We start from the raw sequence: 72,089 nt of genomic DNA, 5'->3' as shown, positions 1-72,089 counted from the left end.
TAGCAATTGTCTAAATATTGACGTCAAAGCGTACATTTAAATCAATGTAACTCAAGATTTGAAAGTCGCAGTAAATTCTATTGATTTGTATTCAGTATAATAGAAGGAACTCTGTGTAATGATATCTGAGTGTTTTTGTATTGTTGTAAGTGCAACTTTCAAATCTGGACCTCACTACATTAAATTGACCGGCGTTTTATCGTTTTCTAAGCTTATCAAATGAGGTGTCAAAATGCGCAGACATAAATTTTGCTTCCAACGCATTTTACAGATTTGTAATAATGGCCATTATTTAAGAGGGTTTAGTTACTTTTTTGAGATGTTTATATATATATTTCGATCAACTAATATACCTATCAGCATTTTATTGAAATTCACATATACGATGCATATAGAACTTGTTCCCAAAATGTTTTGATTTGAGAGAACAAATCGATCCACGAATGCATGACGCATGTAATCTTGGGCCGCACAAAAATTGCAAAATATTATTGGTCTATGGTCCTGAAACCATTTTTGAAATCATGTTTTTAAAAGTTATTTCTTGCAGTTATGAGAGGCAAAAAAGTGAAAAATGACTTAGGCAACAAAGTGAAAAATTACTTAAGCTGGCTATGACGGTGTGGTATTGGTGTTGTGTTTGAAGTGTTGAAACTAAAATAAAGTCTTTTTGTTAAAAAGTGACAATTGTTATAAAGATTGAGTTAAGCAAAAAAAAATCAAAACCTCAAAAACCGGCAAATATGTTATGAGAGTGACGATGTATAATGCAAACAGGTCAATGTCCTAATGTTGGTGTTTATTACGTATTATAGTCTATATATATCTCTCTCTATATAAATTAAATCACATAATTATGTTGTCTGCAACATATGTTACATGAACGTAATAGTTTGTCAGAAAACAGAAGATGTTTTATTTTCGTACCTAAACCGAACTATCTCGGTCTTTCGCTTATAATGGTAGCGTAAGGTTTCGTGGTGACGTCATATATAACCAAAGGCAGCAGCACTTATTTTGGTTTTAGAGTACGGAAGGAGCAGTTATAGCTTAGTAAATACCACTTATCGAAAACGTCATTTATGGGATATTTACACTTGTCGATAAGCGAGGTATCCCATGATGCACCGTGGACTAAATGTTTACATGTACTTTCAGAACAGGCTTTTTTATTTTTTAAATATGTCACGATTCAGTATTGATTGCGAGCATATTAATAAACTATTAATCTATCTTTCCACTGATACCAAAATCTCCATTTTGATGGAGAAAAATTGGGGATGTGGTTCTTGAGATATTTCACCGTGTGCACAAGCAGATAAGGAGGCTTTATATTAGCATACAAATTTAAACGTTGTCCTGATGCATCATGGTAAGACGTTTAATCAAGCTCCGTACGCCCACCATTAGCCATTAACATGGTCATCGTCTGTCTTTTACATTCGTCACAGCTGAACACACTACAGTGTCGACTTTGCCATGTTCGTTACTTAAAGGGGCGGCGTGATGTTGTGTTTTACGTTGCACTCATTGCCATGTTCGTCACTTGAAGGCGTGGATATTGTCTTTTATAATGTGTCCCGTTCCCACAAAAACCGACACATGGCGTTAGATATAGCGTCAGGTAAAGATTTTGCCAAGATGGATACTATAAAAAGTTCTGAAATTGTAAGAGAGGCTTTCGGGAATCTATAACAACCAATTACTATAAATAGGTTTCAACGGCAGGGTCGTCGTATTGAAAAGGCTATCGGGCTTTCGTCAGTCACACCTGACTCCTGATAAACTCAGAAGCTTATGAATAATGAAGTAGTTATGCGCGCTGTTAGGACCTTTTCGATAACATATATTGGCTATAAATACATTTACATCATACAATATGGATATTTTTATTTATTATCATTCTTGTATAACGCTAAATTGTCATATGCAACACGATATGAATATGTCACAAATAATTTGAAATACAGATGCGTGAAAAAACTTTCCAAACTTTTGTTGAGGAGTTTATATTGCGTTAAATTTTTAGCATCTAAAGTGCCGAGCTCGGATGAAATCTAGCTAAATCTAGTAATGTCAAATTCCGCTGCATTGCCCCATCTGGATAATAGAATTCTATCAAAAAAATATTGAATTCTAGAAGGTAAACTCCAGTAAACCACGATTTATCAGCAGTTTAAAGAGATGTTAACTGAATAAGATAAACAATCGAGTACACACTTGACAATTAACAACATGCAAAACAGCTGCCAATCTTAAAATATACTACAGACGGACCACGTGCTTTCCATCCCATACACGTCACTGTAACCCTGAGACCCGTGATTATGTGACCTCTCATTCAAACATTTTTGGTTCATTTGTGCTTTACGATAATGGGCTATTCCAGATAAAACATGCACCCCCCTATAGAGGGCAAACATTTGTTTTTCTAAAATGTCTGGAATTCCAAAGCATACTTGAGGAAGAAACCTGGATTTCCGGCCCTGTTTAGTGCATGTAAAATCTGGAAATCCATGGAGGGGTATAGAGGGTTTTTAAAAATTGTCAAAAAAAAGTTGGAATTTTCAATTGACTTTCCCAAAAAAATCTGGAATTCCATCGCCCTCTATAGAGGGTTTCTAAAAATATCCAAATAAAAAGTTGGAATTTTTCAATTGACTAGCAAAAAAGTCTGGAATTCCATGGAGGGGTATATAGGGTTTTTAAAAATAATTTTAAAAAAAGTTGGAATTTTCAATTGACTTACCAAAAAAAATCTGGAATTCCATCGCCCTCTATAGAGGGTATCTAAAATTACACAAACAAGTTGGAATTTTTTAATTGACTACCAAAAAGTCTGAAATTCCATGTTAGGGTTTTTAGAGTTATTTTAGGCTTGTATAGGTGTTTATTGTTCTAAAGGTTTCATTATATTGGCTTTATCTGCATTTATTCAAAGTCATCTATGATGTTTTACATGTATAATATAGGCCCACCACCAAGGCATGTGTTTAGCAGTAACGTACGCAGGTTTTCAAAGCGGACAGGGGTCTCGATTCTCGGACTGTTTAAAAATTTAATAACTAATTCCCCAGTTTCCCTCCGATTGGGCGCATTATTCCCCCGATCTTTTTGAAGACAAAAGTGGGGGGGCACATCCCCCTGTCCCCTTTGCGCACGCCACTGGTGTTGGTATCCTAGGTAACCACTAAAATTAAGCTTCTCTTTTGTGAAAGGTTGCTGTTCTCCTTATGGGTTTTCAATAACAATGTGTGGTATGTAGGCCTACTAGTTTCTATATTAGGCCTAAAAAAATGTTTGATTGGCGTAACATAATTTTAACATTTTTGTTAAACTGGGTCTTTAGGTCCATGAACTGAACCACACAAATTGACGCCTACTGTGTCGGCAGCACACATTTCGAACTATAAAAGGATTGTATTGTGAAACTCAGTTTCTTGCTTCAGCTCTTTTTAAAAATTCATTAAGGACATAAAGAAAGAATTTTGCCCTAATTATTCTTTATTTAATCCTGTTCTTTCTTTCTTGAGGCCTAGATCTTTTTCCCTACTTTACAACTCGAATATTGTTGTATTGTCAATGGATATACCGTAGAACGTTCGCCTAGTAATGGCGCTATGGGCCCACTTGATATAACTGGTATTTTAGACACAAACTTAAAGTGCCTCCCACAAAAATCCCACCAGCAAATAAGGGCACATACCCTTAATTCTTGTTGTGATTTTTAGAGGAGGTAGCTCTCTTTGTACATGAAATTTACCCCAAGGCAAAGGAGCCCATGTGCGCCATTAGGCGAACGTTTACGGTACATAAGAATTCAAACTTTCTTACTTTGGTTTGAGCTGAGACTAAAATACCTAAAGCCTCAAATGTTGTTTTTATATTAAATATATACCTGTATTTGAATGAAATAGATTTATAATAGGCTACATGATAAATACATGAAGCCACAGCAAGTAGAACGAGTGCGATCTTGTCGCGCCGAGGGTGCTTGCTAATTGCTGCAGTACCATGTACTATGCAGGTGCTCCTTTGTTAAAAGGGAATTCCCTGATTGGGGAGTGGACATCAAAGAGCTCATATCTAAATTTGTTGGGGACTGTTACTTTTTAAAGTTTCAACGTCCGTATACATACGACATGTATGAATAAAATACGATATGAATAAAGTAATCGTCTTCCAAATCTAGGTATATCAATTTAACACCCAGATTGGGAAGATAGAGGAAATGTTCCTTTTATTGTTACCAAAAATAAATAACTTGACTCACAAATGCAAGTATTTCGAACGCAATGCAACTTCTTTTCTAAAATTTGCAAGTTTCTTGAGTTTTCTTGAGTAAACACGACCAAGCTGAGTTGTCCACACTTGCGTTTTACTTGACTTTGTTTATGTAAATATATTCAAGGTTTTTATAATTGACACCTGTCTATTTCTTTCCTTGCCCTGTTGTATAGCTATTATTATAAGATGAGCTCAAAGTGTATATTTCTACATTTTGAGCTCAAAATATTTAATAGGGATATCATTCATATGTCTATACTATTACTATGATGCGCATGCGCTGTGTGTGCTGTGTGGGAGTGTGGGCTGTGGGAGTGAGTGTGATGCTGTTTTAGAAAAATGTATAGGCCTATAAAAACAAGCTAGAATGAAGAGTGAAGACCCACGTCAAGCTGGGGATCACCATTGCAGGGGATGAACCTATAGACCCACACCACTCTTCGTCATACATAAGTTCTCCCAGCCACATTTCCCTAACATAATATGAAATTTAAAAAAAAAGGAAATTTAGTTCGGCAGAGGTGGGGCTTGAACCCACGCTGCACCGCTATCATGTATACAGTATCGACATATTACCAGCGCCCTTACCGCTCAGCCAACTGACTTGTTGGGGCCATCTTGAAAATTTGAACATATAATCACAACTTCAATTACTTCAACATACCATGTGACAAGCAAAGACAGAACATGATGCAGTCATGTCTACAGTAGACCTTTGCAGGACTTAAACCCCATTAAAAGCTATTAAACCAAGATAACACTCATTGAAACAGCTCAACTGATTAAATCGGATCTTCTCTGGCTGTGCACATGTGTCTGTTTTATATGTGCGATATAGCAATGAGCTGCTATAATACAGCTTCAGTTGGGTAACCGATTATAAAGGAAACGCAAGGAAACAATGGTATGTAGACCTTTGTTCACGAAATGAGACAATGGCCTGCTTTTTGTTAACCAGCATTCTTGAAAATGAGCAACATAATGATTGTTGACTTAAAACGGTTTGGAAATAATTTCTTCATATTTTTGGTGTTATCTGTCGTTTACATACCCTTCCTAAAACACAAAAGTGCGACCCTTTGTCAATCACCTACAGTACCCAATTTCGGCATACTATATAAGAAACTCATCATGATGATTGCCAGAGAATAGTTTAAATGTAGCTTGTACCGTTTTTTTTGGCATCCTTCAGAAGTGAGCGGTCCGATACCAATATTTTCGGTCAAATCTCCATTCAATTAACACGGGGAGTTGGCTAGCTATGCCTTGCCCTCACTCATATTTTACAAAAGTGCGACTATTTCTGAACATCTAACCTAGCTGTAATTTTAGGTCATGTTAGAGAAATATATTTGCTAGAAGTTTGGCGAATAAGTTAAATATTGGCTGGTTATTTTTCACACAGTGATGTTAACTAGGCAAGTGCCCATTCTTCCAACATACATCATTTGTAGAGGTCACGCGTCAATGGTGAGAGCACTGTGTATTGTGTATAGGAAAACGGACAGTAACTGCAGTATGAAACGTACCATATTTTGGAATTGTATCTGCTTAAAAACATTAATGTGTAGAGCTACCATTATTAATATTGTTGAATTCTCAGGTGCAGGGGCCTATGATACATACACAATTGATTTCGTGCACGCACATGCTCTGCAAGGTAGGGAGCCTAGTCAGCCTACCATTTTTCTTGTAAGACTGTCTGGATTTTTGCAATTTATAGTAAAAGTCCACGTAGGTCCCCAAAGTCCTTTCAGATATTAAAAGATAAAATTCCCATAAAGACGAAACAGTAATCTTTAGTGGGGACCTACGTAAATTTTACATAAAATTTCCGCCATCAATTCAGGGTTAATTTTTATTATTCAGAAAATATGTTGGCGTATATAAAATTGAAATAAAATTCTCTGCTTCCTAAACCACATAAACTGAAGCATGATTGGGTATCACGAATCGTTATATATATGATGTAGGCTACAGTTAATATTCAAATATTCTTTTACACATATGATGCTTCAGTTTTTACACAAACAAGAATTTGTCTTTAAAAAAAACAAGTTCACAGATCAGGTGTATTTAATATTCATATCTAACCTACTCTGCACAATAAATAAGTGATATGAGGCTTAATAATGATACATGTGTCTTGACTCTGAAAAACAATATTTTTTAAAAATCTCATTTTGCATTTAGTTTTTAAGCCACCGCGGAAGCCACCTACAGGATCTCATTTTGCATTTAGGGTTTTTATTGCGTCGCAAAGTAGCAAAACTTTCTTTATATAGGCCTATGGCCCAATTCGTGCCTGGAAAAGGCTATCCCCTCTTACAACCTATCAACAGGTCTGATTTCTATAATGAGGTGTCACCGGGTTTCATGAGATAATCTAAACACCATGAAATTCAACACATCACGCGTCACGACCAAGCTCACATTGGGCGCCCATTCCTTTTTTAAAGGAATTTTTTATTAAGCCACCTACAGGAAACAAATTTGGCTATAAACTACGAAGAAAATTGTACATGTATGCAAGATGCCTTATCACTATAGTAAACAAATTACACAGCCATTTGCTCTTGCTAGCTTTTGTCAGGGTCAGGGATATTTGTCTCATAGTCCTGCTTTTATGAACACCAATATTATACAGGTTTATAGGCCTACACATGGGTTATTACAAGAGTCAATAAACATTTGACCAATTAACTATAGATAATGGGCTTAGTTTTATGCAATGTAGTTATATTGAACTTTTTCTGAAGTAAGTCGCCTGCTGCATAGTTTTCTATACAGATGATATGTTTACTTTGTGATTAGGCCTGATCATGACCTGCTAGTTTGATTAACCAATCGGGTATGTGTATTGGCAGCATGAGACGGCTATAAGCCAATTGCAAACATATTTATAAAAAAGGCTAAAAAATTCCTACACTGAGTAGACTCTTTGCCGGGTTTAAGGGCTAAATAGTAATATGAGATGTGGGGGCAAGTGGCATCATTTCACTGCCGTGAAAAAATATTTCATTGAAAACCCTCCCACTCAGCTATTTTAAAAAGGTAATCAGGCTTCCTCAGCATGTGCAATAAATTAGCATTACATTTTTCTTACTCATCTGGAAACTCATCTGGAATGGATAACAATTGAAATGGCAGACATGTTGGTTTTAAGTTCTAAGTGACAGAGGGCTATTTCTCTAGTTCGATTCCACAACCATTCACACTTATCACCTGTGTTATGGTATTATTTTGCGAATTGCCCCGTGGTACTTTATGGAGGGGAGACTTTTATTTAAATATAAAGGACGAGTGGCCAGAATTCGGAAGGGTCTATACTAACTATATAGCTTTACAAATTCAGAGTCTTGCAATTATGATTTTAGAGCCAAAGGGGTAACTATATATTATAAAATTATAAAAGGTTAGAAAGTCGGTATTAAAAGCAAGTCAGTAAGATACACCTGTACACTACAGGCTGCGGTGCACTCCATAGTAGGCCCACAGCTAAAAACTACTGGTACACTGACAGAAAAAAAATTAAAAAAGAGGAGAACTTTTTTTTTCTACAATGCAAAATTGATCATTAAGAGGAGGAAGCAAATTATGTTGCCAATACCGTATGTTAACTTTTATTTTCCACTTTTATGCAAGAAATAAAAGAAGAAGATACAAATTCCTTTTTAAAGGGAAAGCCAGCTTCAATGCAGAAGAGGTCTTGTAATTAGTTTGGGTGGAGGGCATTTTAGGACACTCTTTTTTATGATCCATCATGTTTCATGACAGTCCACCAAACCAGGTGGTGTTCGCATTGCATTTTCATCTTCAACCGTGTAATTGAACAAATATTAACTCCTATAACTAAGTTCCTGTCAACTCTTCAATTAATTACTCCAAATTGTTCTGTCTTTTTGTCTTTTCTGCCTTGCTCATTATTAATATAAAGAAATACACTGCAGTTTTTAGTTAATTGGCTGAAAACTGTCATCCTACTTGCCTTATACATGCACATTAATTTTATATTAATTTTTATATTAATTCGCAATTTATGCATATTATCACATTATAAAATGTATAAAGACTGATATTGTTCAATAGGCCTACATGTAGGGGGCCTATATAAATTATACCCATATCAAAAATAGGCCCTGAAATTACATCGAATTTTTCCCGTTGAAAAGACAAAACTGATGTTTAAGATATCAATTATTTCATTTTTATCCATAAAACGATACATCAGGATATAGGATATTTTTACTTTGACTTTTACGTCCATAAAGGTTTTAATCATGTTACCAATACACACATCTCATGCTGTGCTGATTTCCAGGAGGTCTGAAAATGTAAATCTAAGAACGCCTGATAACAAGGATACTATCATGTTCTTTCGTTGACATGCTGTGGAAACTATTATAGGCCTGGCATATAACTTTAAATGTCATATTTCCTTCAAACCATAACTTTTGAAATTCTCACTCGTTTTCATTCGTTGAAACGGCAAAACATACTTTCTTTTTCTTACAAATCGAATAACATGTCTTACATATATTTTCGCCATAAAAAATTCCGCTAAGTAATTCAAACCAATGCTAGTACCCCGTAATCTCTTTATCAAACAAAGACGATCTCCGATTAGATAGCCAGCTCTTAGCTGGCGAAAATCAGAATCCTCAAAGGGACAGGGACAATAAAATGTTTGTTTGTTGTTGTTGTTTTGGCCAAATAATTATTTTATTGTTTTGATTACGTTCGATATGTTTGGTTTTACCATAGACCACTTATCTTTCCTATTTTGGAGATTGATGATAAAAGACATAATGTACGATTTTGGTAAAATTTTAATTTTATTCTTCTTTTTTTCAAAAATTACTATGATTACATAATATTACTACTACATAACACTTTATCTGTCAAGGGGGTCTTCTGATCATTTTAACCTGAGACTAGTAAACCAACAGTCTCAAGTTTACTAGTCTCATTTTTAACTAAGCGAACATAATGAGGTAAAAAGTAAAAAACCGACTTAGCCGCTTAACTGTGGAGCTTTGGGGGATCCCAGTTTTATTATAAAAACTATTTTACTTTGGAGGTTTAGTCCTTTACATGGTATTTCAGATAGCATTGGGCAACTACAATCATGTAAGAAGTACAAATTTGAGCAAAATATGCAGCAAATGATAGCTTTACTGTAATACCAGAAGATTGGGAGAAATATCTCTTCTGCTGATCAAGCAGGCCCCCCCCCCCCCCGATCCAAAACATAGCCTGGAGTGACTGTGAAGACTGCATGTATTATAAACACAAGTGTGTATAACTTTGTTTGCCAAGTCATGGAACCTTTTAATGTGTTTGAAGAGCATAATTATCTTTATCCATGGTTAAACAAACAACCATGAACAAGATCTTGTGTGATCTTGTTCTGTTACACATACACATGTACTGCTCTGTGTGTGGTTAAAGTTTTGCAAATTACCAGATTTGATTTTGTTTACTTACGTTTTTTTAATCTCCATGTGTTATTCAACCTTTTTATGTTCAACCAGCATGCAGGAGAATTTTAGATGTGCTAAGAACATTGTAGGTTTTACAAAAGCAAAACTTCAATTATAATTATAATGAGTTAATTAAATAAAGCCTAGTACTAGTAGAAACGAGATGCAGGGTATCTTAATATTTTAATGGCATTATCAATCAAAGTTTTTTCCTCCATCCCTACACAAAACCCAATGGCATATAAATATTAAAATTCCTCATCAAATTTATAATATGCTAATTAATCACACATGATGCAGTCATGTCTACAGTAGAATTCATCTCGACCTTTGCAGGACTTAAACCCCATTAAAAGCTATTAAACCAAGATAACACTCATTGAAGCAGCTCAACTGATTAAATCAGATCTTCTCTGGTTGTGTACAAGTGTCTGTTTTCAATGTGCGACATCGCAATAAAGCTGGTATTACAGCTTCAGTTGGGTAACCGATTATAAAGGAAACGAAAGGAAACAATGGTATGTGTACCATTGTTCACGAAATGAGACAAAGACCTGCTTTTTGTTAACCAGCATTCTTCAAAATGAGCAACATAATGATTGTTGACTTAACACGGTTTGGAAATAATTTCTTCATATTTTTGGTGTTATCTGTCGTTTACATATCCTTCCTAAAACACAAAAGTGCGACCCTCTCCAAACATCTAAATTAGCTAAAAATTTATGACATGTTACAAAACTTTATTTTCTAGAACCTATTTAGAATAATTTAAATGTAGCTTTTACCGTTTTTTTGTGGCATCCTTCAGAAGTGAGCGGTCCGATACCAATATTTTCGGTCAAATCTCCATTCAATTAACACGGGGAGTTGGCTAGCTATGCCTTGCCCTCACTCATATTTTACAAAAGTGCGACTATTTCTGAACATCTAACCTAGCTGTAATTTTAGGTCATGTTAGAGAAATATATTTGCTAGAAGTTTTGGAGAATAAATAAAATATTGGCTGGTTATTTTTCACACAGTGATGTTAACTCAGGCAAGTGTCCATTCTCCCAACATACATCATTTGTTGAGGTCACACGTCAATGGTGAGAGCACTGTGTATTGTGTATAGGAAAACGGACAGTAACTGCAGTATGATCCCGTGAATAAAAGGGATATTTGATATTACTATATTTTGCATAACATCAGAGAAGATGTATTTCGATTGAACATCTGCATTTTGTTCCATTCAAAGAACAGTAGTTTTAGCTAGTATGATATTGGATTCATAGAGGCCCATCCCTCAGAAGCCTATCCATAGAGACGAATTCGTCTGACATTTGGTTTGTAATGGAACATTTTCCAAATGCAAAACATGCCAAAAAAACCCAATGTCCGGATTTTTTAGGTGGGGAGCATCATTTGATATAAACCAAAAAGTCCCTCTTTCAAATTTTATATTTATGTGTAATCTCGCTATATCATAATTTACTGATACTTTGGTCAAAATTTACATTAAAATGATCAGAAAAAACTATTATTGTCAAAATTTCTGTTTTTGGTGTCATGTTATTTATTGTAGTATTTTTGGCGACAACCTTTCAACTCCAAGTATAGGGTCGGGTGTTTTTTGTACTTGTTTTTCTAGAGAGAGGCTATCTTGAAATTACGCTAAAATATCACCAAAATCTGAGGAATTTTTACAAACATATTTTCTATGATTTAAGCAAAATAATTTTTTTTTTTAATTCTCAAAAACACAAATTCCAGGTCGGTTGGGCCCGTAGAGAAGGTTTTTTTCGTAGCATTTGATACTATTATTTTTTTTTATTTGCAACATTTTATAAAACTTAACTAAATATTAACAAAAACTGACGCTAAACTTAATTTGTATACATCATTGAAAATCAATCAATTCCGGAAATTAAACTTGTTATTAAAACCCCAAGCCACCATGGGTTGATTTGTTTTTAATACCCAAATCTGCTAAAAATATTCTAAAAGCACACACTCACACAGTAAATTTGAAAACATAACACTTTGTACTGCGTGGATGGAAGTGTGTGTGCACTATCTATGTGTGCAATGTACCATGAACAAACAATTACGTAATAGTATTGACTTGGTCAGTCCAGAGAGTTTCTCTGCTCCTAATATAATTACTGTTTAAGTGGTAATTTTCGCGTACAGTTATTTTTGCGATTTGGAGTTCAGTACAGAATCATTTTTGCAATTGTTATTTTCGCGATGCTTAGTCTTGCCCTATACTTGTAATGCATTATTATATATACTAGTATTCGCGAGGTGTTAATTTCGCGGATGGAACTCCATTCGCGAAATCCGCGAAAATAAAACCCTCGCGAAGTGCGCTTGCTTTCTGTGAACTTGTTTTCATTAACTTAAAGGTGGGTAACCTGGTTGACAATCTCATCCCTCACTCAGTTACCTCATCAAAATGATGATTTTGGTATCAGATGAAAGCTCATATTTTTCTCATAAACATATTGACCCCGGGATATTGACATTTGGCGTTCCAAATCGTTATATTTCCGTAGAAATCATCAAAAAACTGTCAAATTAGTCTCAAATTGTCAATATGTTTATGAGAAAAATAGGGCCTTTCACTTGAAATCAATATATTACATGATCATGATGATTATCATTAATAAAAACACTGTAGACTACCAATATCATGCTGTATAAATGTCCGTAATTCCATTAGGAATTAGGCATATTGACAAAAAACATTTACATGTTCTTTTTGCATGAGTGCTTGAAAGGGATGACATTTTATATTATACATAAGTTTTAAAGAATTTGATTTTCCAAATATATCAGGTCACCTTCCTTTAAGGTTCTTTACTCAATGAAACTTTCATTAATTGAGTAAAGAAACAGCTTATTTTCAGGGCAACCATTTTCTTGGGGGGGGTGACTTCATTTGAAATCTACACCCCCTGTGTGAGAGACTAAAGTAATGTCTTCCATACAGGGTGTATGTCTTTCAACTGGAATAGCCTAAAATGTGTATATCATATACCTGACCGGGCAAGGCAACATGATTGTCGCAGATCTACTCGCTCAAATGGCTTTACCAAGATTGTGCGCAAAGTGCGGCAATTTGGCATTTTAATACTAAATGGGCCAATCTAGGGTTAATTTTGGTCTAAAATAGACCAAAAGGGAGATGCAAATTGTAAATTTTGTCACAACATATCTGTCAACTGAGTAGGGGAGGGGTCTGATTCGCCACCCTGCGACTTGTTTTCCGTCAAGTTGGTGTACCTTGCTCTTTTTCTTTCCTACTAATAATTAAGGCTTACTCAACAAGAATGTTGGTTGTCATGGTCACTTGGACTATCAATCATGATGATTATAACTAGTACCCACCACCAACTTGTGGGGTGGGAGAAAACACCCCCAACATACATATGCACATACATAATGACAAATTGCATTGAACTGGAAGAGAATGAAATTCCTGATATCTATTTGCACAAAAGGCTGGAAATCCCGACAAATTACTAACAAAACCATCTGGAATTCCAGCAACTCAATGGACAAAAATATGGATTATTTTGTTGACCAGAGGCAAAAAAGTCTGGAAATCCAACCAAGGATACTACAATAAACCTGGAATTCCAACACCCTCTATGCCTTCAGACTAACAAAACGGTGGAAAAATCTGGAAATTTTGTTGACCAGAGGCAAAAAAGTCTGGAAATCCAACCAAGGATAAACACAATAAACCTGGAATTCCAACACCCTCTATGCCTTCAGACTAACAAAACGGTGGAAAAATCTGGAAATTTTGCGCCAAGCATAGGCAGAATAGGCTGGAATTTGGAACAGCATAAGTAGAATAGGCTGGAATTCCGAGCCCCAAAGACCACCAAAAAATCTGGATTTCCGTTGCCCTCTATAGGGGGGTGCATGTTTTATCTGGAATAGCCCAATACTGCAGTCACTATTATGTGATTTTCTTCACCTACTTATAAAATCAATCATTCATGATGGGAGCCAAATACCATTATATCTGATCAGTGAAGATCGGTGTGTTTTTCACAGGACAATGAAGAGAACATGATGCAAGGTCACGTGAGGTATCAGTTGTTTTTGTGACTTCAAATACTCGCTTGCATTCATATTTTATATACCTGACATGCATTTCTTTCGTATGTTTGATAAAAGGTCCTAAATTTCGACATTACTATAGCAAAAAGACATTCACAATGTACAAAATACATTTGAACACATCGGACGTGTTCTGGAGGTTTTCAGATTTTTAAAGTCGGCTGGACCGAGACCGAGACTATACTCAACATTGATTCAAAATGGAAACACACTGTTTAGTAAATTAATTACTTAATCTTCAACTTGATCATACGTATGGTTTGTGTTTCTATCGTGTTTTCATTATAGATGACGGATGTAGTAGTTCACTTCTTTCAATGTAACATGAAAGTAAAACCTGAAATTGCATATAGTCACGAAAACCTTTTCTAATTAATTTTCAACATACTACACTTACGGTACTACCTACCATAATGAATATCTAGAAACACAGTGGAGTTAAAACGCCTCTTACGACCACATGTGTCAAACACCATATGTGATAGCATGGTTAAGTCAGTGCTGCGTTGTAGCTTCCATAATATCTAAAAACCTGTGGTACTATAATAGTTGGATTACTTTGCTCTGTGACTTAAATTTTCAACAGGCTTCTTGTTGCTGGTCAACAATATACCATGGATTAATAATACCTAAGCTGTTGCATTAGCGTTAGCACTTGAAGAAACGCCTTGATTGTATAAGTAGCTCTTAGCGTATTATTATATCATATAAATCAGATGTTTGTTTCCGACATCGAATACGGAATATATACGAACTCTTCAGCGTGATATGCGGACATACTCCACGGTCGAGCTGCGGCTAATATTTTGCTGTAATCAGGCACATGCTTACTGGTTGTATATACCTGTATGGATTTTCATGTTTTCCTATGGATCATATTATAGGTGTATTTGGATGTCGTTGACGGCCAGAGAGATTTTTTGACGTGAGATTGTTAAAAAGGTCAGTTTTATTTTGTCACTTTAAAAGTCATGTACCCGGAGGGGCACTCACATGTAAAAGGTTGTATGGGTATGTGCGGCGGTGAAGGGTACCCTTTTCAGACATTCCGGGAATTGCACAGTTTTTTCCCGATCATGCTTTAGTTCTTTACCCTAACCTTGAGTAAAACTCCGACAATAGATGAGTAAGGTTTGATCTTTCCATAGAGAAGTTCCTTTCAAAGGGCTGAGCTTTGGGAACAATTTAGGAACAATTTCAATATGGACAAAGGAGTGGACATTCCTCCTGAATGGAATAGATTATTCATAAGGACCTCTGATCATGTTAATTAACCCCTTAGTAACTCGTTGACACGTCCTGCAAATCATATTGACATCCCTTCTTGACACTTTATGTCAATCATTTTGACATGTCCTATTGACAGTTCCCCTAGTGTATATAAGGCGCATCATCATGTTATTTATCGCTAGAGTTCCGAAAGCACAACCCCCTGAAAAGGACTTCTCTAGGGAAAGATCAAACCTTACTCATGTTTACCGACCTAGAGAACCAAGTTATTTCAAATCGTCCGACAATAGATCAAATTTGGAAGCCTTTGTAATTTCTTAGGCCTATTGCTAGACGTTATTGCTAGAAAAATTGTCAACGCGTTAGGTACAATTTAATATTGAGCTCCTAAAGACAAATACGGGCTCGACAATGCTCAAATCATTTGTGGAATGTATTTTATATCGATGGTTCAGGACCAGAAAGACGTAACTCACTATGACCATTGACCATCTCTCACAAGATGGGCATCAAGTTGGCTCCTAGTTTTGGTCTTCATACATCAATATTTGCTCCACAATATATTTTGTTTTCTATTGAATTTTGTCAAAAGTAATTGCCTGTGTCTTCTAGTGTGCCTTGGCGACATAATGCTTATTTTGTGGGAGCAGATGATTGTGAGTTGAGGCTTATACCTTCGTAGGTCCTGTGGTTCTTGATTTATGATGTAAAGAGGGCTGAAACAACAACACTTTTAGACAACGTACATAACTCGTTAACACCAATAAAATAATCAAACAAGTTTCAAAGTATATGATTTGTAGAATGAACTTTTGCAAAATTTCAAAGTGTTATTTTCCAAAAATATATAGATTTAGATAATGAAAATCGATTTTTTGGGGGGCTGCTTTGACGAACAATACCTAGTCTACGTCATTTACTACTTACTTTACCTGTAACAATTTTAGGTAGATATTGCACAGGAATTCCCGTTTGCACTTTGAAGGTATGTAGGTGGTACAAATCACTGAATGTCAACACAAGCACATCAATCAATCTGATTTTATCGACAAAATATGATGAGACATGTATTGATTGATTGATTAACAAACATTGAAATAATTTGATACACAAGTTCAAACATACGCAACCCCATATAGCATAGAAACTCGGTGGTTTCTTATAGTAAAGGTAGATATTGATTTATTCATATATTTATTTACACGAGGTTATGATTGATGTCTTCACATGCTGAAATGTGTAAAGAACGTGAATGTGTCTATATTAAGAACTGAGAAAGTTATTTGATTCGATGTTTCACGTGTTATGACAGCCATCTTTATTCATGGAATCAGACATTGACAGATACATGTTATTGAAATGGTAAGAATGACAACAACGACGACGATGCCGACGAAGAAATCGACAACAAACAAATACGACGACGACGACGACGACGACGACAACAATATTGGGGATGATATAAATGAGGATGACAATGATAATAATTTTGATGCTATAGTGATGCTGACGATGATGATGATGGTGATGGTGATTTTGATGAGGAGGATGAGGATGGCAAAGCTCATGAGGATGATCATATCAGATCTAAATGTCTGTATTATCCTACATAATGACAATTGATAACAACGTAGGCTTTCAAATGTCTGCCATCGCATTAACATTTTCAGCAGTTGAACATATCCTTAGTACATGTATATACGCAATGTATAATAGTCAGTTTCTGAACGCTGTGAACAAAAATAAACGTGTCACGTTTGTTAAAGGATGCCCAAAAGTATATTTCAGTCATGAAACTAAAAAAACCAATGGCTTTAGGAGACGCAATTTCTTTGGCGCCCTTGACATTCTGGCTGCGATGTAATAATTTTGTGCTCTGTTTTAAATCAATTACTGCTACTCTCGCCATAGCCGGCAGATGCAACGGGGGAAACGGAGGGGACACCCCCTGCCCCTCATAAATGTTGGTCACAACGCCCCTAAAAGAGGAAAATTAAAAACAAACACCTACCGGGAAGAAATCGACGAGAAATTACCCAGTGCATCTTTTCAGCCCGATAAACACCATATTTGAATAGGGTAAACTTCACCATGTTGGGAAATACCCAGTAAATACCAAAACACATCATTTTGGGCTAACATTGAATAGAATTGAAAATATGCTCGTCTCCTTAAGTTTTAATGCTTCCGATGCCAGTGACTGTTGTCAAGCAATAATTCCATTCGGGGCCTTGTCCACTTAGTATGGGGCCCATTTGCTTCCTGCTAAGTAATACACACAATAGTTTGTGCAGTAGTGGTTAATGGATTAAAGTAGATATCCTATCCTATAATAAACAAGGAAATGCTTGTTGAAAATGTACTATTTGTTGAAGCTGAAACACTTCAAATGTAGATACAGTAGAATCCACGAAATCACAACCACCATAGCGATGGAATAAAGATGAAACAACTATCTTTGATTTTACTAAAAACACTACTAACACAAAACAGCAATCTTCACAGAGCGATGTAAGATATCGAATAAAAAGTTGTAGGTTGCTAAAAAAATGACTTATACAATTACGTGCTTGATTATTTATTTAAACTTCTCACGTTTAAGTGAGATTATATCCATTGGGACAATCGATTTATCTTTTCTCGAATTACTCTAAGTTCCCAAAGGCTTGAGGCAATCAGATACATACCCGTCAATATCAGGGAAGTATAAATTTATAATCGCGTCGCTAGTGTAAGCGATTGAAGACTCACCCATGACATTAGTCAACACACTTCAACATCATTGTCAATGCACCCCTCTGCACACATAATTCCTATAAAACAATATAAACGAAAGTAACTTTGCTTTGAAAATAGATTCTTGACAGTCGTCATTAGGAGACGAGTTATGAAAAAATTATTTATTACGATTTACAATTTTTAGATAAACTACAAAATTCACTGGCTTTTGTTTTAAAAAACGAACGCAAAATTGTTCATCATCTTGAGAAGTTTCAATAATCAGAACAAGAACGTCCCTAACACCACAAATGCAAAAAGGAATTAGGTACGTTCTCTTTACAAGTCGACGCTCTTTTTCAGTAAATCTTAATAAATCATTTTATCATAATGTCAATAATTAGGTCAAAGGTCGTCTCGATTTGGGTTCGTGAATATAATATAACTATACATTACAGAGAAACTTACAATACTTGTAAAACGACACAAAGTAAATTACCAGCATAGATTTCACCTCAATAAGTACAAATTTTGATGGGATCGTTGAGTGAAATCATTCGGTTATCAAACCAGAATAAGGCGTGATATTTAATAAAAACATTCAAATCGCAGTGATTTTTAGTGCGGTACGCACGTGCACAACGCCTAGACGTTGATCCACAAGCCTCAGCACACTTTACTGGATGCCGCTACGGCCCTATATCATTTCATAAACCATTGTACAACAATCAGCCTGATGCTTCGAGAATTATTTGCACTAGGCATATCATCGCAACTCGTAAATTATATTTACATTATTTGCTATTTTGAGCAATCGACATCCGCTCGAATAAATTCAAGCAAAATAATTCAAACAACAGAATAATTGTTTGGATGATTGTTCAACTGTTAGGAACTATTTGGGAACTATTGAATCGTTTGCGTTAATATACCCACATTATTTTATTTTCCTCGAGAATATCATCTCCAGGTGTCCAGTCAAGTAACAAAATTAACATTAAATAGCGAATATTCCTTACGAGCATTGTATAATACTCTTGCAACCAGTAGAACTTAATCTTACCAATATATAACAGCTGTGACACAAATTGTATTGACGTTATGCAATATTAATGTCCCGTTCAATTCGGAATTTTTATATGTTAGGAACTATTTTGAACCGTTTGCGTTAATATACCCAAAATATTCTATTTTCTTCGAAAATATCATCTCCAGATGTCCAGTCAAGTACAAAATTAATATTAAATAGCGAATATTCCTTACGCGCATTGGATATCAGTTACTCTTGCAAGTAGTGTAACTTAATCTTAGCAAATAATAGCTGTGACAAATTTTTTGAATTGTATTGACGCTATGCAATATTAATATCCCGTTTAATTCGACTTAAAAATTCATCATTTTTATTTGTTAGATGAAGAGAAAAATTTTCATTTTCATTTCTAAAGTGTTCATGGTTTAAAGTTCAATTCTATAATAAGCTGGTCGCATTTACCTCCTTGGCGTCAACCAATGCCCCTCTCTTCACCCAAGAAAAACATATAATTCGAATGAATTTCTACAAATGGAAGAAGACGTAAGGCACATTTTCTGTTTTAAATAAGTCCATAACTTGTTGTAAGGAGCTTTCCAAGCATACGCGACGCACATTTGATAAAATATTGCAGCGGTATCACAATTATTGACATTACGCACAGTTATTAGTGATTAGGGACAAGACTAAGATAGAATAATATTATGACAGTCCATGTCCATATAAAACAACAACAAATTGATGCTGATGCAATTAAAAAAATGCTGATTTCAAGAGAATTCAATGAATATGGAAGAAGCAGGCTTCACAATAAGCATCAAAACTCACTCATTCACGCACACCATCTTCACCATATGGATTTCAGCCAGTGTTGTGATGTGTCTCCATTTGCTTCTGTCTTATGCGATTGCGATTGCTGTATAGGTGGTTATTCCCATCGAGGATCTGGTGTTTGAATCCTCACAGTAAGGGCAGCAGAACACACTGATTAATGTTTTGTATAGATAACACATAACGTTATCAAAAAACACGCTAAAAAACAGAATTGAAATCAGACAATGTAATCTGGTGTTACCATCAACTCTGAAAAATGGTTGCTGTTTTTAAACAGAACATGAAAAAACATCTCCTTGGAAAATGTCTGCCAAGTGATTCGTAATTTTTATGTTTCATTGGTACTAATGGTCTCTATCGTATATTGCTGTCATGTCAGCATTTGTTGTCGGCATCCTCATTTTGGTACATTAACTTTTAGTTTTATATTTCTTATTATGTGTCATTCCACTGTAAATTGTATGCCCTAGTGTACCTAGGCAGCATATTGACCATTATTAGCTTTTCACTATTTTATCCATTGTACTGAGTGCGTGATTCCTAGTGTAGTGTAAGGTTGTACCTTCCATACGATATTTTTGTTCTGCTCTGTAGTAAACGTTCTATGTTGTAACTTTAGGCCGATGGCACTGTACCTCACGCTCTGCGTTTAGCAGTGTCCTCATCCATCATCTGGCTTACTGATTGATGTAGAGTCAACAAGAAGATACTTAGAAATCGGCTTATTTGGGCACTTGCCTGAAAAGACAGCATTAATTTAGTATCACCGTTTACATACATATCTTTCCTAACTTTGTTAACGAAAACACAATTAAAAAATCGCTGATTGAATAGATATAACAAATCCATTAAATATGCTATTTTACCTATTTTGGTAAATATGGCAAAAGCTAATTAATGTGCCGCTAAAACATGTACATGATATCAGGATGCGGGTGTCTTTACACACATAGGTACTCAAGGTTCGGTTTATTAACACAAAATTATAATTAGGGTTAGGATTAGGATTAGGGTTAGGATTTAGGGTTAGGTTAGGGTTAGGGTTATGGTTAGGGTTAGGTTATGGGTAGGGTTAGAGTAAGGCTTAGGGTAAGGCTTAGGGTTGGAATTTGTTTTGTACTTTCTTATACGAAGGATATACCCAAAGTTCTTTTATTTGGTAACCAAAATACACAAAATTAATAGTAATATTGTGCAAAATAGCTAATTACAAGTTATTATATAATTATAAAATTATGTTGTAAATTAGGCTTCTGTTTGATATAACCCTTAGTTGAATAATTCCATAACAGATTTTACCAATCTGGTTTGCATAACAATCGTCAATGTGTCTCCGTTTCTCCTCTTATTTGCATTTTAAAACTATTCTGTTTATCTATTCCTCGGTAGATGAACTTTCTTTGTATCAATTGAAATCTACAATAGCCTACTCTAAAAATGTATAATGCAACTGCGTAGCTAACCGAGGATCATAAATATTGTAATAGACCCATTCCATGTCAACTCAGGGATGTGCACCACTGTTTGAGCACCTCTTCAATTTTTTCTTTTTCTGTGTGGTGGTAGATATTAATGAGAAAGTAAAATCCTGAAAATTTGAGCTTCATACTCCATTTCGTTTTCCATAGAGTTCACATGAAATTTATACATGCAAAATCAAAAATGTGTACAACTCTATGGAGTAGGCAAACCTAACTGATGTGTTGAACCCATCAAGACTGTAAAAAGCCAATATCTCTCAGAAATGTTGTCCAAGAACATATCTTCAACATACCTGAAGTTATGGTAGGGCAAATTGTCTGACATTGGTTTTCAGGGGGTCAAACTGTAAAAAAGTGGTTTTAGCGTCAATGGGTCAATATCTCAGCTAAATGTATTCTAATATGCTCAATATTGGATAAGAGTAATGTCCTACCTAAGGGCTCTGACTGGCAAAAAAATTGACGCTAAAATTATTTTTACTTTTGGAGTTCTGACCCCCCAAAGTTGGTCCTGGTTGGACGAAGTTGCATTTTGAGGGCCCTATATCTTTTAAAGTAAAGGAGTTACAAGATTTCTGATAGCAGATTTGAATTCTACACCAAAAAGTACCCCAGGATACATACTTTTCAAAGTTTTAAAGGGTTCCCTTTATACATTTATGGACCTCCAAACGTCGTCTTTCGCGTTGCGACACATTTTTTACGCTGACCCCCTAAATTTCAAATTGATGCCACGGGAAAACGAAATGGAGTATGAAGCTCAAATTTTCAGGATTTTACTTTCTCATCAATATCTACCACCACACAGAAAAATAAAAAAATTGAAGAGGTGCTGCGGTGCACATCCCTGGAGTTGACATGGAATGGGCCAATACTACTTCTTCATACAGAAAGTTCTAGTAAAGGCTGGATGTTTTATTACTGGTGGAAAGCGATTGCTTATAGTTCAATAAGCTGCATTGTATAATTTATGGCAAGGAGTAACGATTAATATCGTTGGTCATTGGTCAATTAATACTTCGCAAATCACGAACGACAGAATTTGAAATTCAGATGCTTAATTATTTACATGTTAACATTGAAACAGCGTTTATTCCTCTTCTAGAAGTATAAAATGTGCCATCAGAACTGATCAGAAAATTGAAGGTTAAACATAGGCTTAGGAACCGGGGGGGTTGATAATTTTGGTGCAGGGGCTGGAATACCTTTCAGCCCCCCCAATAATCCTATGTGAACTTTAAAAAATTGTGATAAAATAGAGGGAAAAGGGGTCTTTTTGACCCATATTTTGGAAAATTTTCTGACTGCGAGGGGGAAACAAATTTGTTTTCAAGTTTCAGCCCCCCCCCTTCCTAAGCCTATGTTAAATCGAATCGGTAATAGGAATAATTTAATAATTTGTTCGTACAACAAACAATTTGTCTATACACATAGTACAGACTAGTAGTATAAACCGGGAGTATAAAAGCTACTGTAGCATTAATCAGGGTTTAAATGCTACGATGGGACGTAAATTAACCACGGCTTATATACATAATTATATAACAACCAAACAAATTCAGTTCAGTGATGACGAAAAAGTGGGGATGATGTGGGGATGTGGCTATTGATTGAACCATGTGACTTTAAAAGCCCTTTCAAGTTCGAATGCATCGATATATGAGACTAATGTCCATTATAAGCTCCTCAAGGTTGATTTAATGTAACGAAAAGAGTCGAGTGCAGTAGTAAAATATATCATGGACCTTCTGATGTTTTGATGACTGTCAAATTAAATCTTAGTCAAATAATTAATGTCTCACAAGATTTATTTGTATCGGAAAAAGAATAAAAACAATAATTGTACCTTGGTTTGAAATCATTTCGCAATGATACATTATTTGGCAACATTGCCGTAAAAGCAAGCGGGGAAAGGCTAATAGTTTGGAATTTTCGCAATAAAATCCAATTGCTATAAGCTTTTAAGCTTAAAATACTCACGAGACTGACTACCGATTTCATTAATGTTGTTCAAAAATCAGTATCGTGTCTCGTATGTTCAGATCCAGGGTGAGCGAAGCCATTTATCTTGCGTGTGAACTTATAATATTTTGTTTACATAGAATACACAGTGGAATCTGCAAATACATTTTGTAGTAGATTCTATGGTTGAATCTATGCCACCTTTTCAAGTGATATGAATTTAAGGAGTGCAATATTTTGGAAGAAATATGGGTTCGTCCTCCATGTAATACACACGAAATATTACATATTATACAGGTAAATATACCTAAATATAATGGTAAATATAACTGTGTTTATATACGTGTTATGCCTATTCCAAACATTTCTTTATATAATATAATATTCTCTTGCAAGCAGTGTAACTTAATCTTTGCAAATAGTGACACAAATTATATTGACGTTATGCAATATTAATATTCCGTTCAATTCGACTTACAATTCATAAATTTGTTGTCAAATGAAAAGAGATTTTTTTTAACTCTCATTAATTGTTATGTTCATGGTATAAAGGGCAAATCTCCGAACTAAGCTGATCGCATTTACCGTTGTGACGGCACCCCCCCAAAAAAACACCGCACAAATCGATCACATTTCCTTTTCACATGAGTCCTGTCCCAATACTGTTTGGACCTTTCCACGCATATGCGATGAAAAAGATTATAGTTGTGTCAGCATTATTGGTACCCGCAGTTTTCAGTTATTATGGGTAAAACTTATGTAGAATAATGTTAGAACAGTTCATATTAAAACTATAAATTGTGCTGATTTCTAGAGGATGTGGAAGAAGCGAGCTGCACAGTAAACATCAAAACTCACTCACTCATCACGGCAGTGTGTTTCAGCCAGTATAATGATGTGTCTCCATAATAATGCTTCTGTCTTATGAGATTTGGGTTCCTGTATAGGTGGTCATTCCCGTCAAGAATTTGATGTTTGAATCCCATGATGTTCGTGGACGTCCTCTGCCTCGGGTGCTTTGAAGATTAGTGGTGCTAAGTGTCCTGCACTACCCCTTCTTCTTCTTCTTCTTCTTCTTCTTCTTCTTCTTCTTCTTCTTCTTCTTCACAGTCTGACAATTGTCAAAAACACGCAGAGCAGAAACACGCTTTTTTATGTTTGTACATGACAGATCTTTATAAAAGCGTCAAAAACCGAAAACCGAATCAAAATCGGATATGCAATGTGATGTTGTGTCAACTAGAAGATTATCGAAAAGCGGCTTATTTGATACCTGAAATGGCAGCATTCACTTGAGTTTCACAGCTTACATATTTCCTGGCTTTATTACATAAAAAAACGCAAGTAAAAATCGCTAATTGAATAAATTATAACCAATCCACAATGTTATATTACCCATTTTGTTCAATTTGCAGCCAAGTAAATAATTATGTTAAAAGTTAATGAATATGCCAATGAAAACCCCTCCATGAGATCAGGATGTGATTTTCTTTACACACATAGGAACGCGAAGTTTGGCAACAAAAAAAATTCACAAAAAGTAATTCATTGTGCAAATTAGCTAAATTATATAACCAGTAGTGAAATAATTGCTTAACAAATTGTACAAATTTGGCTTCCATAACAATCGCCAATAACTCAAGTGTTTCTACTCTTATTTGCATTTTAGAATTAATCTGTTTACCCATTTCTCGGTTGATGAACTTTCTTTTTATCATTTTGAACTCTATACAAAATGTTTAATGCAACTGCGTAGCTAATTGAGAATTATAAATATTGTAATTCCACATCTTGATTTACACAGACAATTTCCTAAGTTGGAAGTTTTTTATCGTTCGTGGAGAGCGATTGTGTATGGACCAATAAGCTGGATTTTTATTATAAGCAAAGGCGTAACGATTAATATAATTGGTCGTTGATCAATAATACTTAACAAGAACGATTGAATTTGAAATTTAGATGCCTAATTATGTACAGTTTAATTACTTATCATTCTTTAGAGTGAAACAGCGTTTGATGATCTAGTATTCTAGATTAAAATCGAATCCTTGGTTATAGTTTAATAATGTTTGGTATAACAAACAATTTGTATAAATGCTATTATGTTTAACATTATACAGGGTTTAAATGCCACGGATGGGACGTAACTTAACCAAGGTATATCATAATACATATATCATTTGCATGCACGAAGATCATGTTCTTGCTCTCCGATGGTTGCATCAAACATATCACTTCTTATCTTATGCTGTCTTGCGAACTAGATTATTAAAGTGTGCAACATTAAGGTTATTAATTATTTTAAACTGTTGTGATTTGGTAGTTCACAGCATATTACGAATGGTAGTGAGCTATAGCAAAAACTGCATTGCTCAATTTATAGCGAGCGTGTAGAAGAATTCAAATATGACAGATATACTTTTAAAGGTGCTGCGGTATTTGAGCTACGTTTTAAAGAGGATGAAACAACAACACTTTTGTAAAACGTACATAACTCATTAACAACAATAAATTAAGCAAGTTTGCAAAGTATACGATTTGTAGAATGAACTTTTGCAAAACATGAAGGTGTTAATTTTCAATAATATATTGATCTAGATAATGAAAATCAATTTTTAGGTTGCTTCGACCAACAATACCTCGTCTACCCTTAATTCATTGCAATCATGGTAATGTTCAAAGGCCCTTTCAGTGATTTGCGCATCCGGACGATCATAACAGTCATCAAAAATTAGATTTAAGTACCTTTGTCATTTTCATAGATGTGCTGACGTACTATCCTGCTAGTGATTCAGCCGAAAGCTGTGTATAAGGCAATAAGGTATTTACATGAATCTGTAATTAATTTATATACTGACAGTATATAAATTAGCTGCATATTTTAATGGGCCTTGGACTTTGTCAATACAGCTGTTTTCTTCGTTTTTTGCCAATTTTTTCATTTCAAAAATAACAAATTACAATTTGAATGACCTAATCCTTCACGTTTAAGCAATATTTTAACTAAACCTTTAGAGCCCAAGATCTCACCTTTCACAATTTTGCTTATAACTCGAGGTCCAACTTTTTCTGAGTCCTTAGAACCAGAGGAATACCAAGGTGTGGTTTGCAACAAGGTATCTGCATCTTGAATTTGACCCCTTTAGAAACTTGTGATCACCTGTTCCCCACTGGCTTGGAATGAAATTAATTTTGCCCTATTTCCAGATATGCTCAGCCTATTGCAAGCTCCACTTTTCAGGTTTTAGACTTTTCAACCAAAGGGCACAATACTTCAATTCTGCAGCACTAGTACAAAATCCAAACAAAACGGCTTTCAGTGAGAATTTTTCCCACTGATATCAAAATCTCCATCATGATGACGAAAAAGTGGGGATGATCTGGGGATGAGGTATTGATTGAACCATGTGCCTTTTAAAGCCTCTGAAGTTCGAGTGCATCGATGGCTGAGATGATAATGATGTCCATTATAAGCTCCTCAAGGTTAATTTAATGTAACAAAAAGGGTCGAGTACAGTAGTATTAGGGCACTTCTGATGTTTTGATGACTGTCAAATAAAATCTTAGTATAATAATTAATTAATTAATTAATTAATTAATTATAATTAAAGATCATTCACAAAGTCTATTTGTATCGGAAACACATTAAAAACGATTCTTGCACCTTGTTTTGAAAGCCTTTGGCAATGATACGTTATTGCAGTGAAAGAATATGGGGAAAGGATAGTAGTTTGGAATTGTCTTAATAAAAATCAATTGCTCTATAAGCTTTAAGCTTAAAATACTCACGAGACTGACTACCGATTTCATTAATGTTGTTCAAAAATCAGTATCTGTCTCGTATGTTCAGATCCAGGGTGAGCGAAGCAATTTTGTCTTGCGTGTGAAGTAATAATATATTTTTTACATAGAATACACAGTGGAAACTATAAATACATCTGGTGTTAATTAAATCTGTTTATCTTTGTAGATTCAATGGTTGAATCTATTCATGGATTTAAGGAGTGCAATATTTTGGAAGAAATATGGTTATCAATGTCGATTACTGATGTTTTACTTTGTCTCTAATGTTTTACTGGTTTGAAGTACATGTTTGTGGACTTTATATATTTGAACATTACTGGTATTAATTAGATTTCGTGGTTAAATGTAAATGTTAAGCTACTTTAATGAAATGTTTAAAATATAAGCTAAGAAAAAATCCCTATACATGGAAAAACAGTTGCATGATTGACGGGAATCATATAAATCCCTATACAGTTGGTAAAAATGTACACATATCAGATGGCGCTGAATGGTTTGGACACATTGCATGGAGTTTCATGAAGAGTTACAATCTGTTTGCTACATAAATGTATTATTAAGATTTACAGAGGCTTTTAAATATAAGAATAAGGTTTAAAATACAAAGTAATTATGTTGGTTGAACATTTCTACAATAATCGTGATACAAATTATAGATGTGTCACAAAAAGATATCGTGATTGTAATAGGAAGTAGGAGAGTGAGTTCCCTGAGTGAGTGGTTCTGTGTTCGCATATTGTAAAAAACAGCACGTACTTGGTACCCATCTTATTTTGCATTTATACATTAATTTTACTTGAATCGGTTGACTGATTGCGAAGAAATGGGCGATTACATAACGCATGCGTCGATTCAATTCATTCCAAGTTTAAAAGAAAGATTACTCAGCACAATGCGTTTCCTTTCCGTTTTTATTAAACAATCTATTTCTTGCCAATTTAATTATGTTTTGTTCAAATTTGAAAATACTGTACAATATTAAAAGTGATAGCTTGCATGTAAGATGATGCTCGTACTTGTAAATATTTTTTTTGTTAATTCGTTAATGTCAATATAATTATTGCATAAAGAATTATTGCATTAAAAATTCCAGCTGGTCAACAAGTTCAGGTTTTTCCAAGAAATATTAATGCAAAATTCGAATCTTTTAAAATTTCAACATAATGTTGCATCATATCAAATATCACATGTAAAGCTGTAAGCACTTGATTATTGTCATTCTTGAAATGCGCTTTAGTAAGATGAAATATAACATAATTGATGAAGTTGCTATCTTTAACAAGATCAGCAATATTTGCATTAGGTATTTCATTGCAACTCACAAATTTCATGTAAATTAAATTTATATTATTTTATACTTTGAGCACTCAGCATCCGCTTGAGTAAATTAAAGCAATATAATCCAAACACTAGAATTAAGCTGAATCTATACTCGATCGCCAAGCGCTTGAAATGCACCGCTGTTGGAAAGCGATGGGCAATCGCCGGATTTTGCGACGCATCACTCGTCGCTTTTGCATTTATACGTATCACGGCGATAGCGATTGCAGACGACAATTAAAATATTCTAAATGTCACAAAATACATTTTAGAACACCCACTGTTATCAATAATTAACTCATCACCTGATCACCAAAAGTTAAAAATCGAGATAGGTACATTAATTAGCAAATTAATTAATCCAGTTGGTTGTAATTGATTGGTTGATGCATTCACGTTTCAAGCGATATCGCTCGAAATTGTATCAATTGATCGACTTGACGCTCTGAAACAGAAGTAAACACTAGTAAGCATGCGTGAGAATCGCTTTTCTGCAAAAACGATCGAGTATAATTATAAATTCAGCTTTACACCCAATTAATTTTATTTTCCTCGATTTATTCTTCAGTCATCAGTGTCTCTTGTAAGCAGTGTAACTTAATATTTTCAAATAGCTGTAACACAAAGTGTATTGACGTTATGCATTATTAATATCCCGTTCATTAATTTTTTGTCAAATAAAAAGAGATTAATTTTTTCACCTTCATTTGTAAAGTGTTCATATAAATTCATGTGTAATAAGGGCAATTATCCATACCAAGCTGATGGCATTTACCGTCTTGACATCACCCACCCCCAACAAAAAACACTGCACAAATCGATCACATTTTGTTTTCACATAAGTCCTGTCACAATATTGTTAGGAGTTTTCCACGCATATTCGATGCACTTCGTTTTATCAAATATTACAGTTGTATCAAAATTATTGATACCCACAGTATTCAATGGTTATGGTTAAAACGAATGTAGAGTGATGTTACGAAAGTTCGCATTAAAACTATAAATTGTGCTGATTTCAAGAGGATGCAATGGAAGAAGCGGGCTTCACAGTAAACATCAGAACTCACTCACTCATTCATTTAGGTACAATCCTCATCACGGGAGTGTGTTTCAGCCAGTATAGTGATATGTCTCCTTATGCTTCTGTCTAAAGCGATTTGGGTTCCTGTATAGGTGGTTATTCCCGTCAAGGGTCTGATGCTTGAATCCCAAATTGTTCGTGGACGTCCTTTGCCTCGGGTGCTTTGAGGTTTTCCTTATAAGATTAGTGGTGCTAAACAAGCCTCAAACTAAGCAGGCACACAGGAGCCATTTACCCAATGGTCATAACATTTTGGCTCCTGGTCCACACCAAAATCATATGAACTAGGCTCTACATTTATTTCAAATAGTTAAAGCAGGTTTGTATTTTATGTGTACAATTGAAATTTAGATGACTCTTAGCTCTTTAAAAATGGCTCCTGGTTCACTAGATAATCACAGGACCAGGAGCTGCTTTTTCCAAATGTGTGGCTCCTGGTCCACATCTGCTTATTTTGAGGCTTGGTGCTAAGTGTCCTGTACTGCCCCTTGCAGCATGACCAAAATACTGCAGCTTGAGCTTCTTTACAGTCTGACAGTTGTCCAAAGCAAGTGCAAGTGCAAGCGCTATTTAAAATTTGTACTTGACTGATCTTTATAAAAGCGTCAAAAACTAAAAACAGAATTGAATTCAGACAATTCAATGTTGTGTTAACTGGAAGATGCTCGGAAATCAGCTGTTTTGGGCACCTGCCTGAAAAGGCAGTATTCACTTAAGTATCATAGCCTACGTGTATATCTTTCCTGACTTTCCTGAAATCGCTAATTGAATAAATATAACAAATGTTACCCGTTTTGTTACATCTGCAGGCAAGTAAATATTACAGCTAATTAATATGCCGATAAAAACCTCTATCAGGATGCGGGTTTCTTTACACACATAGGTACTCAAGGTTCTTTTATTTGGTAACAAAAATACACAAAAAGCAATTAATCGTGCAAATTAGATAATTACAGCTAATTATATATTCATATATTCACGCTATTACTATGTAAATTAGACTTCGTTTTGATATAACCAGTAGTTAAATAATTGCTTAACAAATTTTACAAATTTGGCTTGCATAACAATCATCAAATTGTCTCTGTTTCTCCTCTCATTTACATTTTAAAATCTGTTTACCTATTCCTCGGTTGATGAACTCTCTTTTTATCAATTGAACTTTACAACACTCTAAAAATGTTTAATGCAACTGCTTAGCTAACTGGGATTTATAAATATTTGAATTCTGCATCTTATTTACAACCATACTTTCTTGTTTAAGCTGCATGCTTTTATTCTTGGTGAAGAGCGATTGTTTACGGACCAATAAACTGGATTTTAACAATTTAAGCAAAGAAGTAACGATTAATATAATTGGTCGTTGATCAATTACTAATCAAGAACGATTGACTTTGAAATTTAGATACCTAATTAATTATATAGAGTTTCAGTCCGATAACTTGTCATTCTTTAGAGTGAAACAGCGTTTGTCTCTCTGCATCGGAAATGTTCCTTGTGTGCTATCAAAACTAATAAAATAATTGATCATCTTGTATCTTTGGTTAAAATCGAATTCGTGGCTAGAAATGATTTAATAATGCTTCGTAGAACAAACAATTTGTCTACATAATTTGTACGATAGGCCAGACGCAGATACCTATGTTTCTATATTTCTTGTATATATAAATGCTATTATGTTTAACATCATACTGGGTTTAAATGCCACGATGGGATGTAATTTAACCAAGGCTTTTCATAATACATATCATTTGCATTCACGAATGTCATATTCTTGCTCTTCGATAGTAACAACAAACATATCAGTTCTTAATAAATCTTAATTAATTTATTGCAATCATGGTAATGTTTAAACTAGTGCAACTTTAAAAAAAACTGTATCTCACATTAACAGAAAACAAGAAAGGACGAGGCAAGTCCTTCTTATTTTCATTACAATCCTAATAATGATAATACTAATTAGAGACTGATACATCTACAACCCTATCTCTAAATCTAGATCTAACCTTAAACTAAACCTTCAAAGAGCCCAATATAATCTTTGACCGTTTTGCTTATAACTCAATGTCCAACTATAACTTTTCTGAATTCTTATGGCCAGAGGAATACCAAGGTCTGGTTTTCAACAAGATATCTGCAGCTTGAATTTAACCCCTATAGAAACTTTGATGACCTGTTCCCCGACGGCTTGGAATGAAACTATTATCAAATCTAACCAAAACGACATTCAGCCTTAATATTTTCACATGAGAACATATTTCCACTGATATCAAAATCTCCACTTTGATGACAGAAAAGTGAGATGATGTGGGGATGAGGCTATTGGTCGAACCATGTGCCTTTTAAAGCCTCTCAAGTTCGAGTGCATCGTGGCTGAGATTGATGATGTGAATATAAGCTACTCAAGGTTGATTTAATGTAACAAAAAGGGTCGAGTACAGTAGTATTATGGCACTTCTAATGTTTTGATATTGTCAAATAAAATCTTAGTATAGGCCTAAATAATAATGTCTAAAGAGCATTCACAAGGTCTATTTGTATCGGATAAGCATTGAAAACAATTCTTGTACCTTGTTTTGAAAGCCTTTGGCAAATACGTTATTGCAGTGAAAGAAAAGTGGGGAAAGGCCAATAGTTTGGAATGCTCTATAAGCTTTAAGCTTAAAAGACTCACGAGTCTGAATACCGATTTCATTAATGTGGTTCAAAGATCAATATCGTGTTTTATATGCTCAGATCCAAGGTGAGCGAAGCAATTTGTCTTGCGTGTGAAGTTATATTTTTTTACATAGAATACTCATTGGAAGCTATACATTTGGTGTTAATTAAATTTGTTATATTGGTAGATTCGATACCGTAGTTGCCTCTATGTCACATTTTCAAGTGTTATGAATTTAGGGAGTGCAATGTTTTGGAAGAAATATGGTTATCAACCCTGGTTATCAATGTTAATTGCAGTTATTGTTTTACCTTGTTTTAATGTGTAACATGTTTGTTGACATTGATGGTATAGCTTATAGATGAGTAACATGAGTTGACTTCTGACGTCAATGCCTGGCAGTATGCGAACACATCATCACAATTCCCATTGGGTTTTTGTTGCCTGGCAGTATGCGCGCGCATCATGTTTTGTTCTGGGCTCGTGTTTTTAAAACTTCCGCCACATCACAATAAGGCTATTGAACAGTGTACTGGTTGCATGGGGTTCACTCAAGCATATCGATATACCAATCCCTTGTCTTTGTTGATAAACATTGAAGTCAACTCATCTATAGTCATAGTTCATAGTTATTTTATTTCCATCATTAAAAAACATACAAAATTGAAAATAACAAAATACAATAAGATGGAGGAGGTACAACGAAAGGCAATAAGCCTGCAAAATGTTGACCCCCCTATACAATACTGAGAAATACTACCTTGCAAAAATACTACCAAAAACAAAGCAAACACATATTTACTAAAAAACAGTACAGACATGTAGCAGCAAGCTCAATAAACTTACAATACAATAGCAATTTGAATTAACAATATTTAGTGACCACAAAAAATAAGCATTACGCTGTTTAAAGATATATTTCGAATTAACCAAAATGTATATACTTTCACCACTCTGCAGCACTATTATAAAATGAAAACACAATGATTTCCAACTTTAGCGTTTTCACAGGATCAATCATACGAGTTTTTCACCGATATCCAAATCTCCATATTGATGGCGAAAAATTGGAGACGATCATGTGCTTTTAAAAGCCACATAAATTCTACATTTGAGCGCATTGAAGGATGAGACTGTTGTCCATTATAAAGTTCCTCAATGTTGATGCAATGTAACGAAAAGAGTCTTGGGCGCAGTAGTAACAACATATCCTGGCACGGCTTATGTTCTGATGAGTATCAAATTAAATCTTTGTATAATAATTTAATATCTAATGATCATTCACAAGGTTAATTTGTATCGGGAGAAATTTAAAAACGGTATTTTTATCTTGTTTTGATAACTTTGGGCAGTGATACATTATTTGAAAATATTGCAGTGCACGCAAGTGGGTAACGGGTAATAGTGCGGAATTCTTTAATAAAATCCAATTACTCTATATTTGAATAAGCTTTTAAGCTTAAAAGACCCACGAGTCTGGATACCGATTTTAGTATTAATGTTGTTCAAAGATATCGTGTCTAGTATGTTCAGATCCAGAGTGAGCGAATCAATTTGTCTTGTGCGTGAAGTTATAATATTTTTACATAGAATACTCAGTGGAAGCTGCAAATACATATGGTGTTAATTAAATCTGTTTATCTTTAATAGTAAATTCTATGGTTGAATCTATGCCACCTTTTCAAGTGTTGTGAATATTAGGAGTTCAATATTTTGGAAGAAATATGGTTATCAATGTCGATTGCTGTTGTTATTTTACTTTGTTTTGAAGTATATGTTTGTTGACACTTGTTGACACTTGATAATTGCCCTTCCTAGTATCAAATAGTATTATTTTTCAGGTGACTAACTTTTGATTACACTTATAAGAAAAATAAATAAATAATTAAATAAGGTGCGAAATAAATAAAAATCATTATCTACCTTGTCAAGCAAGATATCATTCGCCCACTAAAGAATTATTAAAAATCTTTTTGTTTTCATTAATGCAATTATAAAATCATAAAATAAAGAAAAATGTGAAATGTATGCCTACATGACATGCACAAAATTAAAAAGTACTACTTCAGGGGTGATAAAAAAAAAAGCATGAACTATCTTGCCGAGAATGATTACGGGCGTAGTGGTATCGTAAATACTGCACACAAAGGGGACGATATTTGAAATTGTATGTATTGTAGACAATCCATATCCTAAACCTATAGGGTTACTCCCTTTTAACAGGCAAAGCATTTGTGTAAGAATTTCGTTGCTACTCAGATATAATTTGAACTATTAACTTTGACAAATAATATAGTTGTTTTCACCATACAAATGTCGATTTCTTAATTTTATACATCATTATAATCTTATGTCAATTCGTTCCAATATAGTTTATTCCTCCCTGCATAAAAGCTATTAACAGTGACTAATATACACAGTTCAAATGCCATGGTGTAACGTTAAAGCCAAGGCTTATCATTTGCATGCATAACGAGTATGCCACGTACTTGTTCTACGATAGGTTACACTTCAGTTCAAATGATATTCATGAAATGTGAAATTTAATCTGTGACCTTCTTTGTGAACAAATTGCAACCTTAACCGCTACTCCAAACAGTATCTTACATTACCAGAAACAAGAAAGGACAACAGTAATATAATTAAGTATTTTAGTTCATGTAGTTTATGAAAATTACAATTTTCATAAACTACATTAACTATAACTCTAACACTAAATATAATCCTATTCCTATCCCAAAACTCTTATCCTTATCACTCCCTAACCCTATGAACAATAACGAAATGTCAACGTGCATGTCTATTGACAGGAGTAAACTCTAGGTCTTAGGTCTATTTTTGGTAAAATTGAGACTTGTCATTATACATGTACCTGGTTGGAAATGGGACGTCATTGAACAATTTTAGAACTTGAAGGGAAACAATATTATTCTGCAAACGTGTCGAAAATGATAATGTTGTTATTACAAAAGCCGACAAATAATAATTATCTCCAAAACAAAACAGATGTTTTGTGTGAGAGCTGGTACTCAGGACTCGTGTGAGAGCTGGTAATCAGGACAATGTTAACTGATGCAAATCAAACAACAATCTGCTCATGCGTAGGTGGAATAATCACTATAACATGCTGGAAATGTATGAAAATTGCACAGTTCATGTAAATAGGGCTCAAAATATTACGATATGTAAATAGAATAATAATAATTCATGTGTGATCTCATCAGAAATAATCAGAACATTGTTTAAATATAAATTTCTCATTCAAACGATGACCCCTCTCTTTGTACCACTACTTTTTGTATAAATGTAACAATAGTAGAATAACAATTATATTTTAATCACAGTTTCAAATATTTTTCTAGGGAGATTCCCGTTTTAATGTTTACGGGTTAGTAAACAGAACTGGCAAAAAAAATTAATTGCTACGTTTGCTATTGTTGGCAATATCAAAATTGAAAGAAAGAAAAGCCATGTGTTTATGGAAATTATTTCAAGATCTTTATTTAGTAGGGTTTCAAGGGTATTAGGATCTTTATTGGTACAAATTACATTAGTATCATCTGCAAATAGTATAAATTTAAATGATGTAGAGGAGCAGTTGGGCAAATCATTTATGTAAAGGAGGAAAAGTAAGAGACCCTGGATCGAACCCTGTGTAACTCCACAATGGATGGTATTAGTGGATGAATGTTTCCCATTGAAGACAACAAATTGTTCAAATTGTTGTCTATCCTTTAAATAATTTTTGATCCACAAAAAAGAAGTAAACCACGTTTCTGAAACCCGTAAATGTCAAAATGATGGTTAAAAGAAGACAAATAATTATATCAACATCATTAGAATGTTTATTTTGCCTTCTGGTAGAGTATATGATGTTTAATACAGACAAATATAAGACTCTGTTTGTCGTGTTACACGACACGAAGAATGGCTGTGTAGGACGAGAGTAAATTCTTTCTGCTATTAATTATAATACAAGAAATAAATTTCAATTTTATTCAGGAAACTTAACATTTATAGCAAGAAATAGCATTCAATATTTTATCGCCAAGGTTTGGTTCTAGCTAAAAGAATAAATAAGTAATAACATTTTATGAGTTATTCAATTGCAAAAATATGCGTATACAGAGAGCTAATAGCAATAGAACGTAAACTATCACACTGTTCATTTTCCTGACAAATACAGATACGTGTAGCTCGCAGGCCTAAAAAGACTCTTTTTGTTTTTAATTTCGGGGCTACCTTTGAACAAAAATCGTTCCCGTAAATTTAACTCTTGGGGATACTTGGTGGCTAAATACTCTAATTGATATATTTTGAGCCACGAGCCTAAAATTAGTTTCCTTTCAAGGGCTATTATCTATTAAAATCCCCATAATTTATTGATATTTTGGCATTTTGTGAAGACTGTATCAGAGGCGATATACATTTTTATTTTCTTCTCAGTTTTTTCTTTTTCTATTTTCTTTCTATCGAATGGACAATTTAAGGTCGGCTTTGGAGCAAAGTACAAAATTGACCCCAATATGCAAATTTTATGCAGGTGTAAACAACAGGTGCGACTTCAGGTTGAATTACTTTTTAAAGACACGGGGATCGTTTGTCAAAGCTTAGGGCATTAATTTTTCCAGAATTTGCTATATATCCTCCTTTAAGAAATTTCTTATCTTAGAGAGGGAGGCTGAAATTCCACCTGGCGTAAGTATTGAGCGGTCCCTGAGATTTTAATTTGTTTCCTCAACTCCTCATCCTATTTCATTGTATGTCTATTTGGATGTTGTAATGTATTTTCAAGTCTAAATGACATCTCTTGAAATAGCTGGTCTATTTCAGATTCCTTTCTCAGTAAAATTAAATCAATAAATCTGTCCTCAATTTTGATGAAGGTAGCCATAACTAGTGTGCATCTACGAAGAAAGAAGAATGCTTACTATCAAGGGGTTTCGTTGAAATTTTGGATACATGTCGCCTCATCCCATTTCATTGTATACATTCTATTGTATGTCTATTTGGATGTTGTAATGTATTTTCGAGTCTAAAGGGGGTAATCATTTCAGATTCCCTTCTCAGTAAAATAAAATAAATAAATCTGTCCTCAAATTTGATGAAGGTAAACACATCTAGTGTGTATCTAAATAAAGGAAGGTTTTTTTAAAAAAAAGGAAGGTTTTATTTCAAACTCTAATGGTGACCCGCAGGTCAAATTGCTAGAATTGTACATTAAACACAACGAAACAGATACAATGCAATTTGCAGGCAGGCTTAATCAGCGCCAATATTGCAACATTGAAACAAACAACTATACAAACATCCAATCCAACCCAACCCCATCCCCCAGTAGGCAATGAGGATAAAGTGCCTTGCCCAAGGACACAACACGTTGGCACGAGCGGGGCTCGAACTCACAACCTATGTATTATGAGTCGGGCGCCTTATCCACTCGGCCACACGTGCTTTCTACGAAGAAAGAAGAATGCTTACTATCAACGGGTTTCTTTGAAATTTTGGATACATGTCGCTACACTTTAGAGAAATTATGTGAATATGAATCATGGGAACAAGTTGTTCCTGATTTATTTATGACTTCCCAAATATGGTGGATTGTACTACTCGAGCTCCACACTTTGTGAAAAATGGTTACAATGCTTCCATATTTTCATTGTTAAGGCATATCGCTATAGCCACATTATTTCACAGAAACATAATTTAAGACATATGTAAAAAGTTTTCAAGGTGACTATGTCAGTATGGCAGTGTGAAAGAATAGCCTTTCTCGTCACCAATACACCAGATCGGGTGCTTTATCATAAGCTTCTCTTTTGTGTTTTTGGTACCTATAATTGCTAGTCAAGTCAAGTACTACTTGTTGTTTTTACCTCTAGTAAAATGGGTTGTATGCTCCAGAAACATTGGTTAGTCTTTTTAACTTAAATTTGTGATGCTGTTGTACATGAAGCATAGAACATTGTCAAAGAAGAGTATGAAACAGCTATTCAAGAACATGTTCCACTCGAGAAAAAGAAAAGCAAGAAGCCACTATGTTTGAAGTCTGGAGTAAAGCGGTCAATCAGAAATATAGCAGTACAAAGATAATGAGACGCTGTAGAAAGCAGAGTAACATAATCAACAAGAGAGTATAAGCCCAGGCAGATTACGAAAATCATAAGATATTTCAAGAAGAAATCAAAAGCTTTCTAGAGTTATGTTTGTGCTAAACAAAAACTGGTTAATTTTGTTAGCCGAATTCTTCGTCGCGGTTGAGGAAGTTATTGCCCTTTTGTCTGATTTGGATGGCCTCCCTGGCTCTCCATGAGAAGGCGTTTGAGTCTCTATCTATTTAATAATTTGACCCCCTCCCAGTCGATGACATGATTTCCTTGTGCTACGTGGTGGGTTATTGCGGACTTGTGCTGTTCGGTGGTAGCGAGCTTTCTGCTAGCTCTAGTGAAATTTTTGGTAGCGAACTTTTCTGTGTCTTTCTGATGCTCTTTCGTCCTTACCCCAAATGGCCTACCAGTCTCACCTATGTAAGATTTATTACATCCTTTGCACGAGATGTCATATAAAACTTCGCTGGTCTGATCAATGTCTTTTTTTTAAAGTGTTATGAATTTAAGAAGTGTGTAACTGGTTTGAAGTACATGTTGACTCTAGATATTTGAACATTGCTGGTATAAAATAGATTTCGGGGTTAAATGTAAATGTTGAGGTACCTTTAATACACAATTCAAAATATAAGCTCAGAAACAATCCCTATACATTTGGTAAAATGTACACACTTTAGATTTCACATGGCGCTGAAATGGTTTGGACACATTGCTTGGAGTTTCATGAAGAATTACCAACTGACTACATACATCTAAAGATTTACACATGTTCCTATTATAAGTATAAGAAAGAAGCTTTAAATACAAGATTCTTAAACACTTGAAAACGTTCCTGCAATCTCATTGGTTCTTACCCGTGTGATATGACACGATATCACACGGGTCAGCGCATGTGCATCAACGCGATACGCGTGCGCGCTATTTGAACCAATCGGGAGTCGCATAGCACCAACGGGACTGATCGATTTTAAACCCTAGGTAGTTCCTTATCAAATGTAGGATTTAATTTGATTAAAATTTGTAATATACTTATGATATTTCTATTTGAATTGAAGTGTTTAAGAATGAGAATAAAGGTATTGTTTTTAGCCGCTGTCGTGCATCTATCGTCTCATATAACACGGGCGACATCATTATTTTTGGCGTAAAACAAATCGGCTCCGCCTCGTTGTTTTACTTAAAATAATGATGTCGCCCGTGTTATATGAGACGATAGATGCACGACAGCGGCTAAAAACAATACCTTTGTTCTCTAAGTATTAATTTTGTTGGTTGAACATTTCTACAATAATCGTGATACAAATTATAAATGTGTATTCATAACCTCATTAATAAACGCGATGCGTGCGATCCAATCATATTTTATTATTTGTGAAAACGCGAACGCAAATCGAGGTCATTAATATCTCACAATTGACCGCAAAATGCGTAATTGTTCCAATGTCGCACACAATTGACTTCTGCGTGCGCCGTATTGTGCGTCCAACGAACTGCGCGCGCGCTGGCTGCCGTATTTGGATTGCGCGCTACCATATTTGCACAGATTCTGATACGCACTTTTGTTATTGGTCGTTTTATTTTAGCCTGATCGATTTTGGGAAAGGGAAGATGTAAAAATTGTTTATTTTACAAACTTTTGAGGAAACTTTGTGTTATTTTGTAAAGTTAAAAGATCAAAGTGACGGTTATGAATGAGGTTAATAACTTTGCATCGGTTATATGTCGGGCATTGTGAAAAATCTAAACATTTTGCCTTTGGAACCTCGGAATATCCCTCGGGGCTGCGCCCCTCGGGATATTCCTCGGTTCCAAAGGCAAAATGTTTAGATTTTTCACAATGCCCGACATATAACCGATGCGCAGTTATTAACCTCTAAATAAAACATATTATGATTGTAACAGGAAGTAGAAGAGTGAGTGGTTCTATGAGATGGTTCACACATATTTATTTTATGGCGGAGACCGCAATACGGTATTAATTTCATTGGGAGAACGGGTTGGTGTAGTAGTCGATGCACTCGCCTCTCACCGATCACAGGATTGCCAAAATGCGACGACCTATTTCATATAGTGACATGTGATAAAAATGATTCATTTCGATAAACAAAATACATTTACATTCTTGTTTGTTTGTTTTGTTTTATATATGTTATCAATAGATAAAAAATCACTGATATTTTTCTTGAAAAAAAAAACGAACGCAAAGCAACAATTGTTCATAATCCTGAAAAGTTTCATAATAATCATAACGCGAACGTGCCTAATATCACATTATGCAAAGAATATAATGCAGTAGGTATGTTCAAATATTACATGAAGCTTAATTTAAGGATTATGAAACATTTCGGCGCTCATTTTTATTAAAAAATTAAATTAAATTACATGAGTTGTCTTTTTATCTAGAAAAACAGAGAATTCTGATGTAATAATTTAAATCGTAATAAATATTATTTTCATTATAAGTCAAGAATTAGATCAATATTCCTCCCCTTTTCTTGAATGGGAAGGGGGAAATACACATTGCAGAGAAACTTAAGATATAAAGCTATATAATACATGTAATGTGATATAAAGTGAATTAACAGCACAAAAAATTATTTTTTATTCTCATTATTCGGAAAAATTAACAGCACAGATTTATCTGCGATAAGTAAAACTTTAGATGGAATCGTTGGGGAAATCATTCGGGTAGGAAACGAGAATATGGTATGACATGAGCCTGATGCATCGAACTAAACAAATTGGGATGTGTACCATTACATGTTACCAAATGATAAAGCAAATAAAATGTGAAATGAAACTTGCTATCTTTAACAAGATCAGCATTATTTGCATTAGGTATTTCATTGCAACTTAGAAAATAGATTTGAGCACTCAGCATCCGCTCGAGTAAATTAAAACAATATATATTAAACATCAAAATTGCTTTCATTATTCAATCAATACACCCACTTTATTTTATTCTCCAGGCATTCAGTCAATTAACATGATTAACAAAATGTACAATAAATAGTGAAGATTGCGTACACGCATTGGATATCAGTTTCTCTTGCAAGCAATGTAACTTAATCTTTGCAAATAGCTGTGACACAAATTGTATTGACGTTATGCAATATTAATATCCCGCTCAATTCGACTTACAAATTAATTCATTAATTATTTTATCAAATGAAAAAAGATTCACTCTCATTTGTAAACTATTCGCAAAAATTCATACTAATCAGATCGCTTTTACCGTCCTGACGTCACAACCCCCTCCCACACCAGTACCAGACAATTCGATCACATTTTCTTTCCACATAAGTCCTGTCCCAATATTGATAAGAGCTTTCTACGCTTATGACGGACCATGTGACTTTAAAAGCCTCTCAAATTCGAGCGTATCGATATAATGAGACTGATGTCCATTATAAGATCCTCAAGGTTGATTTAATGTAACAAAAAAGTGCAGAAAAAGTATCATGTCAGGTCTGATGTTCTGATGTTCTGATGAGTATCAAATTAAATCTTTGTACGATAATTTAATATTTAAAGATCATTCACAAGTTTAATTTGTAGCCTGTCGATAAAAGATTAAAAAATGTCAGTATTTTTACCTTCTTTTGAAAGCCTATGGCAGTGATACGTTATTTGAAAATATTGCAGTGAAGGCAAGTGGGTAACGGGTAATGGTGCGGAATTTTCTTAATAAAATCCAATTACTCTATAAACTGTTAAGCTTAACAGACTCATGAGTCTGAATACGGATTTCATTAATGTTGTCCAAAGATAGTGTTTCATATGATCAGATCCAGAATGAGGGAAGCAATTTTGTCTTGCATGTCAAGTTACAATTTTTACATAGAATACTCATTGGAAGCTATACATACATTTGGTGTTAATTATATCTGTTTATCTTGGTAGATTCGATGGTTCCCTTTATGTCACCTTTTCAAGTGTTTATGAATTTAAGGAGTGCAATGTTTTGAAGAAATATGGTTATCAATGTTAATTGCGGTTATTGTTTTACTTTGTTTTTAATTTAAGATAGATTTCGAGTTAACCAAAGTGTCACCACTCTGCAGCACTTTCAAAAAATCCAAACACAAAGATTTTAAGCTTTAATATTTTCACAGGATCAATGATACAAATTACAGGTTTCCCACTGATATCAAAACTTCCATCTTGACGAAAAAGGATGAGGTTGTTGATCGGATCGGAACATGTGCTTTTAAAAGCCACATAAATTCCACATTTGAGCGCATTGATTGATGAGAATGATGTCCATTATAAGCTCCTCAATGTTGATGCAATGTAACGAAAAGAGTCGTGGGCGCAGTTGAAAAACATATCCTGGCACGGCTTATGTTCTGATGAGTATCAAATAATTCAAATCAAATCTAATGATCCTACACAAGGTTAATTTGCATCGGGTAAAATTTAAAAACAGTATTTTTATCTTGTTTTGAAAACTTTGGGCAGTGATACATTATTTGAAAATATTGCAGTGAAAGCAAGTGGGTATCGGGCAATGGTGCGGAATTTCTTTAATAAAATCCAATTACTGTATATTTGAATAAGCTTTTAAGCTGAAAAGACCCACGAGTCTGGATACCGATTTTATTATTAATGTTGTTCAACGATATCGTGTCTCGTATGTTCAGATCCAGAGTGAGCGAAGCAATTTGTCTTGCGCATGAAGTTATAATATTTTTACATAGAATACTCAGTGGAAGCTGCAAATATATATGGTGTAAATTAAATCTATTTATCTTTAGTAGTAGATTCTATGGTTGAATCTACGCCACCTTTTCAAGTGTTGTGAATATTAGGAGTTAAATATTTTGGAAGAAATTTATGGTTATCAATGGCGATTGCTGTTGTTGTTTTACTTTGTTTCGAAGTATAAGTTTGCTGACACTTGATAACATTGCTAGTATGAAATGGATTTTGGGGTTAAAAATCTTGAGCTTCTTGAATACAACATACAACATGTTATTACAGGTACGATACAATCACTATATATTTAGTATATATATCCATATCCATATATCCATATATCTTCACTATGAAAGGTAAAGATTTTCATTTGATCGTCGGCTTTTCAACCCAAGCTACATACACTTTAAGTACATTATCATTAGATTTATAAAGTTGCCTTCGCAGCCGACTGATGAGATTTGATATTGTATGTAAGTTTGTAGACAATTCATATCCTAAAGCTTACTTCCCTTTAAACAGGCAAAGCATTTGTGTAAGAATTTCGTTGCTACTCAGATATAATTGAACTATTAAATTTGACAAATAATATAGTTGTTTCTGTTTTCACCATACAAATGTCGATTTCTTAATTTTACACATCATTATCATTTTATGTAAATTCTATCCAATATAGTTTATTCCTCCCTGTATAAAAGCTATTAACAGTGACATTATACACAAATGCCACGGTGTAATGTTAAAGCCAAGGCTTATTATTTGCATGCATAACGAGTATGCCACGTACTTGTTCTGCGATAGGTTACACTTCAGTTCCAATCATATTCATGAAGTGTGAAATTTAGTTTGTGGCATGCATTCCTTGTGAACAAATTGCAACCTTACGAACCACTACTCCAAACGGTATCCTGCATTAAATACCAGACCCAAGAATTGACAACAGTTATATAATTAAGTATTAATTTTCATAAACTACATGAACTATAACCCTTCACTAAATATAATCCTAATCCTATCCCAAAACCCTAATCCTTACCACTTCCTAACCCTATGATGAATAACGAAATTTCAACATGCATGTCCATTGGCAGTGATACGCATAAATCCTTTTGGTTGATGCCCGTAGGAACTTATTTTACGACGGGTGGTGTGTGGCCCGAGGTGCCGAAACCTTGATAATTTTGCCTCTATCTGAGAGGTTTGGTTATTCTATAGGTCTGAGTAGCACCTAAACTGCTTGCTTAGCGCACAAAAAAACCAGGGATTTTAGGTTTAAGATAAGTTTATTAAGTGTATTTTTCGAGCGGATCGTGGACAATAATTCGAAGGAGACCCATGCCTAAGGATTTCCGGCGAAAAAATAGCCATTTGAGCGGCACAATCCCGTATATCTTAAATAGATGTGAGTATTGATGTAGAGTAATATTCGGGCAAAGTTGGGCATAATTCTTAAGGAGAGACAAAGACCCAAAGTCACAAGCACCTTTCCCAAAATTCCCTTCTATACATAACAAAACACACTGTTTGTATAAGTCAACAAAAACTGTTTTAATTTTGAGTGCAGTATTCATAGCCATTGTGTGTACATAATAAATCATAAAAATCTCAACATTTTGCAGGCTTATTGCCTTTCGTTGTACCTCTTCACATATATTAATACAATAAATTAATTTACATAATAAACACTACTACTACTACTACTACTACTACTACTACTACTACTACTACTACTACGTGAGAGGAATTGCCATGAAATTTAAATGTAACCAAAGTAAATGATCAAATAATCAGTAATTCGGGCACCAGTATTCACCTATACTGCGCCAATAAAGTATCCTTACACTTGAAAAAATAATCACAATTTCAAAACTGAATTGAATCCAATGTGACCTCAAGAAGTAAAGTTATAAGCAATTGAATAGACGAAGGTCCAGTTTTAAAAGTGACGAACTGGCATATACAAGGCGCAAAAAGATTCCAACAAGCGCAATAACGAGACAACACGGTTCTTCAATGAAGCGTCATTTAAAGCACTTTTTATTTAAGTTTTACTTCTCTGTACTTTTCATAACTTTCATTTTATTTGTCAGTTCTTTTGTTTCATTTTTTCTTTTGTTCCTTTTGTTTTAAATTAAAGCCAAACGCATAAATTAGCCATTCAGCACTCTCAAACCAGATGTTTAGTCTGTGGAGTTTTGAATAGACCAGTTTGTCACTTTTAAAACGGGACCTTCGTCTAATCAAATGCTTGTAACTTTGCTTCTTGAAGTCACATTGGATTCAATGTGGTGTCATAATGTGCAGGATTAGATAGTGCATATATTAAAAAAACTAATTTACCCCAATATTGTTCAGTTTGGAAATTGTGATTATTTTTTCAAGTGTAAGGATACTTTATTGGCGCAGTATATATCAACACAATACGCGGATTTAGGGTTTTCTACCGGAATTCAATAAGCTTATTGCATATTCATAACCTCATTAATATACGCAGCAAGTGCGATCCAATCACAGATAATAACTTTTAAATACGCGGACGCAAATGCATGTCATTGAAAAAGTATAATGGCCGCGTCTCGTGATGTAGCTAAAAGTGCGCTCTACAATGACCGCGTTACGTGACATGTTACGCGTTCGAACAATTACGCGGACGCTGGCCGCTGTATTTGGACATCACATGATTGCGTGCTAGTGTGATTGATCGCTAGATGTATTTCCTTAATGGGCTATTCGATTTTTTACAGGAAAAACGACAGATAAAGTTAAAATTGTGTTCTGTTTTCAAATTAAAAGAAGAAAATGTGACGTAAATTTAATTTAAGAAAGTGAAAAGTGACGGTTATGAATGAGGAATTATATTCCTCAGTTCCAAAGCACAATGTTTAGATATTTCACAATACCCTCAAAAGATTAACTCTAAACAATAGATACAGTTCGGAGGTTAATCAAACTCCAATGTTATGCAATACGCATACTTAGTATTACATTTTAGGAAGATATTTTGGCACAAAATTGACTTCCGGTATAAAAACCCTAAATCCGAGTATTGGTGTCAAGTAAACCACGTGTCAAAATGATGGTTAAAAGAAGACAAATAATTATATCAACATCATTGGAATGTTTATTTTGGCTTCCGTTACAGTATATGATGTTTAATACAGACATTTACAGTCTGTTTGTCGTGTTACAAAGAACGGCGGTGTAGGACGAGCGTAAATTCTTTCTGCTATTATAATACCAGAAAGAAATTGAATTGAAACGCCTATGACCTTGAAGCCAATTTAATTCAGCTTCAGAAAACGTAACATTTATAGTAAGGAATAACATTCAATATTTTATTGCCAAGGTTTGGTTCTAGCTAAAAGAATAAATAAGTAATAAAATTGTACGCTCGTATGAGTTATTTTTTTAATTGGAAAAATATGTGTACAGAGAGCCAATAGCAATAGAAGGTAAAATATTACACTGTACATTTTCCTGACAAATGTATTTTTTTTATATAAAAAATACGTGTAGTTCGCAGGGCTCTTTTTTGTTTTTAATTTCGGGGCTACCTTTTAACAAAAATCGTTCCCGTAATTTTAACTTTCGGGGGGTATTTGGGGGCTAAATGCTCATAATCGATATATTTTAGCCACGAGCATAAAATGAGTTTCCTTTCAAGAGCCCCGTAATTTTTTGATAATTTTCTGAAGACCGTATCACAGGCGATATGATATTTTTTTATTTTCGTCTCAGTTATTTCTATTTTCTTTCTATCGAATGGGCAATATAAGGTCGGCTGTAGAGCAAAGCTTTTTGCAATAGTGCAAAATTGACCCCAATATGCAAATTTTATGCAGGTGTAAATAACAGGTGCGACTTCAGGTTTAATTACTTTTTAAAGACACGGGGATCGTTTGTCAAAGCTTAGGGCATTAATTTTTCACGATTTTGCTATATCCTTTAAGTAATTTCTTATCTTAATGTGGGAGGCTGGAATTCCCCCTGGCGAAAGTATTGTGCGGTCCCTTACATAAAAATCTGGTAATGTATTTTCTAATGTAAAGGGATCTCTGGAAATAGCTGGTCTATTTCAGATTCCCATCTCAGAAAAAATAAAATAAATAAATCTGTCCTTTCTTTATTTGATGAAGCTAGCCACATCGTTTCGTTGAAATTTTGGATACATGTCGCCACACTTTAGAGAAATTATGTGAATATGTATCATGGGGGAAAAGTTGTTCCTGATTTGTTTATGACTTCCCAAACTTGGTGGATTGTAGAACTTCAGCTCCACAGAGTAACATAACCATGAAGAGAGTAAGAAAATCCCAGGCAGATTACGAGAAGAAAATCATGAGAGATTTCAAGAAGAAATCAAAAGCATTCTACTAACAGTTATGTTTGTGCTAAACAGAAGGTTTTTTAAAACACAAGGATCTCCAAATAGGAGGATGAGCAGGGCGATTTTACAAAGACTGGGAAACAAACAGCTGATGTTTTGAAAAACTTCTCTCAGAGTGTCTTTACGCGCAAGAACCGATGGGAGAACCACCTACTTCAGCAGACCGTAAACCAGACATGTAAGAGTTCAGTGAAGCAGAGTTTACTCTGGAAGATGTAATCACGATAAGTCACCACAAGTACATGATAACGTCCTCAAAGAATGCAAGAATGGGATGGCTGTCCCCTAGTTCATGATCTTTAAGAAACCTCTAGAGGAAGGGTATGCCCCTGACGACACGCAACTGGCAGGAGTTTCATCGATGTTCAAGAAAGGGTAAAAAATCATGCCTGCTACTACATACCAGTCTGCCTTACCAGCGTTCCTTGTACATGTTGTAAAATCATCGAGTCGCTACTCGTAATCCTGTCTGCCAATACAACCTACTCTCAGAAGATCAACACGGGTTCAGAAGTGGAAGATCATGCATGACCAACTTACCACTCTAAAAAGACAGGAAGCTTGGGTGAATGATTCGGAGTGGATGTCATATATCTTGACTACGCAAAGGCCTTTGACACAGTCCCTCATAAGTTAGCTTAACTATATCTCCAGACTGAGAGCAGACTAAGAATGGATCAATGATTTTCTTTAGAATAGAAGACGTTCGGGCATGAATCAAATCAAGGTAATAATTTTTGACAGCAGTGGATGTTCTAAAAATATATTTTGTGAATTTAGAATATTATAATTGTCGTCTGCAATCGCTACTGCCGTGATAAGTATAAATGCAAAAGCGACGGGCGATGCATCGCAAAATTCTGCGATTGCCAATCGCTTTCTATAGCTCGGCGATCGAGTATAAATTCAGCTTTATATTTAACCGGACTTATGAGAAACTATAGCATTGGAAGTCTCTTAGCAAGTACAGAGCATTTTAATATTTTGTTTACATTGATTATTAAAGAGTATCTTTTAACATGCATGACCTAGCACAGAATAAGTAGATGAACTTAGTTTTGGGCCTGCCTTAGGTGAAAATTCTCTTCCTCTCCCAAAATGTTCTTATAAGGTTTGAAATCCTACAATTGTGTTCAGTTACTTTAAAGAATAAAATTGTACAGTTTCTTCTCACCCCCCCCCCACACACACACACACACACAGCTTAGCACGTCTTGTGCACGTTAAGCGTCAGAGCTATTCGAAAAGAGAATGGGGACCATCCCCAGTTCTGATATCTGCAATCAATCATAGGTTCCATTATCGTGCATAGGTAAACTGTGCAAGCAAAGTCCGTGCGTTGATACTCAAACAATTGAGGTAAGCACGTATATAGGAAGGAATGAAGGAAGGAAGGAAGGAAGGAAGGAAGGAAGGAAGAAAGAAAGGAAGGAAGGAGAGAACACTTGGGGGTTTACTTCATTTCTGCCATTATAAACAACCACGCAGCAAATACAAGTACTGTCGTACACGATGCGCTCAAAACTCAGTATATTTACTATAAACACGCTTACACATTCTGTGACTGTATTCGGTGATGAACAACATTGACCCCAAAAGACAATGAGCAAATGGCATTTCTAATGCAAGAGTTTTATTTATAGAGCTATTAAAGCGTGATAGATTGCATCGTAGAGTACATTAAATATGACGGATTACCTTTTTTCATAGATGTAGCCCATTAACTATCATTCCTTTTGGTAACAGTAAACACAAAATACAAAGGGCAAAATGATACATTAAAATAGTTAAAAACACTCTAGGTAGAGATTATTTTATAATTTGAATCCCTGAGGTGATGAATATATTTATAATGTATACTTCATGAGTTTGCCATTCTGTATCTTTAAAGTCACCAGCACTTAAGTGATAAGCAATAAAAATCTTGAGCAATAAGCTGTATCGTTATACGTTAGTGTTGCATGCTCCGGGTTGTTGCTTGGGATACAAAGAATACTGTTTATTGGTGAAAAAAAATCCTATGGGTTTTTTCGATAGCGACTGGAGTATAAAATGAACAAGGATTGCGTGACCTGCATAATTTGAATGGCGAAGTAGCTGTAGCGATCATTTTGTCAATAAAAGTTGTTTCATGCAATAAATATCTTGAGCAATAAGCTGTATGTTTGCTTGGGAAGCAAATACTGTTTATTGGTATAAAAGAAGAGTTTTTTATTTATTTCTATGGCGACTGGGGTATAAATTGAATAAGGATTCCGTGACCTGGATATAAAATGAATTTAAATAACGATGCAGCTCTAGCGATCATTTTTTCAATAAAAGTTGTTACATGTAACGTGATCGTCCAAGGTAGCGAAGAGTAAGAAGGGGAATACGGCTTTCTGTGTTCTTCGAAATGCAAGCCAGCTTATGCTTGCCAGTCTTGAATCCTTATGGGCTAATCATCTACACAGTCTGGCAGTCCATGTTGCAGTCCATGTTTTGAATTTACTCCCAGACACAATGACCATGCAGACTGTAGTTGGAGAGATCACTAATTGTAGAGCTTAGTCCTTTAAGTACCGTGTAGGCTACATAAACATCTTTAGGATTATGATTTAGCAGAGGGTTCTTTTCACTCTCCTAAGCTGGTGTGAACCACTGATTAGCCCATAAGGATTACTGTTGCCTATATTATGTTCTTGACATAGTCGTTTCTAATGCGCTATTGTTCACCTTGCATTTTATAGTAAAATGGACCGTTTGAGTTGCAAATGTTTGAACTTTCAAATCCAACACGTATAGATATTCTAGCCTCAATTATTGAGCACTAGCTTTTATCCTTCCGGACCCCGTGACTATCAACATTGCAAGCAAATTATTCAAAAGATGGAGAGTGTTTCACATTCAGCTGACAATACTTTCAATCAGATATTTTACAATATCTTATCATTCCTTTAAAACTATCACCAACATCGAGTAAATTGTGTCCCAGTTAGATAAACATACGAGTAACTGTAAACCCATGCATTAAATAGCTGCGCAAACAGTCACTACATGTAAAATGTCCCGAGCGAGTTTTAAATTTCCTATCCCCATTATAGGCCAGGTTGTGTAAGGCAGTATGATTAACCTCTTTCCGCTGTTTTTAAGATTTGTGTGTCCCAATTTTCGTAAATTACGCTCCAATCTTGATCGTTTCGAGAAATTTAAAAGGGCGAGATGGCAGATTACGCAAAGCTTAATACAGATTCGCGTTTCACTTGTACGTGTACGACATTCAAATGAGTAGGGTAAATTGCACAACTTTCATAAAAGGTAAAAAACCTCCTTGATATGATTATATTGATGCAGCCTTGACATACAGCATTTTGAAAGTTTAATCAACATTCTGGTTAAATATACCTTCATGATTTCTTTTTAGGGTTTGGTTTTAGGGTTTAGGGCTAGGATATGTTTTAGGGTTTTGGGTTTGGATTGGTTTTAGGGTTTAGGGCTAAGATTGGTTTTAAGGGTTAGAATTTGAGTTTAGGGTAGGGAGTGGTGATTAGTAATATTAAAATGTCGTAATGCTTACATGAAGGTAAGACCAGAATTCTTATTGAACATGTTGCTGTGCCTTGTATTCATATAAGGTTATTATACTACCAGGCGTGAGGTGATACAATCATAGGTATAAAACATGTGCAGATACGGTGAAATGTGTTATTTTGACCACTTTACTTGTATAACGTTTCGTTATTTTTCCTGTTTGGCACATTGGTCGCACATAATTTCCCGCTTACCCAATACACCCAGCCATATTGACATTTTTATGACCCCCACCCCCTTTAAACCTGGATCCGCGCCTGTATAATATAAATTACATGCTGTTAAAGAGTTAACTTGAAATGGCTCATGGCAGATTCCCTCTGTGTCCTTTAGGAATCGAATAGCAACGTTTGCAGAGTATTTTAGTGGGACTTAAGAGCACACCAGACACACCCAATTGCATTCTTAATACAAGGAATGTTCTTCTGATAAAGAATACTTTTGATTTTGTGAAATTCGCGATATAACACACATTTTAAATTTTAAATTTTTATAAAATTGATGTTTTTGATATTTTTGATATTTTTGATATTTAACTGTACAAGATGCATAAATCTAATGATACATGTAGCTGGGAGGAAAAGTCGTCCGTCGTTTCACAATTTTGACCTTTCGTATTGACGGTATACATTTTTACCCCTCGACATAAAAATTGTAAAAAAAATGTATATCTTCAATATTGGTTACCCTGCTCTTTCGTTCGTATTTAGTAAACACAAAACGGGTAGCTCGACGTTGAACAGCTTCTAGTTTATTTGTAAGCTTTGTTATATATGGGTCTCATACTGCACTACAGTACTCTAATGAAAGTCTTACAAGTGAGAAATATGGTAGTTCTTTTATGCATGCCTTAAGGATTCTTTTGATACGCATGAAACCAAAGTTTCTGTTGCCTTTAGCTGAGATATCAAGTTATTAATGACTTTTCTAGTTTACGTTGTGTGCTATGTTAACTCTCAGGTAGGGATATGATATTGTTTCTTCCCGTGTTTCGTTGTTGAGTTTGTGATTGTATTTCTTTGGGTTTTTGGAGTCTGTTATCCTTAACAAAAACAGTTGTCAGTATTAAAAACATTTGCTATATGTGTTCCCAGCTGTACTTATGTCCAGGTCAGATTGGAGAAGGTCAGCGTTAATATCATTGCTTATGGAGGCGATTTAGTCGAGCAAATCATTAATATACGAAAGAAAGGGCAATGGGATTATTAGTACAATGCCCTGTGGAACGCGTTACAATCATCACAACCTTCTGATTTCTTCGCACCAGGTAGTGTTAAATCCACGTGGGTTGACCATAAATGGTCGAGTTTTAGCAATAGCGACTGATGTGGTATGCGGTTGCTGAAATCCATTATGTCTGTCTGTTGTGGTTTGTCGACTCGAGGGTTGATCAGGATTAGTTGAAATTCATGCACATCAACGATTGCGGCAAGAGCCGTGTTATTCAGTTCCTATCTAATCCATCCTGATGTTGCATGATGCTCGAATTCACCTTACAACATATAAAGTTTAGAAACACTAGATGTATAGTTGTTTGGCCTAGTGCGATTCCTAAAAATATGGCAGCAAATCGGGCAAAACGCCGGTCTCGAGAGATCTCCTGCAGGTGGTCACCAGGGCTAGCATAATCTCCCTTTCCCCTGATACGGCGGCAAGTCCTGTAAACATGTTATGGTCTAGGGCAGTAAGTACCTTTTCGAGACCATTTGTTGTGATGTATATATTTGGCATGGAAAGATATTTGGTCTTGTGTGTTTTCCAAGTCTTCCTCTGTAAACTGTAAAAACAGTTTAGATTTTTATTGTTTTCAAATTCTAAGCTATCTGTTGACTTAATACAGCATAAGTATTGAGTATAATACCAAATGAAATGATTCCTTTTGAAATTTTTGATTTAGGAATACAATGTCTTGAATGATGTGGCACAGCTATTTCTAACATCTAACAGTCTGAGTTAGCAGTTCGGTTTACTGTCAATCAGCCTCAGTGTTAGTCACTTTTACCTTAAGAAACTTTTATCTTTTTCTTCAGTAAACTAGACACATAACGATCGAACCTATTAAGGGCGGTAACCTTGGCTGCAATATGTTTGTCAACCGATTTCCTGACTCTACTGCAAAATCTTCCCACATTACCCTGCTTACATTCACCATGAAAACACAAGATGCAATCCCCACGGCAAACACCCAGATGTAATGAAATCCAAATGAGAATGCAATCTTCCAGCTTTATTGAGAAACCACTACTGCAACGTTATACTTGGCACGAAAGTCCTAAGAGATTTCAGAGGCGTATTTTACATAGATAGTACATTCTAAAGGAGATATTCTTGTGAGAGTTTCCGCTTTCATTAGTATGTTTCCTTGGAGTTACTTTAAAATAACTCATGTCTACTATTTCGGAAAATTAACGTATTAAGGTGGGTCGGAGGGATGACCTAGCGCTGTTTGCGCTCAAATATTGACACAAATAAAGGTGACACAAAAAATGATTGTATGTGGTCGGTAGGAGGTCCCAATGCTTGATGTAAGGAGTGCCATTTCTGCCCTGTGTGCATGATTTTTTCTCGGCAGGTGGAAATCGCCTACAACTTTCGTTTGATATATTATCGGCTTTTCAAGAATCGCAAAACCTATGAAAATATAAATGTAATTATTAGTTTCCTGGAGTCGATACCTTTAGGATCAATGTACTAATCATGTTAATATTAATGCTCTCAATATAAGAAGTCCCAAGTTTGGAGACATTTTCTCAAAATGTCAATAGCTGTCTCAAGAACCATTACTCGTTGATGGTCGATAAACGTCCCAATAAATCGGACTTAGTCACCGGTCAGTTCTACAGCATAGATATCCATGGCTAACGATGGTTAACTATGGAAACATGTTAAAGGACATCAAGAAAATTTTCTAAGTTATTTATTTTGAGCTCTTTCGAGACGAGTAATGGATGTATTCTGTAGATTTAGGTTTTGTCTGTGACTGCTAATGTGAGGCCGTCGTAGGTCGTACGGGGCTCAAACTCGGTGGGTAAGTGTAGTTCTGTCCTGGCAAGAAGAAGTTTATGTTCGTTAAGTCATCCGACCCCGGGGCCCCCTCCAAGGGGTCATTTGAGGTAAAATGACTAAAAACTGTCATATGGGCATGAAACTAGGTCGTACGGGGCTCAAACTCGGTGGGTGGGTGTAGTTCTGTCCTGTCAAGAAGATGTTTATGTTCGTTTTAAAGTAATCTGACACCGGGGTCCGCTCCCAGGGGTCATCTGAGGTCAAATTACTAAAAAGTGTCGTATGGGCATGAAACTTGGTAGGTACAGTCAACATTTAAAGCAACATTTTTGAAGGTCATTTTGGGGTCATCCAAGGTCACCACGGGTCATCTGAAGTCAAATAAGTAAAAACTCATATATGGGCATGAAACTTGGTGGGTACAGTCAACATTTAGAGTTATAAGTTTAGATCATTTTGGGGTCATCCAAGGTCACCCAGGGGTCATCTGAGGTCAAATTACTCAAAACTGTCGTATGGGCATGAAACTTGGTGGGTACAGTCAACATTTAGAGCCAAATTTTTGGAAGGTCATTTTGGGGTCGCCAGGGTCATCTGAGGTCAAATTAGTAAAACTGACATATGGACATGTCACCATCAGCCTGGTAATCGCGCCCAGCCGAGAACCGCCAAATATGGTAACCGCCTAGTCTATTTTAAAACTGATGCATCAATGACTATGTTCATCATGTCATTATTGTATCATTCTCACATACATTAGGAAATGAATTTGGAGAATAAAGGCCTTGCATGTGATCTGACATATCATCCCGTAAATATGGCGGACTACTCAAATGCATTCAACAAAAGCATGATTGCAATCAAATAGGTTGATGACAACATTTGATTGAATGGACTGCACTCCGCCATAACTACGGTGAAGGACACCGGCTCAAATCCTTTGTTTGGAGCCAATCGATAATTTCATGCAGGGCCTCTATACTTTCTGTTAATAAAATACTATGCTGACCTCACACTCCAGTAATTTCAGATCATTGAGCTCAGTACATTAATACATCAAAGAATGTCTTCCAATTCATGAAAACAAATAGATAATCTGCATATCGGATTAAAAGCTTGAGGCATTTCAATTGCAAGGCCCATTACTTATACACCAACAACAACATAGGCCTACAAGTGTATATAATGTAGCATGTGCACACATTATCATGTTGTGGATGGTGAATCAAGCTGCAGTGCCTACCCATTCCCAAATAAATGCAGTGACCAACCGGTGGTGTTCACTCATGATTGACGTACTGATCATTATGTATGATTTAAACTCATAGGTTTTGGCAATTTGGGAGGGGTGGGTTCAAAATGACCCCATAGGATTATACGGGGTAAAAATTTCAAATTGCTCAAATACCCCTTTCAAATATATCAAATTATTTAAATAAATAAATAAATGAATGAATGAATGAATGAATGAATGAATGAATGAATGAATGAATGAATGGATGAATGAATGAATGAATGAATGAATGAATGAATGAATGAATAAATAAATAAATAAATAAATGAAAAAAAATTGAACAAATTGTAGCGTAGCATTAAAATCATAATAACCTTTGCTGGCAGGCGGATTCGAACCAACGATATTGACATTACCAGTCTGATGCTCTAACACTGAGCTATGCCATCATCTAGTAATGAGGGTCAAGGTTTTTAGCGTATACAGTGTTTGTCTGTGAAAATGCCGCCTTGTGAAATAAATAAATATAAAGTCTCAATTTTTAATTTAAATTTATTTGATAATTTTCTAACCTATATTTTCTTTAGAGCAGGGACAAATATTTCCCCTTTTATCCAATTTGGCCGCTAAATACGAATCTACTTCTTTTATTACTGATTTAATTCCGCGATTTGTTCCATTCAGCAATCTCAAAGATTAATGTCAAGCATCTCACGACAGATATTTAGTTGGCTTAGTGGTTTTGCACAGTGCTTTTTAACCGGGAGGTACCGAGATCGATTCCCACCTCTGCCTGCAATTTTTTTCAAGACTGGGAAATAATAACCTGACATTCGCCGCTGACATTCGTACTGCAGAAGCGGAGTTGTAACTTGTTAAACTTTGCTCCTTCCGTAAAAGGGTACATTATTTTGGCACTACATTATTTCTTTTTTCCACATTGCTGGTAGGCCCCTATTAAATATCAAATGGTCATAATTGGCGGTCACTTCAAATCATCGCCAACTGAACGAGGTTCAGGAATGTACTCTCATTGTTAATTGTTGGTTAATCCACCACTTGAACAGGACTTAACCAAAGCAAACAAAGACTTAAGCTTTTTTACGAATGCTATACATAAGTATAAGCTTATTATCCTCTTCAACAATAGGATTAAAGATTGGTGCTTGACTGGAATTACGTGCTAGTGTCATTGGTTATTGTTAAAAGGCAATAAGGTGTGTAATTGCAATATTTCCTCTGAATTCAGTATCGAAGTTACGTAATGTTACTATGTCAACGGGATCACGCGCTAGAGTAATGAACCACGATCGAAATGATCACCACATAAAGTATATGGCACACGAAGGCATACCAAAGTAGCGTGATCCGGTAACCAAGAGAATTACGTAACCACTTCGATGCTGAATAGGAAAGACTCTCTACATCGAACCATGGAAGTAAGAGACATGGAAGCTGGTCGATCCAACACCTATTGAATTATTTACGTAACATTCTATAGAGGGTCCGTATCAAGCTATTGTGATAACAATGTAGTCAGCGTGTCCTTGATGTGGATCAGACTTGCCGCCTTTATTGCCAGTTCGTTTATTTACAGGTTTATTATTTTGAGCAAAAAATCGTGTTTTTCTTGATTATGTTTCAAGTATGTTGTTTTATTCGGAAAAAAGTGACAGGGATGTTAGATTTGTAATCCATAATTACAGAAATCCATTCAAAATATCGATTTCTACCCTATACTTACAGATTTTCTTAAACTTCAAAATATTGGAAATCATGCATTTACGTCTAAACCGCTAATTAGCGGTAATAATTGATATGCGCACTTGGCACATGCTTTACATTATAAAATGAATCCCGCATCTATTTGTGTGCCCGGGGCTGCCCGAAATTGCTGTTGACCAGAATGTTCCAGAGTCGGGTATTATCTTTACATTTTGCGTGAAATAAATTGTATTTCATTTCATTTTCTGTTTTAAAACTGCTATCTGAAAGTCTAGCATATATATACATTTAATCGGTAGGTTTTCACATAATTACATACTTTTAATAAAATTGTATAAATTAAACTGATAGCATTCTGACCATTACGTAGGGATTTTAGAAAATCTGTTCGTGTTCATAAAACTAGTCATGCACTGCGGTAATATAACACAGCCCATTCTCAGGACTTACTACACGACCTCGTACTGCTATTGATTTTTAAGCGGGAACTTTGATTTTAGACATGGTACACGTTGACTCAATTGTTCCACTTTCAACTATACTGCTTTTGTTCAGTATCGCGGCAAGTATGATACTCACATTGATGTAGTATTTGACCAGCTTCCATGTGTATTACTTCCATGATCGAACCATGGATGCTGGTGGTTCGAATTAAGCCCGATCCTGACTCCACTTCGCAGCGGTATGCGATGCTGCGATGCTTTTCAAACATCTCAGCATCCCGCGATGAAATTAAAATGTACAGGTGGAGTCAGTATCGGGCTTTAGGAATAAAACCCAATTAGAAATGATGCGCTTGAGAATTCAACAATATAAATAATGGTAGCTCTATTATAATACACATTAATGATAAAATTCCAAAATATAATACGTTTTTTTTTTTTTTTTTTCACGTGGTAGCGATTATATTTTTAAATAAGTTTCAAATGAATAACAACAAGACAAGTGGCCGACTGGCCGAGTGGTCTAAGGCGCTAGGCTCATAGAGTACTAAGCGTTGCGCCGTGAGTTCGAACCCCGCCTCTGCCGAACTTTAAAAGAAATAAATTAAAATTTGACTTTTTTTAATTTCATATCTGGGAAATGTGACTGGGAGAATATATGTATGGTGTGGAGTGGTGTGATAGGGCATGTACTTTAACTGGCCGGCGCGATCCGGTGACTAAGTCTTTATTGGGTGTTTTATCGGCAGTCAACGAGTAATGCAACTGAACCAATACTAGGCTTGTTTGTACTGATTTTAAAGCATTTTTCATGCTGATTCCAAATATGGTCATAACAATTTACAATTCTGGAATTTTTGAATATTTTTTTAGATTGTCGTCTGCAGTCGACACCCGCGTGGAGAGAGTTAAGCAGAGCAGTTTTTAGTTAAAGTTTAAAACTGGGGCAATATGGCTCCTGTCGCTATCCCACTCGTCTTAAGCTACGAGTAGATATTTGATTTCCTGTTTTCTATTGTGTACATGTATTTCTCTTGTTCATTTGTTACATTCTATGCTGCGGAAAATAATCAGAAAAACCCGTACTATTGATTTGGTTTATTTAAAGCAAGTGAGAAAGCCACATCAACTAGAAACGAAAGTCACTAATGGATGATAGAAGTACCAAAAGCTTTTATTAATCCTTTCTGCATTGTAGTGTATTCATTCGATAGTAAACAATGGCGCTTTTTCCTAATGTAAGTTTTGTCATTAGAATAATCAAGCCTGCAATTCATTAAATTAAGTCAGATTCCACGTATATGGTCAATTCCAGCCAAAGCGGGCCAAAATTCTCTCTGGGAGCCATTTTGAAAATGTTTTCCTTTTCAATTCTAGACTTATCAAATGAGACGATCATGTCTAGTGAATCATCAGGTGGAAGTGCCATCGGATTGAAAAATAACTTTTCTTGCTAGACCAAATAAAGTGTTAAATGCGCATATACATGTTACCCACGAATTCAAGCATTTTTCACCTGTTGTACGCCATAAAATGTCACTTTCTTTAATATCTTCCAATATTTTATGTGTGACTCATATACACTAGAAATCGGTGAAGACTTTGAACGTAAAATAGAATTTTATTACATATATCTACAAAGAAATATTTTGGTTATTACAAATTTTAAGAAAGAACCAGGTGTACAGTTAAGATTGTGTCAATTCTTCGAACTCTTTCCAAAGTGGCTGTCATTTAACATTACTGTATTATTTCGAAAGATTAGAATAAATGCTTCATATAAATATAAAGTTAGATTTTGTATCTCGTCGCAGGATGAGGATTTTGGATGGATTCGTGGGTAACAGCGTCTGGAAAATAGCAATTCCTATTATTTTTTTTTAATAAAAATAAAAAATACTTTTCCGTATGTCAATAATTCAGGCTGCAATGGCACTAAAATGAATTTTAATCAAAATACAGACTACATGGAATATTTAGAATGGATCATTATGGCATTTTGGGTATAAACATTTTGAGAATAATGAAGTTGCCAAATTCAAATAGACAGAGCAAACAGTTTTATATTATTATTTTAGTAAAATCATTCCATATTTTCATGCAGCAATATTCTATTAACTCGTGTTTGACAGTCCCTATGAACTAAAACACTATCAATACATTGTTAACTATAATTTAAGTAGGGATTCGTTGGTAACCAAAATGTTCGTGGGTAACACATATTTGAAGGTATGTATTGGTAAGCGGCAAAATAGAAAATATTACAGAAGGTTGGAAACCACCATGCGGTTATTCCTCCATTGTGTTTCAATGATTCCCGTTTCTCTAACCAATTGCATTTACCCAAAAATGGTAATTTAGGATAATCAATCAAAACTTCATGATACAGCTTCAGTATACCTTCAAGAGGACGCTATTAAACAGGACTGTTTTGGAACCTATTTCGCATGTTTTCAAAATGTTAAGATGCATAAGAAACATATAATTTACGAGTAAATCCTTGGATTCGTGGGTAACGCCGAATTCGTGGGTAAAGCTATAAGTACTATAGTACCGTTTGGGGTTTGCGTTTCTTAGGTGTATAAACTGTAAGTACTGTCAAAATTATAGCATACCCATGGCTTGAATATGTGCTGATTTAAACTTAAAATAAACAATCTCCTTATTTTTCAAGGTTAGCATCTATTCGGGATTCGTGGGTAACAAAAGTTTAAACCGTCGTAGATTCTTTTTAAAGCGGTGAACGTATTTTTGCGATTTACAATTTTAAGCGCTTGTCAAACTAAATTCAGTGTCCAAAGTCATTAAATGTTAATTTAAGTTATGGCAATTATATTTGCTGGACTCGTGGGTAACAGTTGATACGTGGGTAACGTCAAATTTGATTTTATGGAATTTTATGGGGAAAACGTATTTGCATAAAATAATCACTTGGACCTCAGAATTATAGAACGAAACTTCGTTTCATGATATAGTCATTTATGGCATATTCGCTTAACATTTTTCAGAACGATCATTTTATTTTTGATACGCGGGTAACAAAATTATTAGCCAAATTGACTTAATGGCCTCTAGAGTCCACAAACTTTGGTGGAATTCAATCGTTTTACATATGATGAGAGATCATGCAAACGTCTTTCTAACAGTAATAATTTCATTTTGATTGAAGGACATTCAATGACATATATGGTGCTTTATCTTTGAATTCGTGGGTAACGCCAATTCATTTAAGCTATCATAACTTGTCCCCTGGTATGACTTGCTAGTAAAGGCCTATATGCACAAAGAGAGCACATTGGACGTGACATGATATGCTCCATCAATAACGTGATTTCCTTTATTAATGACATTTTAAAGTGGAAAATTAACATAGAGAGAATTTTGTCCCGCTTTCGCTGGAATTGACCATATATGTAATATAAGCCAGTATTCCTGTAACCATGATACCTCCCTGGCGTTTTCGCGCCGTTTCAATTATTGTGCTCGTTTCTACAATTTGATTTATGGATACGAAAATAATATTATACAAGTTATTTTGTTATTCAGTACAATGTCTATATTATTGTGTTGCTTTGACCATGTGATTTCTTCTATTAGTCATTCTTTTTCCGATGCTGACACTTAAATCGAAGATGTTTTTGTCTGAAAGTTGTAATTGTAATGTCAAGCAGTTGGACAACAATGTTGGGTTTCACAAAATGCACGTTTTCTAATTCGTCGGATGTATTGACAAAGTGACCGATGTTGAGCTCAGCCAAAAACGCCTCTGAAAATGCATAATTTTCTGTACAGCACAAACCAACATAATGCGCAATATCAGTGCGAGTTTTCAATTTCCTGAACACCAAGTGAATAATATTATTATCGCTAACAATAGGCAGACCGATGCATTACCGTACTAATTAACGTGGGTAGCGGACCGCCCCTGTTAAATTTTCTATCATTTGGACCCCGCTCCTCAGCTGTTGAACTGTTTGATTGTTTTTGGAGACTTTTAATCGTATACAAAAGGAATCATTTTAGCTGCATAAGTCATGTTTGTATAGAAGGAAAAGAAGAAGAACGAAGAATGACTCGAAGAAAGGAGGAGGAAGAACAAGTAAAGAATTAATGTAGAATTATTATGCTTTGCTGAGCTGTACAACAATAGGCCAGTTATGAAGAATAACGCAAACAAATAGGTCACAAAAATGCTCGATAACTCATCCCATATTTATTCAACACAACTCTATCGCAAATGACGCTTAATATTTTGTCAATTATCCATTTCGGCGCGATAAGTGCCCGTTAATGTGGTTTTAAGTAGTGCCCCAAGACAGAACCCGAGGCATATTGACAATTAGAAAGAGAATCTGATGTGCAATAGATGAGAAGCAATTTCTCATGGGACCTCAAGTCATTTGTCACGAGGACGTGACGTGGCCATTTGGCTTTGATATAGATTTCCCCAACTCAATTAAAGTAGAAAATATACCCAAGTCGCCTGAGATGGGCAAGTAATGTTTCAGCTGACTTATTAATACTCATCGAAGCAACAGGAAACAACGTAACTCATTAGTAAAATTGCAATCGCTCAGCTCTAGTACTTGGAGTATACACCAGCTAAAAATATCTCAATTCTCGATGCTACTGGTCAATACATCATCAACGCAGAGATTACCATAAAACTTCATACTATTTTGAGGTTTTTGCATGAATGCTTTACTATAAACGGCGTGAGGAGGTTGGCAGGGACCCAAATATTATGTATCGCTATGATTTTCCTCTCTCGTGTCTATTCTATGCGAAATTATGATATCATAATGTTAGAGTCAACATTGATTTTGGCCATATGTCGCATAAACAACGGACCGTATTGAGAATAACTTGCTATGTAGCTTTATTATAATACATGCATGTTTTGCTGATATTGTGTCTGAAGTTTCTGAGTGTATATTGAATCATTTTGTAATCGATCAACATTAAACAAAAAGCCATATTACTGTGGTCCTTGGCCATACATTATATCAATGTTTCATTACCTAATGCGAGAGAAAATTGTATTTAGTGTAATTCATAAGTAGTAATACAACAGATGACATGGATACAGAGATGTAGCCCGGAAGTAGCCCACGGAAATATTACTTTGTCAATAAGATAAGAATCATGAGAGTAAAACGTCTATCTTGATCATGTAAAAGAATGGAATACTTGATGTGATCGAGTCAGGGAAAGAATGTCAATTTTATTCTTTCGTTATTCGTTCCATTCTACAATTTTAAAAAATCAAAAGAAGTGGAATTAAGGTGAAACAGAGTGAATCTCGCTTTAACATGTAATCTGTCAAGGCCCATTCATCTGCTGTCTCTGTCAGCAAAGAGCTATCATCCAGCAAAGAGGTGTTTCCCCTCTAGCACGTCACGGAACCTTCAATTTGTTAACAACAGGTCAAATTTAATAGAGCTTTTCTATTGTATTTGTCATTTCCCTAATATGATAATGCACCAATACTAAAAGCTAAATATTCCCTTCAAAGTTTTTATTAGTATTTCTTAATTGTTATTTTTCTACGTCACTGAAAAGCCTAGATGAATAGTCTTGAAGGCGATAATTGACTGGTTTTGCTTGATCATGGTGCATACATTGCTTTGTCAGTGCAAGAAATTCACAATACATTTATATAAAATCAAGGAAATGTAGGAGATACAGATTGAAGGAAGCTCTAGTAATTGGGTAAATAATATGCCCCATGCTACTTGAAGCTGTTAGTATTATTACTTTAGTATCGTTGCTAAATTATTATTCTTTATATTTTAAAATGAGTTGAATGCCCCGAAGGGGATTATGGAGGCTTTTTTATTATAACACTTCAAAGTTCATTTAAATAGTAAACTAATGACTTTCATCTTCTTCTTTTTTCAGATTGATATATACCGAGCAATCGCCTATTCTTCGAGGAATTACGGTGACGTCTTGTATATCACCAAGTCTGACGATGAGGAGGCTTTAGATACGTTGATAAATGGAGTGAGGTGCAAGTAATTGGCCTTATAGCTAAGAGTAAAGCCAGTATTTCCGACATATCTTGTCCATTCACCTAATATCTCTCCATCCACATGAGAATTTAAACTATGAGCTACAAGATAACGTTGTAAGCCTCTGTATCAATGTGTGTACTCATGGGAGAAGAGGAAACGTACGGAAACAACCTTGCGATTGGAAGCCAACTGACAAACTTAGCAGTTTCCACACGTTCTAATCTTCTTCGATTATCGAGTATTTGCTACATCGGGGACGTCGCAGAGAAGCACCTGTCCGGATTTGGAAATAATATTTATGATAGTTGATTTGATTTTGCTAAGATATTAGTTTGGTTGAATGTGAAAGGTTCATTCGGATTTGTACGTTACAGATTGTTATCACGCTCACAATCTATCGCGTTACTTCACGCCATATTTTAAGCTACTGTTTACTTGAGTTAATAATGCACTCCTGTTTAACGTGTATGGGAAGATGAATTCATTATAGAATCAATGAGTCGTAAATTGATATTAGTGTTTACTGTGTGAAATCATTGCAAATCGGATTAGATATACATTTTAAAACAACTGAATACGTGGAAACAAACTTTTGACTTGAAATAATATTATTGTAATTGTGATATTCAATAATGCAACCTTCTTCAATAAGATCAGTTCATGGAATCTATGAGTAAGAAACACTATAACTTGAGATTTGTGAACATATATTTGATCAAGAGTAACAGAGAATAAGCTGAACTCTAATATTCTATTCGTGCTATTTTTTACACCTCATGATGGGATTGCTGATACTATCAAAACAGATCTGAAGTGTTCAGTAAGTGTTGTGTTATACACTTTAATACTGCAACATCCGTAGTTGCCTTTGACAACTAGGTCAACATGTCAGACAAGGAGAACGAACAGAATGACCACATCATACTCAAGCCACCGAAAAGAAGAAGAAAAAGGTCGCGTTAGGTTCAAGAAACAAATAGAAGTAGTGATAACAGATTTGGAAACTGTTATTTCGGAGTTAGATACTGTTGTGAGTGAATTGAAAGGCGTGCTCTGCCAAATTGAAACGGTCTCCTCACATCTAGATGGTGTATTTGTTAGTGGAAAGGTATCTCCGCAATTTGAGGTCCCTCTTCGTGAGACCGTCCTTTCGCCAGTGCCTCAATCAAATCCATTATCTCCTGAAGGATCTCCAGAAACTTCTGCTAAACGAAGATTAGAATCCTTAATAAGCGGTGCTTACGAACACGGTGCTATTGAAACTCCTAAACATCACTGGAAAAGTCCTGGTCTGCAGCTTAGTCACACAAGTCCTAAACTTAAAAATGGCACATCTCGATGGTTTACAGACGGTGAGGCTAGTTTTGGTAGTCTAAGCGATGTGCCTTCATCTGTAGGCAGTACCTTCAGCGATATTTTGCGCAATGCTGGTCACATAGGGTCCCGGGAATCGCTTGCTAGCGGGAGTGTTTATTTCTCTCCAGATAAATCTCAAGGGGACAAATTTCAAAACAGTCCGTCCAGATCTAGGCACACCTCAGGTGGGAGTGATGATGACTTCCAAGCAAATTATAATAGAGATATCAACACTTGGACTACATACGCTATGGTGCATATGGATTCTGCTAGTCTTGCAAGTACGAGTGATTGCTGGGACTCAGAGACGGAGAGCTTACCGAATCATTACCAGCCATCACGGGACGTAGGTATCAATCTCCCGCCCGGAGATTCCAGTCACCTTCGAGATGTCAACAATCACCTGCATTTCGGAGAATAACACCAACTAGGATGCAAAATATACCTGTTCCAACTACATGATATATGTTCGAATAAAAGTCAGGTGAATTTTAAAGTAAAAACGTGTATCTTAGAATTATGTTGATTTCAACATGTATCAATCAACTCCAAGAAAGGGGTGTGCTAGTTCATGCTAAAGGCCCATTCAGTGATTTGCTCATCCGGGCGATCGTACAAATCATCAAAAATCAGATTTTGGTACCTTTGTCATAGTCATAGATGTGCTAACATAGCCTGCTAGTGGTTCAGCCGGGAGCATTTACGACAAAATAAGACATTTACATGAATCTGTAAGTGAGAACTAACAGTATACAAATTATTCACATGCATTTGAAAGGGGCTTCAACTTTGTCAATACTACTGATTTCTTCGGGAACGGTTTTTTTCTTCAAAAATACCACATGACAATTTGTATGACTTATCCTTCACTTTTTGCTGGGATCACTGAATGGGCCTTAACAATATATAGTGGTCAGAAGCGTCCAGAGTGCTAAGAAACAGTATTTGTACTAATAATAATATCCTAGTAATTTAAAACTCCTTGACAATGTTGGCATTCAAGTCCATGTCTCTATGAACATCATAATTAAAAGCGTTGAAAAATATAATATTTAATGGTTAGTCAGGGCCATGATGGTACATAACACAAGTCTTTATTAATAATGACCAGTAATGTATATTGGTGTTATATTTGCTTTATACATATACACTACTTGTATTCGCTGTCAAAGTGACGTAATAATCGGATTAACTATTAATCAATAGCAATAGATTAATACAATTTTTGAATAGATCACCCTGCACTACAACGTTCACGCGGTACATATGCATTGAACCATAGATATCAAAGAAATGCTGATCACTCGCACCTGTAAGATTAGTATCTTTGAAAAGAGCGGTTTTGTATTCAATCTATGATTGCAGACACGCACAGCCGATGAGTGCAACCTGCTTGTAGTGCAGGGCTATCTATTCAAAAATTGTATTCATCTATTGCTATGGTAGTTAATCCGATTATTACGTCACGTCGACAGCGAATAATTATTTCCAATATCTGTGATTGGAAGCAGAGCATTTAAATGATTCTACTCCCCTGCTTAAATGTACATGAAACTCTTCCCAGGTTTGTTGTTATTCTAAGGAATTGTCAACTTGCTTATCCTAAAAACTATTGTGGTTATAGAAAAACATATTTGAAAATCTTGAAAATTGGTGATTGCTTACCCAAAACGAGGAGGAAAGAATAATTTCACGTGAAATCCCATTCACTTCTGGTACAGCTTATGATAAAAGCATAAGAGTGTTTACACATGAAGTACATTGCCCCAAGTTTATTTCAAGATGCGAAGAAATTTCGGATTTGACCCCTAGTGACCTCTAGTGGTCAAGAAAGGTCATTTGGTGTAAAAATATTCCGATCTTGTTGACAAGTTACACAAATTATTTCTGATCACATAGATTTCGCAAATGTATAGTCTGTGGTACCTATGACCTATCGTTAGAGACTTGTGTTACAAAAACCTCATTTTGGGTCAAGACGGCTCATTTTAATTGTATAAAAAAAAAAATTTAAAATTATTTCGATTATGACAAAAATGGTGGCAAATTGTGCGTTTAGATCAAAGGAACCATAAATAGAAAAGTTTTGCCTATCTGCAGACCCAGCAAACACAAAACGTTTCACAGGAAAGGTTTAAATTTTGGGTTATAAAGTGTTTTAAAAATGTTTTAATAACATTCAAAACACATTTTTGAAAACTTGATGCAGAGGAGCAACAGATGACCCGGACGATCTTTAATACATCATTCCATTAACATACATTATAAAAATAAACGGTTTATTTTAATTATGTAGACCAAATTAGCGACTTGTGTAAACAATACTATTGCCTACATGTATGTAGATAGAGAGAATGATGATTGTGTGTAAGTATAGTATAAGAAGTATCATAATAAAACAGGATGAAAAAATCTTGATTACTGAATGGCGTTAATTTGACAACAATAAACAAATCAAGAATATGTATGAGTGCAATAGTAAGAATTGATTATAATTTGACATAATTAGCGACATGTACAAATAATGCCTACATGTATGTATATTAATAGATAAAGAGAATGATACAAACTTAAGTGAGATGGTGCATGGTAAAAATGATTATTTTTTTAGAATCACCTTACTGTTCCTCTACTGTACGATTAATAACTGTAGCACATAACAACAGCTGCAAAATTAATAAATTTATACGAGCGATAGAAATACATTCAATACTCGTGTAATACAGTGTGCTGTACAGATGCATATTGTTTTTTTGAAATATTGAAGCAACATATGGCCCGAAATTATTTTTAATGTTTTTGTTTTAATCATTCTATTAACATAAATTATATTACTGTAATATGATGGTTTATTTTAATTATGGAGACAAAATTAGGGACTTGTGTAAGCAATGCTGTTGCCTACATGCGATGATGATTGTGTAAGTACATGTATATGTAAAGAGAATGATCGTACAGTTTAGGAAAAATGATATTTAAAACCTTGCAAACTGTAATTGCGCTGATTTGACAACAGTACTATATGAAAAACTAAACCAATAGAGTTTGTCAGTGTCATATTTCTAATCGTAAAATTATATTTCGATATAATATCTGGTTCTCTAATAAAAAAATATCAATATCATGTATGTGTTTTTACGATTTTATGAATATTGCTACAAGGTATTCAATACAAAGGTTCCTTGATAGCCTTTATTTCTATGGAATATATTACATTACCATAATTTATTGCTGGTTGATGGTCTGCTGCATTTCTATCTCTAATATCACTTTATAGTTTATAACACACATTTTTACAAATACAATATGCACTTTCGTAGCAAAGTCAAATATTATGTCTATAATATTTTTGTAATCTATAATTTACAAAGGTAAGGATTTTTGGCAAATAGAAGATGGCTAACCAGTTTTTGTAACGTCAACAAATAATTATTCGATAGAATGAGAAATTGATAAAGTGACTAACAGTAACACGGTAGTGATTGTTGATACGAGCAAGCATTGCGGAGATGAACGGGAACAGTATTATTTTTATCAATTGTATTTAATATTTTCGCCTTTTTATCATCCTTGTTCATGATAATTATTATTATTATGCCGTAGTTTGTTTTGCAATAAATGTTTCATTTCTTTTGTTCTGCAACCAAGACAATAAAATCAACTTTAAATGGAAGCGTTATTTTTTGTGATTTTTTATTTAGTGTGGACATGTTAATTTGGTTGAGATATTTCAACTTGTTGATTATTCTTCCCTATAGCCAGGGGTGGACCTTAACCTTTTTTGCAATAGCCAGGAATTTTACAAGCCCGAATTTTCACCGGAAATATAAGTTACAATGTTAACTGCTTGTGAGTTGTTCTTTATTAAAAGTGGCGTAGATTTATTTTTTTGACATTAGGGGTGAGGTGAGGTGGGATATAATGAATCCAGCACCTTTTGGCGACAGAATAGGTTTATGGTACAAATGCTCGCAAATATTTTGTCATTGAAGCTAAAAGTGCGTGAATAGCACAAAAATTAGCATTTATGCAAATTAGCTCATTAATTATGAAATTATGCAAATTAGAGGGCGGCTAGACTATATATTACATTAGAGCATATTAGAAACCCTTTGACCAGGTTTCAAGGCAAAAGTACACTGAGCATTTATGAATGAATTTTGGCAAAAGTTACATATTAATGAGGCTTTTCAATCATTTTAACTCATTAACTACATAGATTATTGATAAAAAAGAATAGTATACAAAGAAATATAAATTGATTTATTATGAAAACCATAATTATGTCCGTTTTGCTTCAAACAAAAGGCATATTAATTAGTGTACTTTGGCCTAATTGAAAACATCATGCGCTCAGAAATATCCTCGTATATCACCTTAATTGGAAATGGAAAGCTGTCATTGGTGGCACCCCCACTCGCCTTAAACTACGAGTAGATATTTGATTTCCTGTTTTCTATTGTGTACATAAAATTCTCTTGTTCGTTTGTTACATTCTACGCTACGGAAAATAATCAGAAAACCCCGTAGTATCGATTTTGTTTATTAAACGCAAGTGGGAAAGCCGCATGAACTAGAAACGAAAGTCACTAATGGAAGTTAAAAGTGTCAAAAGCTTTTGTTAACCCTTGTAGCACTGTAATGCATTGATTCTAAAGCAAAATATGGCGTCTTTCCCAAGCTCTACAATGATCCGTTATGGTAATGCATTAAATCAGAAGTCATATGATTCCCATGTAATTTTAGACAGTATTTCTACAACAACTCGCTGACGTTTTTGCGTAATTCCAACGTAACACATGTGATAAACATAAATTAGTGCGCCTGTTTCTACCTTTGCAGCAGTTGTATTTCCTTAATGACATTTGTCCATTTGATTTGTGCTAAGTGAAACGTTGGTTCAAGGATGTAATAATAAGAATTGGAAAGTCAGCAGTATAATGTGGGTCAAAGCATGATGCCAGTGAGCAACAGTGTTTTTTATAATTATTACAGTTTGAATTGTTGATAAGAAAATAATTGTATTATTTTAACTGTGTGTTAAATCCTCCATAGAGCTCCACGTTAAACGGCCAAAATAGCCAGTGGGGTTTCTTTCATATAATACCTCATTGTTTCGGCTTGAAATGAAAAGCATTCCTGGTAGTTATTACTAAATATTATGTCATTATTTTTGCTGAAAATTAACAAAATTAAAATTTCACGGAAGTCGTACATTATCATGATTATGCTTAACGTCATTCTTTCCGATGCTGACACTACAATCAAACTGCTTTTCATCTGAAAGTAATAGAATAAAAGTATTCGGACAATCATGTTATTGACAAAATGGCTGGATTTCACAAAATGCACGTTTTCTAATTCTTCGGGTGTATTTACCTAGTGATGTAGTCGAGCTCAGCATGAATAATTTTCCAAGAAAAGCGTTTAAAGGATTGTAATCGAGCAGGGTTAATCAACCATACGCTTGCAAGTTATTTGATTATAAAGATGAAGTGTTTGAAATATCTTACATGCTTATGATATTATTCTAATTTTTTTCTAGATTTCATTATGTAACATGATTAGTGGTTCCCGATGCCATTCCAGATATCGGCATCATCATCATCACCAGTCGGCTGCGGAGCAGGCGACTACAAGCTTTCTCCAACTATTGCGATCTTGGGCAAGCGAAACCATTTTGTTTGGCTGCAGCATCCCTTCAGTATCTCCCAGGAGGTGTTGGACATACTGTAAGTACAGTGTGCGTTGCCGCCCCGGTTTCCTCTTCCCATGTGGTTGAATATAAAGGTCATATTCTTTCACAGGCTCGTCGTCTTCAAGATGCAGTATATGGCCGAGAAATTTGAGCTGATGAATCTTGACACTGGCAACCAACCTACGATCACATGCTGATGGCAGTATGCTTGAATGTAATAGAACTCACACCACATATAGGAATAATGCCTTCTGCAATTCTGTGCCAGCTCTCTGGAACAAATTACCTGTAAAACTTCGTATTTCACCTAGTCTGGCCACTTTTAAATCTAATCTGAAAACCCATTTGTTTCCAAACTAAGTTTTTTATTTTTAATTAAGTTGTAGGCCTACATTTGATTGTAGCCTAAGATGTAGTGTAAGTTGTACTTTTAAAATCATTGTAAAGCGCTTTGTTCATACTTACGCTAAGGCGCTATATAAATTCCGTTTATTATTATTGTTTTTTATTACCATTCCCGATATCGTTGCGTTAAAATCCTTCAATAAGTGGTTCCCGATACCATTCCGGATATCTTTGCGTTTAGATCCTTCGATAAGTGGTTCCCGATACCATTCCCGATATCTATGTGTTTTATGACCCATCACAAATCCGTGATGCACGTGAATCTAATTTTACGATGCCGTTACATCCTTCAGCATCCAGTCACTGTGCAACCAAGTTTGGGGAAGGATATTACAATAATCATACACGTCCATTTATTTTATTTTCTTTTGGCAAAAAAAGTAATGGTCTGGCCTACTTTTAGGGTAGGTCGGGTTACGCCAATCAAACAATTTTAGGCATTATTGCGCCAGATACAGTATTATCCGATAAAAACAATCACTCTACATTAATAGCAATTACATATTTTGCTTGTTTGCTAAACTGTACAACAAATGGTCAGTTATGATGAATATAAACACAGGCAAAATAATGCTCGATAACTAATCGTGTTTTTACAAATGACGCTTTTTGCAAAGCTTTTGCAAATGACGCTTAATATTTCCTCAATTGTCCACCTGGGGCACAATAAGTACCCGTTAATGTGGTTAAAAGTAGTGCCCTAAGACAGAAAACGAGGCAACTTGGCAATTAGAAAAAGAATCTGATGTTCAATCGAAGAGAAGTAATTTCTCACGGGACCTCAAGTCATTTGTCACGAGATGTGACGTGGCCATTTGGCTTTGATTAGATTTTTCTCAACTCAATTTAAGTAGAAATTATACTCTAATCGCTTGAGACGGACAACTAATATTTCACCAATCAACTGAATCAACTCATTCGAATTAACAGGAAACATCGTATCATTTAGTAGATTTGAGTATACGATGGTCATTCAAAATGTTCTACCGCCATCATCGCATCTCTGTTATCTTACTGATATTGAAATTACCCATGATTATACTCTTAAATCTTGGCTACACATTTGAGGAAAATGTGATTTTTTGTTGTTTAGATATGTTGGTTAACGGTTAAAAATGAAGCCAAAAGTTTAGTAAGCATCAAGTTGTAGCTTTGGATAATTTCCATAAAAATGGTTTTAAGATGCAGTTGTCCAAATGCTTACTCAGGATAAATATTTTGTTCCTATTTGAGCTCCCTGACATGCCTTGGGACTTAAAAACAAAATAAAACACGTTTTATATGAGAAGACATCATCGAGGGGTTCAACAGACACACAAATGTTTGTGCAATTTACCAGATTTCGACTAGACTATGTTTAACGGTAATTCGTAATTACGTCATTATTTCAAGCAAAGTGTGCCAAGTTGACGTGGAAATAAGATTAACAATTTGTTAA

General features: G+C 35.0%; 1 protein-coding gene across 1 annotated transcript; it reads left to right on the top strand.

Moving 5' to 3' along the window:
* Nucleotides 1–14,433: 14,433 nt before the first annotated feature.
* Nucleotides 14,434–68,211, top strand: LOC140171282 (uncharacterized). The gene is made up of 2 exons (XM_072194511.1): nucleotides 14,434–14,828; nucleotides 63,077–68,211. The coding sequence occupies exon 2, from the start codon at nucleotides 64,103–64,105 to the stop codon at nucleotides 64,967–64,969; it is 867 nt and encodes a 288-aa protein (XP_072050612.1). The 5' UTR covers nucleotides 14,434–14,828; nucleotides 63,077–64,102; the 3' UTR covers nucleotides 64,970–68,211.
* Nucleotides 68,212–72,089: the final 3,878 nt, after the last annotated feature.

Source organism: Amphiura filiformis, chromosome 15, assembly GCF_039555335.1.
Source record: "Amphiura filiformis chromosome 15, Afil_fr2py, whole genome shotgun sequence".
Lineage (NCBI taxonomy): Eukaryota > Metazoa > Echinodermata > Ophiuroidea > Amphilepidida > Amphiuridae > Amphiura > Amphiura filiformis.
Note: the sequence above shows the minus strand (reverse complement) of the source record. Positions and strands in the feature narration are given on the sequence as shown.

Excerpts from the sequence above, each read along its gene's own strand:
- LOC140171282 (XM_072194511.1), top strand. The coding sequence starts at position 64,103 with ATGACCACATCATACTCAAGCCACCGAAAAGAAGAAGAAAAAGGTCGC.